This window comes from Brachyhypopomus gauderio, chromosome 20, assembly GCF_052324685.1.
Source record: "Brachyhypopomus gauderio isolate BG-103 chromosome 20, BGAUD_0.2, whole genome shotgun sequence".
NCBI classification, from domain to species: Eukaryota; Metazoa; Chordata; class Actinopteri; order Gymnotiformes; family Hypopomidae; genus Brachyhypopomus; species Brachyhypopomus gauderio.
Window position 1 is genome coordinate 10,732,905 of NC_135230.1, and position 71,131 is coordinate 10,804,035.

General features: G+C 44.5%; 4 protein-coding genes across 12 annotated transcripts in view; 2 read left to right on the top strand and 2 right to left on the bottom strand.

The window, feature by feature from the left end:
• Positions 1-7,326: 7,326 nt before the first annotated feature.
• itga6b (integrin, alpha 6b) lies at positions 7,327-28,925 on the top strand. 3 transcript variants are annotated; one of them, XM_076983176.1, is made up of 26 exons: positions 7,328-7,600; positions 17,237-17,364; positions 17,471-17,550; positions 17,760-18,021; positions 18,358-18,489; positions 19,442-19,655; positions 19,820-20,013; positions 20,583-20,677; positions 20,948-21,075; positions 21,329-21,418; positions 21,507-21,562; positions 21,840-22,009; positions 22,389-22,529; positions 22,617-22,732; positions 23,305-23,461; positions 23,555-23,638; positions 23,724-23,803; positions 23,948-24,022; positions 24,316-24,418; positions 24,674-24,859; positions 25,096-25,188; positions 25,296-25,406; positions 25,617-25,715; positions 26,590-26,715; positions 26,947-27,028; positions 27,749-27,888. In XM_076983176.1, exons 1-25 carry the CDS (start codon positions 7,428-7,430, stop codon positions 27,019-27,021), a joined length of 3,168 nt encoding a protein of 1,055 aa, XP_076839291.1. In that variant the 5' UTR covers positions 7,328-7,427; the 3' UTR covers positions 27,022-27,028; positions 27,749-27,888. The 3 variants fall into 3 exon arrangements, with proteins under 3 accessions (XP_076839288.1, XP_076839291.1, XP_076839289.1); XM_076983173.1 differs by lacking the exon at positions 26,947-27,028 and having other exon boundaries at positions 7,327-7,600; positions 27,749-28,925; XM_076983174.1 differs by lacking the exon at positions 27,749-27,888 and having other exon boundaries at positions 26,947-27,053.
• A 723-nt stretch (positions 28,926-29,648) lies between these two features.
• On the bottom strand, positions 29,649-45,673 carry ppp1r9alb (protein phosphatase 1 regulatory subunit 9A-like B). Of its 6 annotated transcripts, none has more exons than XM_076983170.1 (20): positions 45,514-45,672; positions 43,022-45,027; positions 39,491-39,623; positions 38,541-38,661; positions 38,139-38,243; positions 37,325-37,610; positions 36,926-37,078; positions 36,481-36,534; positions 36,075-36,304; positions 35,871-35,967; positions 35,586-35,727; positions 35,049-35,206; positions 34,493-34,856; positions 34,129-34,186; positions 33,954-34,025; positions 33,281-33,482; positions 32,733-32,777; positions 31,834-31,944; positions 30,804-30,992; positions 29,649-30,707 (listed from the first exon to the last, which is right to left on the bottom strand). In XM_076983170.1, exons 2-20 carry the CDS (start codon positions 44,858-44,860, stop codon positions 30,549-30,551), a joined length of 4,518 nt encoding a protein of 1,505 aa, XP_076839285.1. In that variant the 5' UTR covers positions 44,861-45,027; positions 45,514-45,672; the 3' UTR covers positions 29,649-30,548. The 6 variants fall into 6 exon arrangements, 3 of the variants coding, with proteins under 3 accessions (XP_076839285.1, XP_076839286.1, XP_076839287.1); XR_013122640.1 differs by having other exon boundaries at positions 30,569-30,707; positions 30,804-30,928; positions 45,514-45,673; XM_076983171.1 differs by lacking the exon at positions 32,733-32,777 and having other exon boundaries at positions 45,514-45,671.
• Positions 45,674-49,888: 4,215 nt separating this feature from the next.
• Positions 49,889-55,143, top strand: eef1a1b (eukaryotic translation elongation factor 1 alpha 1b). The gene is made up of 8 exons (XM_076983514.1): positions 49,889-50,034; positions 51,337-51,519; positions 51,696-51,875; positions 52,046-52,342; positions 52,595-52,745; positions 53,045-53,301; positions 54,454-54,688; positions 54,781-55,143. The coding sequence occupies exons 2-8, from the start codon at positions 51,376-51,378 to the stop codon at positions 54,903-54,905; spliced, it is 1,389 nt and encodes a 462-aa protein (XP_076839629.1). The 5' UTR covers positions 49,889-50,034; positions 51,337-51,375; the 3' UTR covers positions 54,906-55,143.
• Positions 55,144-56,083: 940 nt separating this feature from the next.
• The window catches only part of kcnq5b (potassium voltage-gated channel, KQT-like subfamily, member 5b), an 86,002-nt gene continuing 70,954 nt past the window's right edge, over positions 56,084-71,131 (bottom strand). The window contains exons 9-13 of one of the 2 annotated variants that reach the window (XM_076983513.1): positions 65,214-65,419; positions 61,430-61,538; positions 60,238-60,369; positions 58,963-59,089; positions 56,084-58,312 (exon numbers count right to left, since the gene is read on the bottom strand). In XM_076983513.1, coding sequence (XP_076839628.1) covers positions 57,242-58,312; positions 58,963-59,089; positions 60,238-60,369; positions 61,430-61,538; positions 65,214-65,419 — 1,645 coding nt within the window. In that variant the 3' untranslated portion in view covers positions 56,084-57,241. Of the gene's footprint in view, positions 58,313-58,962; positions 59,090-60,237; positions 60,370-61,429; positions 61,539-65,198; positions 65,420-71,131 lie in introns of both variants that reach the window. The other variant, XM_076983512.1, reaches the window with a different exon arrangement.

A 71,131-nucleotide genomic window follows, 5' to 3' on the forward strand; every position in this document is an offset into this window, starting at 1 on the left:
ACACACACACACACACACACACACTCACACACACACACACACACACACACACACACACACACTCACACACACACTCACACACACACACACACACACTCACACTCACACACACACTCACACACACACACACACACACACTCACACACACACTCACACACATACACACACACACACACACACACACACACACTCACACACACACTCACACACACACACACACTCACACACACACACACACACACTCACACACACACTCACACACACACACACACACATACTCACACACACACACACACACACACACACATACACACACACACACACACACACACACACACACACACACAGAAAGCGCAATTCTCTCTCATTCTCACCAATCTAATCTCATGATGGATTTGTGCAGATTGAGACACGCTAGACTGGGCTCCAACTAGCCCCTTAGCCATTTAACACTTAATCATTCGTGTGAGTTCCTACTGTGTTACTCTATTTGTCTTTTCCTTTCACACTCACGCCCAGTTACACAGGTCGCCATTAAACACACACAAATAACCACTTGTGTACGATACAGAATGTGGGATTTACACTTTCACCAAGTGAACTGGAGAACCCAGTGCAGCGTGTGGAGAACGGAGCGGGTGCAGTGAGAGTGTGAGTGTGCGGTGAGAGTGTGAGTGTGCGGTGAGAGTGTGAGTGTGCAGAGGAGTTAGTGCAGAGTCTTTGTCAAACACACACGTTTGTGCAGCCTTTATTCAGACCCCTCAGCATCCAGGGTTCCTGCAGTGAACACCAACTGCCCACAGAGATGCTGGTACTTTTCACATGATGTCCGTGAAGTGAAACCGTCCAGTCAGAACCAACGCACCAACACAAATCAACTCTGACACTGCTCATTTTGGGCTGAAAAGGGAGTTGAATAATCTCTATTTTTGATGCGTCTCGCGAGCATAACTCAAACCAGACCTGGGCTGGCTACGCCCATTGCATTTCTGTGTGAAAGTTTGTTAAGCGGTGTCAGGTCTGAGTGTTTGCCCGTCTCTGCCTGGATGACTAACATGGCTGCAGTGATGGCTCCAGGGTCCTTATTTTTAACAACAATGGATCTCTGGCCTCAAAAACAAGTGGAAGGAAATCTTGGTCTCTGTTTGAAGCTGGAACATCTGGGGAAGCCCCACTGAGGGCTGAGGTACACACACACACACACACACACACACACACACACACACACACACACACACACACACACACACACACACACATCATTCTTAATCAGAGATTCAAAACCTTTGGCAGAAAAGTGGTGACCTGCCCAACACAGGACTACTGGGTGAACCCATATCTCTCCGTTTCAAACCTCCAGGAGGATGGTGTGTGTGTGTGTGTGTGTGTGTGTGTGAACACTAAATGGACAAATATTTACCAAGAACTCCCAGAGTATTCAAAACAGACACTTATTTGGCATGAGAATATTCATATCTGTTTACCTCCGGAATCTGCTGTTGGTGTATGTGAAAAATGCACATTCCCTGCCCCACCCATTTTGGCATTAGCAGTGTAGGAGAACCTCCCAGTAGAACATCTTCCAGCTCGTCAGGATCTGTGGTACTGCAGCAGCAGAGGCTTGGAGATAACAACTATGAACTCAGGGGTTGTTCTGGGGTTGCCGTGGTGCTGTTTTGGCTCTGACTGGGGCTGTAAGTCTGTTCAGAGACTTTTCTCTATATGGTGTTACTTTAGTGGGAGAGGGGAAAATGGAGCTGTCCCATATAGGCAAATACTTGCATGCTTTAATCTTAGTCTTTAATTTTAGTCTTTAAACTTGGTCTTTAATGTTTCTCCAAATGGAAATGTTCATGTAATATCTGCGTTTTGTGTAAAATAAATGGACACTATTTTTGAAAAGTCCAGCCATTATCAAAGTGATTTCTTATATTGTGATAATTTGCAAATCAGCCCCAGGATTGTGTATTATATTTGTCTCCTTTTCTGCAATGATGTTGTGGTCATATGTTAATTTTGTCATGTTCCCTTGTTCATTTATGGTCCTGGGTTTGTTGTTATTGACATGTTTCAGAACTTTGGTTAGTAAGTGTCTGAACACACCTCAGCCCCGACTTTACCAAGCGTGTCCTCTGAGTACACATTCTTGCAGTATTGTTTCTTGTTGCTATGGCACTGACCCACTGTGTCTTCACACTCCTTCTAAAGTGTTTGTGTGTGTGTGAGAGAGTGTGTGCATAAGGGTGTGTGTGTGTGTGTGAGTGTGTGTTCAGTCATGACAGCCTGCATGTTTATAGTCACTTTGCCTGATTCACTCTCCCTCTCTCCCTCCCTTTTCCCTCTTTTGTACACTTTATACCCCTCTTTCCTTGTCTCTCACCACTCCTCTACCCCTCTGTCTCTCTCTCACAAACAAAACACACACACACACACACACACACACACACACACTTACCCCACATTGCTTGGAGTTGACCTGGAATTGTTTCACATTAAGAGCTTTAAACAGAACAACCTTTACTAGACTTCCGCAAGGTCACAAGCAGTCATAATCCCTTCATAAGATGTTATAATCCCTTCATAAGATGTTATAATCCCTTCATAAATGCTTTTTTGTCCAAAGGCTCCTGAGGTGCTTAATTTGCAGTGAGAGATGCCAATACAGGGAGGACAAATAAATCAATAATGTTCGATCCATCTGATTCTAAACACACTGGGGAATGACTTCACACACACACACACACACACACACACACACACACACACACACACACACACACACACACACACACACACACACTTTATCCCTCACCAGTACCACAAATGAAAAACAGACAATTTAACGACTGAACTGATATTCACATCCTGTATGATATGAACCTGTAATGAGGCCTTTAATCACTGTTAACATAACAGAATAAGTGGTATTTTACTGTAAAATCTCAGTCCTTCTGCATGCACCTGTTATAACTGTACACTTAAAACCAAAATTGGAATGGTCTCTGTGGTTTGGTTTCCATGGTAACAGCCTGTCCAGTCCCCATCCATCAGTCGTGCCTATTTACCACCCAATGGCCTCGTCAATACAGTCAATACAGTCAGTACAGTCAGTACAGAGCATTCTCCTAGAGAAACAAGGAGTGGTAAGTGTGTGTGACTGAGAAGGGTGTGACTGGTTTGAAAATTGCTACACTATTAAATAAGCTCTAAGATTCATTTATATCGAGTGGCTCCTCAACCAATTTTGTATATATGTTTGTATGTATGTTTATTTGTGTATTACTATTTGATTTATGATGCTCAGTAAAATTTATTTAACACATTCTTTTGCTTTCTCTCTTGCCCTCCCTCTCTTGCTCTCCCTCTCTCCTTCTTTCTGTCTCTTGTGATTCAAATTTTAAATTTGTTGCCATGAGCTGCGATTTATAGCGGTTGAGCATTGAGCAACAGACCTCTACAGTGATAAAAGTGGTCATGCAGTTACGAATGAAAGGACAGAATGTGAAAACAAACAACAAAGAAAGATGAATAATAAAGTAGTAGACAGATATGCTGTGTCTCGAACCTACGTCTCCTCCAACGTCTGCACTCTGGACATGCTCCTACCTGTAGCTCTCACCACACCCCTCCCCTCAGAGACCACACCCCTCCCCTCAGAGACCACACCCCTCCCCTCAGACAACACACCCCTCCCCTCAGAGACCACACCCCTCCCCTTAGACAACACACTCCTCCCCTCAGAGAATATGCCCCTCCCCTCAGAGACCACACCCCTCCCCTCAGAGACCACTCCCCCCAGAGACCACATCCCTCCCCTCAGAGAACACACCCCTCCCCCCACAGAGGATGAGAATCTGTAATGGGTTTGGAGCATTACCCTGACACCTTAATAAGGGCTGGGTAATTTTACACTGACGAGACTCCCTTTTAAAAGCCCGAGCTAGTAAAGTATGGAAGATGTTTCCTGTTCAGGCCACTGTAGTGGCAGCATGGTTGTGGGGCTTTGCAGCATTTAATTTTATAGCTTATATGTGAAGATTCTGCTGGTAATTCAAGAGAAAGCTAATAAAAACGAATAATAATACGTGGTTTTTTAAATCCTGTCATGTCACCAAACACTAAAAGACAAATAGATATATAAAGATTTGGATAGGCTGAATTGAACATGGCGGTCTGGGATTCACTCTTGGACATTTATCTCATTCTCCAGACAGATTTATGTCTACTGGAGCATAGTGGTGGAAGGCTTTGACCTCTGCTGCCTCGGAGACAGGGACAGATAGCGAGAGAAAAGAGGTAAGAGTGTGGAAATGAATAAGGAGAAGATGAAAGGAATGAGATGGAGGGAGGAGGGAGTGGTGGAGGAGGGAGAAATGGAGGCGTAGGGGGAGGTGGAGGGGTGGTGTGGGTGTTCGCTGGCTTTGATTGAGGGCACACCCAGCCTGTAACGTACACTCCTAGCCTGAAGGCTAAGGTTTCAACACACAGATAGAACAGCTCAGCACACCTGAGAGAGGAGGGGGGGAAGGGCGTTGGCGGAACACACAGAGATAATGAGATCAAGAAAAAAGAGAGAGAGATTAAAAAGAAGCTGTGAGAGCACTATAGATCGATGATATGAGTAATCTTGCATATGCGCAATCCAAGAATAGTTGTGCCTTTGTGTGTGTGCAACCAAACCAAAAACAGTAGCAGATTTCACTACCGTTTCTAAAGTAAGATGTCATGTAAATAAAATGAATCTTTTAAATGTTGGCAAATCATTGTCCCATTATTTGTAGTTGAACTGCGTATCAGTCATTTCAGTGCAGGGCAGCCCCCAGGTGAAGATCACATTTACACCGTGATCTCACACAGTCCTTTCCTCTCTGCAGAGTCCCAGGCGGTCTTTGTGGGCACAGGGACGGGACTTTGACTTCTCCATCAATAACTGTCTCTTCTCCTCCTCTCCTACATTCTCCTGGTCTCCGCACCTCGACACTCCACGTTGGCTCCGAGTACAGGGTTATACTCGTAGGTAACACGGACCCAAACTGTGTGTGTGTGTGTGTGTGTGTGTGTGTGTGTTTAGTAGTTATCTATTATCCTATCACCTCTGATGTAATTGTTTTTGAACTGTTCATGCAGATAATTAACATAAGATAAGTATTGTTGTAGAACATGCAAGCACATTGTCCTAGCTACTAATAGAATGATTGCCTTCTTGCATTTCTTTAATATCAATAACTAAATAACTGGGGTTCCAAGCCGAATGATGATTGAACAAGTCAAACATCGTTATATAAAAGCCGGTGTTTATTCAGCTACGTAACTCTCAGGTCACACGTGAAACAGACGTTAGACACACACGGTTTACAGAGCCAATCGAGCGGTTCCTGCGCCACTTCCGTTTGACGCGCGAACCATTGGATGCTGCCAAAGGTTTTCGGTGAGACCTGGGCGTATCTACTGGGGTGGCATAGGGTGGCAAATGCCACTCTAAAAGAAAGCCTTGCCACCCCATTTGGCAACAACGAATTTAAAAAAAAGTTATGGGCAGTTTGACATTTACGACCGCGATAATGTCCGGCTGCAGTGAACCCAGCACGAGATAACGTCAGAGCTTCAAAAGATTGATTTGTTTGGAAAACAAACGTGAAGTAGCGAAAAGCGAGGGAACCAGAAAACAGAAAACAGAAAATCCATCAATATCATTAATGTACAGGTACTAACATTTATAACCCTTAATGAATAATGTACTTATCTTTAATGGTAACAAAAATAACGTAGCTATTGTAACTGACCTTTCTCCCCATCAAGATCATATGTGATGCTTCCCACCTCGTCACAAATGTTGAAGCCAGATGGCCAAGATCTGTCCATGATTCCACACTGTACAACAAGTTTGAACAGGGTAGGCCTGTGGTAGTTTTGCTAGGTGTTGTTCACATGCAGTGTCATAGTTAAATCATTGCAATCCCTTGTGTGATTATAGGGCAATATGACGGCCTCCTTCTTAGAGACAGAGGGTATCCCTGCCTGTCCTGCTTCATGACGCCGTATTCAGACCCTGCACCTGTACCACAGTCCAGGGCAAGAATTGAAATTACCCTAAGAATCCTCAAAGCCATGTTTCAGCGCCTGAAGGGGCTCAGAGTTACCCCTGATAGGGTGTGCCACATAATAATGGCATATGTGGTATTACACAACATTGCAACCATCCAGGAAGAGCGACAGCCTACCATCTTTGACATGCCCACAGACGAGGAACCTTACATGCATGTGGGTGACAACAGAGATGGTGGAGTTGTCAGAGACTCCATCTGCAATCACTGCTTTCACATTAAATCATGCACCACCATCACCCACCCCACCATCCACCCTGTAACCTTATAATATACATTACAGTCAAATTCACTTTTTCAAATAAAAAAAATACTCCCCCAGGCTAAAATGTTAGTGTGTGTTAGCAAAGTCTGATTGGGGTGAATGTGTGTTCTGAGTAAACAAAAACAATGTCCAGAACCTTGTTTGAGTGTCATGTCCCTTTTATTACCACATTGTGTTTATACTCACCTTAGACAGCTCAGTAAATAGATTTTCATGGGTACATTTTTCTTGGAATAGTTTGCCCTTGTACAAATGCTTCATGCAATGCAACCACTCTGACACAGTCAAAAACTGTTTGCTTTCCCTCTCAAACATCTGCCATTCATCACCTGTGTCGCACTTTAATGCCTTTCCTTTGATAATCCTCACCTAATGTAGTGTTCCCATACTTCTATATTAAGTTTAAGTTTATTACATTATATGGTCATTTATTGCTAATATGAACTGTTTCACATGAAACCTCAAATGCAAGACATTGTTCGCATGAGATTAAGTTTGTCTGTATTAGTTTGTAAATGGCAGCCCATGCCCTTTTGTAGTGTGTACATACTATTTCTCATCAAACTGTGATTAAATTCAGAATATATACGTCTGCCATATGTTGCCACCCCTCAAAAATTCCTGCCCCCCTCTCGCAACCCCATAAATATATTTCTAGATCCGCAAAGTGTCCAGCAAAAACCAGCTGACTCAGGATATTCCCACGCGGTAAATTGTAGCCACTCTGGTTACAACCATTTGAGGCATTTTTAAATTATTTTTCCTGCGATCACGAGTTAAACTTTTATATTGTGAAGAACTAAGGGATGAGCCTCACAAACGTGTGTACCTTGTAGTTCCGACAGGTAAAGGCGCGCCCTTGGCAAGCTCGCTCACAGGTTGCGGGCGGGTGTAGGGCGCGAGAGGAGGGGCGTGCAGCCTCGTCATAGATCGTTCGCGCAACCAAACGCCCCCGGGATAGTCATATCTCAAGCCGCAGGTTTTGCGAACAAGCGATAACAGACTTAAGGTGAAGAGAGAGAGAAGCGGACCTAACATAGACGGAGCCCATCATTGCAATGGCATTTTATCGGACTATTACCTTCTCGATCTTCTGTTTAGTGGAATGCACGATTACTTCGGCTTTCAATCTGGACACGGAAAATGTCATAAGGAAAACCGGGGAGGAGAAAAGCTTGTTCGGGTTCTCGCTTGCCATGCACCGACAACTAATCCCATCTGATAAAAGAATGTAAGCGCGCGTTTTATATTTTTGGGTTGACACAGGTAACCTGATGGTCTTGCAGCAAGTGTTTCTATTCAGTTTTCGCTCTCCCTGAGTGACCCTATACACATAACATCGCCACGGCTGCACAGCAGCTGGAAGTCATTTAGAGTTTTCAAACAACCGTTAAAGTTTCTTTTTCTGTTAAGCCCAATTAAATTGCCAATATTCGAATTTTCGAATATTAAATTACTTTAGCCTATACATTGCTTCTTTTGTTTAAGGGCCATTCGGTTCATTCTCCTTTGGAATGGCCCACGGGGAGGTTGTAGATATTACTGCACCTTACATCCGCCAGAGATCGGGATTAGGCTAAATAATCTCTCACTGAGTCGGGTTCTGTATTATTGGCGTCCTTTGTTACTAATAATAATCAGCGATTATTGTTATAGATTAAGAATTTGTTACATGAAGAAACAATTTCTTCACACTAAATATGCAAGTCGTACACCTTGCTTTTAGCCATCGTTTAAAATGGCTAAGAAAAAAAAACCAGCCGTTAGATTACTGTCTTTTTATGCACGGTTATATCCTGGGTTTCAAAACACATGGCACTAACTACATTTTATCATCGAATACTGATACTGCAGATTTTTTGCTCGGTCTCTCGTCCGTTCACTATTAAATGATTCTGAACACCCGGTCCCGCCCTGATAAATGCACGTGCGTCTTCAAACAACCTTGTAGAACGCATTAAAGTATTTCATATAATGATGTTATTTTATTGCTGAAGAGATATCTCTGTAGACCGTTTTTTTGTTATTTCTCTCAAAACTATGGTAACCTGAAGAGCCCGTCTGAGGCACTAGCACCAGAGGTCAGGGAAAGGAATGCGTGAGACACGCAGTGATTCATTCCCAAAGCCTACTTAACTGCCACTGTTTCTGGACGGATGGGCAACAGGATAGAGAGAGTGCCAGGGCAGACCTCCTGTTTTTCCGACAGAGAGAGAGAGGGAGGCATAGGGGAGGAGGGGGGGGGATGGATGCCTCCACAAATAGAGGAGACTTGTGATGTATTTTTTGAACTGTTCTGAACTGTTGTTTTTTGAGAGCAGTTTGTTTTGGTTATGCGCATGTCATTGTTGCAGTTTTGCTGCTTGCTGTAAGGCCACCGTGAGATGTTTCCTTCCTGAACATGGTTCCAAGTCTGTATGTACAGAAAGCATAAACTGTATCTTATTCGTGGTATAAAGTTGAGTAATGGGGTGATTGACCATGTGATTTGCTAATTAACTTGTAGCATTATGTTTGGAATATTTCTTGTGTTGACAGATATGTGTACATGTGTGTGCGTGTGTGTGTGTGGGTGTGCATGTGTGTGCACGAGTGTAAGTTTATCACTATCTATATCTTTGCTTGTGCAGTGCATGGGCAAGACTGATTTTTTAAATGTCTGTCATTTACAAATATGGATCTACAAGTGTGTGTGTGTGTGTGTGTGTGATTCATATTGCTGCAGGCCAAGGCAAGGCAGTATGAGGTGTGTGTGTGTGTGTGTGTGTGTGTGTGTGTGTGTGTGTGTGTGGTGGGGGTATTTAGCATTTGCTCTTGCATTCCTTTCCTGTCATAGCTAGTAAGGGAAACAGATTGAATGTCAATTTAAATGAGATTCTGCGTCTGATTGTAAGCATATTTGGGAGACTGTGAGTTAGTATGACAACTGTGTACATTCAGTTTGTATATGTGTGTATTTGTCCATTGAGCCAATAAATTTTAAGTCATGCGGAATTAAAGCCCAACAACTACGCACACACAAACACACTAACAAGGATTCAGGATGAACCAGGTAACTGATTTCAGCACTCCTCTTTCCTAGATGCTCACATGGTGATGCTCAGTAATAATGGGCATGAGATGGCATCATGAGGCAGTGTTATTACTGCTTCATTACATGTGCCATTGTGGTTCAGTTATTTCCCCTTGCAGTGGCGCAAAAAGGGGGCATGCAGCGTATGCGACGCATAGGGGCGCTGCACTAGAGGGGGCGCCAAATCGATGAGATATAATACTTAATTTGTGTCCATCTTACGTTTGCCACAAACCCCCCCCCCCCCGTCAACAACTTTCGTTCGGGGGGCGCCGATAGTATGTTTGCATACACCTCAGAAAGTAAGTAATTGCACCCCTGTCCCCTTGTCCTTTGCTTACACACTGTGTGTGGTGTAAACTGATGCACCCAAAGTGTTTTTATCTTTGTCTTCGTCCGGCTTAACCTGAGCCTTGTGAGCATACGTTTGGCCAAGTCCTGAAGTCTTTCACTCATGGGCTCAAGCTTTTGTTTAATGTTTGCCCTGTGAACTGTGGTAACCTGCATTCCCAGCACAGAAGCCAGCGCTAGAAAAAAAGACAAGGCAAAAGTTGACTGCGAAGAACACTGAGGCTATAAATCAGGATCAAAACCTGGAGCTTTCCAGACAGCAGAGTCATACAACCTGGCTGAGAACAGATTTTGGCATCCATAATTGATTGGTTTTGACTTGCCTGTGCCCTGGCCAGTGTTGGCAGAGATTGTAAGTCGATTACTTTGGCCAGGTGCTTGGAATAATGGGAACTGTTAGGAATGTTTTGCACTGTTGGTCCAGATATACCAACAGCAAGAAGAAATGTAGCTTTTGTTGCTAATGGGTTTGCTTTGAGCATAGCACTATTTTCACCAGTCCTTCACATAAAAGGTTCTGTTAGACAAGTTTTTGTTGTTTTGTGTAGGTTGAAGATAGTTGTACACTCCCATTCTGGCTGACCTACGGTAGGCAGAAATATGGAATCCATTACAAATGGTCTGTATTCAAAAGGTAAAAATGGCTATTTTTTTGTCAATATTTCTTTGTTTTGTTCTTGAGTAAGAACGTACATATCTGGTGACTACAGAGTGTTGTGTGTGTGTGTGTGTGTGTGTGTGTACATATATAGAATACACAGTGGTGTTTCCTCCACACGTGCACAAATAATAATAAACAATAACCATAATCTGTGTTAGCACTGGATCACAGAAACTCAATGCATTACAATATAATCCTGACTATATATATACATCACTCTCTCTCTCTCTCTCTCTCTATATATATATATATATATATATATATATACAGGGTGCAGAGGGGCCAGTGAGTGCATTACAATATAATCCTGACTATATATATACATCTCTCTCTCTCTCTCTCTCTCTCTCTATATATATATATATATATATATATATATATACATCACTCTCTCTCTCTCTCTCTCTCTCTCTCTCTATATATATATATATATATATATATATATATATATATACAGGGTGCAGAGGGGCCAGTGAGTGCATTACAATATAATCCTGACTATATATATACATCACTCTCTCTCTCTCTCTCTCTCTCTATATATATATATATATATATATATATATATATATATATATATATATATATATATATATATATATATATATATATATATATATATATATATATATATATATATATACAGGGTGCAGAGGGGCCAGTGAGTGCATTACAATATAATCCTGACTATATATATACATCACTCTCTCTCTCTCTCTCTCTCTCTCTCTCTCTATATATATATATATATATATATATATATATATATATATATATATATATATATATATATATATATATATATATATATATACAGGGTGCAGAGGGGCCAGTAAGTGAGGAAATGGGATCCCTTCCTTCCTCTAATTCTCTTAACTTCCTGTTCATGGGTGCCTCTGTATCAATATGAGAATCACTGACTAATTGAGAATCTTCAAGTTATTACTTCTCTTGCTTCTCCATTGCTGTGGAGATAATGTGCAGATCCCCTGGACAGTTGCTTCTTTATTAACGCAGATATCTAGATAAGCACTCCCCAGAAAACACAAGCATTCAGATATTGGCTTTGGAATGTGTGGAATGGAAGGGGTTGTCATGCCGAATGAGTCTGAATTGGGAAGAACGTTCCCATCTCTTCAGTAGAGGCAAACAGGAAATGGGATACACACCCAATGTAAGGAATTGTGGGATTCATGTTAATGTTAACATTAATATTGTCTGATCAAATGACTACATGTTTGAGATTAGTGACATCTTTCACATTGGTAATAGGGGAAGTGTCATTTTTGTGATTATTTTTAGTAAATGATTTTTAGTAGTTTAAGCAGGGTCATTATTATCAACTGATATTGCTTCTATCACTGACACCTTTCAATGCTCAAGATTAGTAATTGTATTGGTAAATCCCAATCGACATTTTCTATTTCAAAATCTCGACAAATTTGGAAGAGAAATGCCAAAATTTAGCATCTAAATGACGCTACAGCTATACAACAATTGCACATCTGTTAATAGGCTACAGTGGCTGCATGTGTTGTCTTGGAATGTCAACTGTAATCTGTATTTCTATGTGATGGAGTAAGACCAACAGACTGGGGCTTCTCATTTAATTGACATAATTCACAGGGCTAGAACAGCAGCTTGTAAGATGACACACTAGTAGAATGAAGGAAACTTTGAAGAGTGAGGTCAGTTTTGCCCTTTTATACTTTGATGTTATTATTGTATCAAAGGGTATCAGGCAGTTGACTACAGGTCAGCAGATATTCCGTTTCCCCACGGCCCTATGAATTCATCACTGTCATCCTCAGTAAGATAGTATTTCCATTGTCCATCCTTGTTAATGGCCTCCAGTTAGGTAATATTAGCATGCTAACAGCTATCTATGTGTGTGTGTGTGTGTGTGTGTGTGTGTGTGTGTGTGTGTGTGTGTAAGTTTGCAAGTGTGTGTGTGTGTATCTTTCTGCTTGTCTAAGCCTTGAAGCTTTTGAAAGGAATGAAGCACATCTGGACCTATAAGTCATCTGGAGTCAGGCAGTAATGTGAACCAACCGCTCACCCTCAGCAGAGCCAGTGCTGCTCAGATGCTAGCCCTCAGATGCTAGCCCTCAGATGCTAGCCCTCAGATGCTAGCCCTGTAGAGGTTGCTGTAGCCCTGGCCTGCACTGCACCTCTGCTGCCAGGTTCTATGTGGTGGAGCAATGGGAAACATGCTCGCTGGCAGATGTGAATTACTCAATTCAAACATTTCAAAATGTTTATAGGCTTAAGACTTATAGGCTTTGGGCTTGCCTCAGCTAACTGTGAACTTTCAATTTAGACATTCTCTGGGTAGTGTTGCCCAATTTTGCCTTATATTACAATAAATTCATTGTCAGGTGTTATTAACCAAACCTTATGCTGTGCAACCTATTCAAATACTCTTAATTTCAATTTTAGTTACTGGGCCATAAATGTTTCAAATCCAAGCTAACAAGATAACTGAACTAGTAATGGCTGGATGATTAAGAGCACAGCTGGAGTGTTAATGATTACAATCCAGTTTGAGGCTTTAGGGCAGGTACAGGGCCCGACTTGTGAAGTACCAACATTTCCTGTGTGAGCCAATCAGCCATCAGGTGCAAGGTGGCTGAACATCTTATCCATTGTACAGATCTGAAGCGAGGAGGTGAAAAAGGCTATGTAGATTCTGTCTTCATCTTGCCCCTGGGTGTTCTGGGTAAAGTGAGCGCTTTCGTGTGTTGAGGACTATGGAAACTGGTCCTCACAGCTCACTGTGTGAACAGCCAAGGTGTGCACCATTGGCTATTTGCTGCATCAGTTTCAGCCTGTTTAGACTCTAGCCTGTCCCAGCTCAGAACTGTTTAGCTGTTATTGAAGAAGAGCACAACCAGGCGTCGCCATCCAGGTCCTCAATCACATTACTCTCTATCTTCTGCCTTCCATGTTGGGTTGAGGGCTACTCAGGGCTTCTTCTCTGGCTTCCTCAGTACCAACATCTGACGTTTCCTTCTCTCCATCCAGAAAACAACAACAACAACAACAACAAAAACACCCCAGATCCCCTGCTTGTTTAATTTCTGGCCATGCCCTGAAGTGTTTTCCTCCACTCCTCCATATATACACATGCCACGTGGCATTTATTTAGCATTCATTCCTGAATTAATAATCTGCATTGACCACACACAGTCTAATGTATTAGGCATCTTGTGATTCTGCAGTCTGTATTAAACACGCTAAACACAACTACTGATTTGCCTGGACACAGGGAATTTGCGGATACATGATCTCAAACACTGTTTTTCCGGAAAGCTCTGTTTCTTTAGCAAATGGCAAAGAAAGGGACATCAATGCACAAAAGCAGGTGTAGAGATGTTAGGAGAAAATGTAAGCGACTTGGACCATTGTTTTCTGAAACTGCATGCATGGTTCCTTCATAGTTTTGTGAGTCAGGCTGAGTCTGTGAGTCTGTGCAGATTGAGTTTTACCGTTACACTCCTCATGTTAAGACTCTTGCACAGCTCACATCTCTGCGATGTGTCTTCAGGGTTATGGGTGATTGATGGGTGCTGTCACCAATGACCTCTGGCGACAGGAAGCAGGCCCGCCTTAAGTCCTCCAACAAAGAGTATGCTTGTTCACTTCTTGTCTTTCCTTCTTTCTTTCTTACTCTTACAAGTCATTTTGTTTATTGTAGCATCAATTTATTTGGCTTGGAACCAGAGGTGTATAATCCAGGTTCAGAAAGTAAAAGTCCTCACCAGGATTTTGCTCAAGCTTGCTAGATTTTCTAATTAGTGCAATTCAGGTAAAATGAGTGGAATCAACACAATCCAGGAATCCTGAGCAAAATCCTGGTGAGGACTTTTAATCTCTGAACCTGAATTATACACCTCTGCTTGGAACTACTTATTCTAAAGTATTCTAAGTGATTATTGAAATGGCATAAGCACGTGTAGAGAACTTGTCTTTACCTAAAGCCGCTTCTGTCAACAGGAAATTCAGTAAATTAATAAATTTATGTGTTGACACGTAATGATGAAGCAGGTCATCTTGTTTAAAGAATGCACAGAGGCAGGCTTCCTTATTTTGTAAAAGAAACTAAAGGCGTACTGAGATTCAGTACTTAATGTCCAGGCACTGACACTGACTGTTACTATTGACTGTTCGCAACTCTCCACGACACTCACACTCAGCCATAACAGTGGAGCAACTTGCTAAGGCAAATCAACAACTTCTCATTCTGTTTGAAATCTCTGGCCTTATAGCAGTGCAACAAGGCTACTAGTATCTCACATGGTGGTATATTTATTATTCCGCTTGGGAGTTCTGATGGAGCCAAAAATGAATTTTTGTAATGATTGATTTAATCAGATTCTCTGAATGATCCGACCACACCCTCTGGTTGCTGCAAATTCCAGTGAATTTTTAGTTCTTCATGTCCTGAAGTGGAGTAAGTAATGGATATGCATAAACCTTTACACAGAATTCATTAGCAGGCTTACCGCAAAGCCCTCTGGGAGAGCGAGATGTGAAAGAGATTAAGCTTTAAGCTGTTGATCAGATATCAGTTTTAACTTGGTTCGTGCAGAGAGGAAGATGAGAATTTGAAGAATCAAAGGTAACCTCAGATCAGCAAAGCTCAGCAAGTCAGGAGATAACAGCGTAGAAAAGGGTAGAGGAAATTTTTCAGTATTGATCAAAGAGGAAGTTCTTGCATACACCACATGTAGCAGGGCAAACGGTTGACAACCCCTAAGCCTCTTTTTGAATGCTTCTGAGACACCCAATATGATGATGTAAACAGCGACTCACTGATCACTAAACTGAGATCCCTGGATCCACTAATCATTCTTTCTTATTTCTTATTTGAAATGGCCTAAAACCTTTGAAGTCAGGTGATACTGTAAGTTCAGAAAGAATGCATCACTGGTAGCCCTGATAATGCAAACTGAACAGAAGCAAGTGCCAAGTATGTTTCTCCCGATACAAAGAGATGCTTGTCTGGCTCCCTGGCACACACATCAGCCTTTCTTCACTGTGTATTTTGGAAAATATGACTCCCAATTTTTTGTGTCTTCATTCCCAGCTGAAGGGAGAGGCGCGTGTTCTGCGGGGGAAGTGATACGGCACAAATAAGGGCGTTTTGCACGGATAAGAGCTTAGGCTGACATGGAAAGAGCTGACCTGGCTTCAATGCAGCTGTTTCAGCGTGAGCACCTCTGCTCCTGCCACTGATAAGACATGACCTACAGCTACGTTTATTAGCCAAATATCCAGGGCTGATGACCTTTGACCTGTTGCAACACAATAGGTTCTGGTGAAGAGATGTGAAGAGACTGGGGCTTGAAACAAACAGTCTGTTTGCTTCAACTATAAACTATAACCCATATTGTATCTGCACAGTATGTAAACTGGGATGTAGAAGCAGCGGTGTCCATATAAACCCAATGCACATAAGCGCTCTGAGCTAGAAGTCTCACATCTAGACCACAACGATATGAACACGTGCCTCATTACCGCAAAACCCACATCATCACATTGGCTTGACCTCCTTCTGTGTAAAAGAGCGCATGCAGTTTCATTAGAGATTCGTGTTCGTGTTTTCTCATGTTGATTGTCCGTATTCTTAATTGTTAAAGCTTCACCAATTAGTTGACGTGCCGACATGATACTCAACTTAGGTAGATGTGTAATTGATTTCATTCATAAAGTGTGAGAGTGCTGTGAGAGTACTTCCTTGAAGTGTTTGATTTCTGACAGGATTCTCAGAATATTTCAACATTTGCACTAGGCTTACTGAACCTGGTTTGTAATTGTGTGTTCTGTAATGAGCTCTCCCAAATGTGTCCAAATCTGGATTTTTTTTGGATTTGCAATTCATTTAAGATAGTTCTGAGTTACTTTAAAACAGTTTCACTATGATTGCACTCTATTACTGTGCTAGTGAATTTCAACTTTCCCCATGTACAGAGAAGCTTCTAAAACTAGTCCTCAAGCCGTCATGTTTTTTTTTGCGAAGTCCTTTGATGCTGCCCTGAACTCTATTAACCACTGCATTGTGGGTAATGTAGTATCATTCACAGTCAGAGCCCTTTTTGTTTATGCCCACAAAGGGGACTTGTGTAGCTAACTCTAAAGTGTTTGGATGAACGTTATTGCCATAGCAGCCAATCCAGAAGAAGAAAAGGGCCTTTCAGTCAGACAATCGGGCAGAAACCAGAGCTATGCCCTTTGCCCAGTCTGCGTCCGCGGGCAATACTGTGTCCCACCACTCAACTCCTCCGAGCTAAAAATGCGTCTCTGTCGTGCCGCCATTGAGACCCGCGTGGGCCCAGGGCTGAACGCTGGGCGGCGGACTGGAGAATCCCAGCGCGGCGGCCACGTTGTGAGAACGCAGGGACGTCTTTGGCTGGCGTGACCAAACGCCTGCGGTTCTCGTCGCGCTCGGTGACGCGTCTCCTTCCCGCCGTCTTCAGTGCTGGAGCTGCGCGGTTGTTCTTGTACAGGCTTGTCTTAAAAGTCTTGAAGAGCCACAAGAACAGGGCGACATGGATAGTAATCCTGTCACTAAGACAGTAAACTGCACTTTGTGACGTCATCCCTCTCAGTCATTCAGTGTGACCATCATGTTCTTCGGGCTTTGGCTGAGATATAAGATAACGTCCTAGTGTGACCCGGCGGTCTGAATAAGTGTTCTTTGTTGTGTAGTGGTCGTTAATAGACGTGTGATCATTTGGATGGAGTGCATTAACTGGATCTCGACCTTCTGTTGAACTTAGGTTGCTGGTTGGGGCTCCCCAGGCTAAGAAGTTGTCCAAGCAGCAGTCTCAGATCACGGGCGGCCTATACAGCTGCGACATCACCTCCCCCAGCTCCTCCTGCCAGAGAGTCAACTTTGATAACGACGGTAAGAGTGCAGTGAATGCCTATGCACACTCTCATGCATGCACGACATACGGCCCTTGTGATTGGCTGCATTTGACCTTTTTTGTTGTGTGTGTTCTGCTGTGCAGAGAACGTGAACTCTGAGAGCAAGAGTAACCAGTGGATGGGAGTCACAGTGCAGAGCCAGGGGCCTGGTGGCAAAATAGTGGTCAGTGTAGAGTGAGAGAGTGTGTGTGAGTGTGTGTGACCGTGAGTGTGTGTGAACATGAGTGTGTGTGAGAGTGTGAGTGTATGAGTATGTGCTAGAGAGTATGTATGAGTGTGTGTGTGTGTGTGTGTGTGTGTGTGAGTGTGAGTGTGCCTGCCTCATTCTTTCATGCTGACGAATGAGCCTCTGCTGGCCCGTGTGTCTTGCAGACGTGCGCCCACCGATACCAGAGGCGACTGTTTGTCAAGTCTCCTCAGGAGTCGCGAGACATCACGGGCCGCTGTTACGTGCTGAGCCAGGACCTGAGCATCGATGAGAGCACGGGCGATGAGGGGGGCGACTGGAAGTTCTGCGAAGGTCGGCCCAGGGGTCACGAACGATTCGGCTCCTGCCAGCAGGGCCTGTCTGTCACCTTCACCAAGGACTACCACTACCTAGTGTTTGGGGCCCCCGGGGCCTTCAACTGGAAAGGTAGAGTGGGAGAGGAGTGAAAGAGGGGAGGAGAGAAGTGGAGAATGGAGAGGGGAGGGGAGGAGAGGCTGGTACGGGAAAGAGGCTGAACTGTTACTCTGTGTGATGTTTCGGTTGAATAGTTAGTAGTCAGTGAATAATGGTGAATGTATTTAAAAAATGTCATGGAATTTCAGGTTATGAAAATGTTGATGAAAATTCAGGATATGCCAGTCAAGGCAGGACATAATTTTTTTTTTCTATATTTTATTATTTTGTCATTTCCTTGCCTGAACATCCATCCATCCATCTCATCTGCTGACTCCCATGATCCTTTGCGGTGGAACCATGCTTCAGGTGTAGTGCGACTGGAGCAAAAAAACAACACTCTGTTGGAGCTGGGTTTCTATGACGATGGACCGTATGAGGTCAAGTACAAAACTGCAGAAGGACTGGATGATGTGACCGTCCCAGCCAACAGCTATTTAGGTGCGGCTCGTGGTCATCACATCACATCACATCACATCACAACACATCACAACATTACATCCATACTCACCAATTCCTGATCTTGCCCACCGAAAACAAACAAATAAACAAAAACACAGCCTAGAATCACCTGAAGGTCTTTGTGGAATATGTTCTCTGTGTGATTTAGCATGAAATAAGCTATGGGTTTAGCATGAGAAGGCTTGGACCAACTCTGTCTGCTGATAACCACTCTCTCCTCTTTGAGTCATCTATTGATCAATGTTTACATGGACGTATATGTGTGTGATTCTAGGTGTTCTGTTCATGACTAGTGTGTCAAGCAGCAACCCCGATCAGTTGCTATATAAGTCGTATCCTACTCAGGTTGACGTTGCCACGGAGAATGACGTGGCAGCCAATAGCTACTTAGGTTTGTGGGACATTCTGGATGATTACACCATTCATTCCAGCCACATCCCACACTGCCATAAGAAACGCATGTAGACTTTATGTAGATGTGTTATCAACAGTTCCTATGTTCATGTGTTTTTGCAAGTCATTGTCTGTATTGCTAACAGGTCTTTTTATTTCACTCATGCTTGCCCGTCTTTGTCTGTGTGTGTGTGTGTGTGTGTGTGTGTGTGTGTGTGTGTGTGTGTGTTTGTGTGTTTGTAGAAAAGGTTTTTGCATGTGTTGATAAAGACATGCATTGGTCAATCATTTAAAATAAAGGCATGTGCTTGAATGCCTCAATATGTTTCTCTGAAAATGTGCTAATCCTGAATGATACATAGCAGAGCAGTAGTTAGAGGGTAAATGCTAACATCAATAGTCATGAATTCAAGCTATCAGCTAATTGAGTGATTTTGGAAATTAGGTAATTCTCACTGATCTGGTTGGCTCTCATTCAGCATTAGCATTTTTGTTTACACACCTCACATAGTGTCTGACCCACCGTGGTTCTTCTCAGGGTTCTCTCTGGACTCTGGCAAATCTCTAACTAAGAAGGGCCAACTGACAGTGGTCGCTGGAGCTCCTCGGGCCAATCACAGTGGATCAGTGGTTCTGCTCAAGAAAGAGTCTGAAACGTCAGGTCAACTGGTCACTGAGTTCATCCTGGAAGGCGAAGGTCTGGCCTCCTCCTTTGGCTACGACCTTGCAGTGCTCGATATAAGCGGAGACGGGTAAGACCAGTTTTAACCACTTATGACCGGATCCTATGGGCCCCTAAAACTTCATGAAGTGTTATGACTATATATCTGATTATGAATGATTTGTAAATCCCAATGCAAAGATGGAACTTCTCCCTGTTGTCTTCTCATTCCTGCTTCCTGTCCGTCTTCCACAGGTGGCAGGATCTTGTAGTCGGAGCCCCACAGTTCTTCATGAAGGATTCCGACATCGGTGGGGCGGTCTACGTCTACATTAATGAAAACGGAGACTGGAACAAAGCCAGGCGCACTCGCATCGATGGCGCCAAGAACTCCATGTTTGGGCTGGCTGTGGAAAACCTTGGCGATATCAACTTGGATGGATTTAATGGTATGGAATTTTGGGATTTCACTGTCACTGAGAGGGTTAGTGAGGCATTGGGTGCAGTGTAAGCCTAGTCTTGAATCCAAGAAGGTTAGCCAAGGAGGGTTCCTATCGACACTGTATGTGCAACTTCCACCTTTACACACCTGCCTTATGCCAGCGTGGACTCTTTCACCCTGGAATATCCAGCCAATACAACTGGAGAATGGCTAAAGCCAGTTGTTTATGGCTGTTGACTTTGAACTTTACACTTAAAAGGTGTTTCAAATACAAGCAAGAAACACAAGACAAGGGTTACCCTGTGCCCTAAAAAGTGTTCTGATGTGGTAGTACGCAATCCGATCATTCACAGTGGGAAATGAAATATGAACAAATGAAACAAATGAAAAAATATAAATGTCATAAATGTTTGTTTTTGTTTTTTTGTACTAATCACAGCATTACCGTTATGCGGTTGAAAATGACTGAGTCGTCAGTGGTCTGTATAGTGAAACTGACGTTTAACGACGCTAATGTGACAGTAATGACGAGGGGAGGTACTTGTCTGCGAGTACATGGTATCTGCTCTGTTGCAGACGTGGCAGTGGGTGCTCCGTACGACGACGGTCAAGCAGGATGTGTATACATCTACCACGGCTCAGCCGCTGGCCTCAAACAGGACCCCGCCCAGGTCTCTGCCGCTGCCCCTCGTTAACCCCGCGCTAACCTTGTTACCATTTACGTTCAAAACTAAAAGTCGGCCTGCTGCAGTACATGATGTCATATCTGTAATTTGATTTGCTTGAACAGTACTTACATGCTCCAAAACATATTGCAAAAAGTATTAATGACAATGAAGCATCTCATTCTTTATAAGCATCTCAGCAGAATGAGAGTGCTGACCGTCTCCGTCTTTCTATCTTTATATACTCACATTTGTTTTTCTTTCTGTCCACGGCAGGTGCTGAAAGGAAGAGATCAGAACATTAAGCTGTTTGGCTACTCTTTAGCGGGCAACATGGATTTAGACAACAACCAGTATCCAGACCTGGCCATCGGATCTTTGTCCGACACCGTGGCTGTGTACAGGTGAGATGATGCTGGCCCATCTTGGAGGTCCACTCTTCAGGATTAGGGCACATATGCGTTTGTTGGAAATGTGGTACATCTTATAGTCTCAACTTATTGCTAGTCTGTAATACTTAACATACTCAATTCCTTTAGTAAAGGAGTGGTTTCAGGGTCCGTGTCAGGTGGGGTTTGCGGTAGTGGACAGTTTTGGCCAACTTCACAAAGTTCTCCACCTGCTGGGCCTACATCTTTTTCATTTCCTGTTTTGCAGGTCCAGGCCTGTAATCAACATAGAAAAGATCATCACTACCACACCGAAGGAGCTGGACCTCACCACTAAGAACTGCGGAGACCACATATGGTGGGCGTGGCCTCTTTATCACCCGTTTTCTGACGTTCTGTCGTGTTTGACTGCAGTCGTGTAAACCATGACAATGTGTCTTTTCTAGCCTTCAGGTCAAGGCCTGTTTCAAATTCACAGCCAAGAACTACAACCCCTCCGTTAGTAAGTACACACGTCCACATAACCAGTCTACAGTGTCACCTGATTGGCCAGGCTACCTCTCCACAAAGATCAGCACACCTATCGTTTCTCTGCCATTTGGAAATGGAAATGTACAGTCAAACCCACACTGGCTGAATACAGAACTAAAAGCACGTCTATTTGTTAATTCTATTCTATTTGTTCATTCTGTTCTATTTGTTCATTCTATTTATACGCTTTTGCTCTTTTTGATTGTATGGGTCGTTCTTTCTCTCACCCCCACCCTTCTCTCCTTCAGGGATGTCATACTCCATCCAGGTGGAGTCGAAGCGGCGGGCGCAGGGTCTTCCGTCCCGGCTGTGCTTCAGCCCGTGCTCCTCCGGTGACTCGGACTACGAGAGCACGGGAGTCCTGGACCTGAAGAAACAGAATGAGCAGAGCTGCATCACCAAGGACCTCAGACTACAGGTAGGAGCCCCCAGCAGAACGGTGTTTACTGTTCTACCCCTCTACCACACCACATACAGCTCGTCGACTACACCTACGGTTACTCTATATTCACATTCAATCAATCAGAAATGCAACATGCAACTATTTACCAGGATCTGTGTAGCGCATCAGGAATTTTTACATCAGCGATGCGCTCTGTGCTGCCACCTGGGGGGACATTTTGTGTTTTTCATCCCATTTCACATAAAAAAGAATTCAAATAAAATTCCATGAGGACTATAAAGATGTGCATAGTAAAAGACCACATTCCATTGAAAACACATTTATAATAAATATTAATTATGCAAATCTTATTAAATAGTTTATAAACATCATTTTTTCAATTTGCCTTATGAAGGATAACATAAAAGATAAGTTAAGAGGCATCCCCATAGAGGTGTCTGCGGAGATCCTGAACCAATCGGGACGCAGCAAGAGACAAAGCTCCCTCCGCGACCTCCTCCCCATACTTGCCTCCAGCCAACCAGCGCTTTCTGAGGTAACCAGAGGCTCCTCCTCCTATTCCGAACATTCCGTATGCTTCCGTTCAGTCAGGGCAGTCGATGAGTTTCGCGTTTATCCCCAGGTGAACTTTCTGAAGGAGGGCTGTGGCGCGGACCACATATGCCAGAGTAATATGAAACTGCAGTACACGTTCTACTCCAGCGAGAACAATAAAAACGTTTTCCACCCTCTGCCAATGTGAGTGTGCTGTTCCATGGGGCCCCACCCACACCTGCTCCAACTCACCTTACATCACTATGACAGCCCACTCTATGCCAGCACCCCCACCCAGAGACTCTTACGTAACACAGCACATCTGTAATTACTAAAAAAGTATTTTACTTTTTAATGCCCATTAGGATTAAAGTGTTCGTAAATTATGAGCAGTATCCCATTATGATAGGTTTGGTATTTATATTTGTACACAGCAACACCTTTTAAACTTTTTTACTTTAACGTAACGTTTAACTTGTAACCCTTAATTAATAATTAATAACTAGCAAACCATTTGTACCTTAATGGAAAGGATTGTAACCCAAGGAAGTTAGACCCTGATTTGAGAACATTGAACATAGTTCATGTTTCAGTCAGAAAGAGGACAGCAGAAACTAAACACAGTGGATCCATTTTCCGATTAAGAGGAAATTTCAGGCGGTGTTTTTAGAGTAGTATTGTAGGGTCATACATTTTTTAGGCCCAGGACTAGATTTAATCAGTATTTGAAAAACTGGCTTATGGACTTCCTGAATATAATGTCTCTGTTTTATCAGGCAAGATGGAGTTCCGGTCATTTCACTTGGTGACCAGAAGGAAGTTGCCCTGGAGGTCACAGTGACCAATCAGAATGGAGATGATGCATATGAGGCGGTTCTTATTGCAAATTTCCCTGACTCCCTCTCATACTCCGCCTTCCGCCCCAAGAACAGTGTGAGTCAGCCTTGCTCAAGTCATTTCTAATTAGGAGCATGCTCTGTTTTGTTCTGGACACGTCTGTGATTGGCCGAACATGTTTCTGTACAGGGCAAACAGGTTATCTGTGTAGCCAATCAGAATGGGTCCCAAGCTGATTGTGAGTTGGGAAACCCTTTCAAAAGAGACTCTGAGGTAAGTGAGGAGAGGAGAAACAGAAGTGACATCTTTGCTTTGACTCAGTCTGACGGTCTGTCCTAATGCATCACGTGTCCCATAGGTATCATTCTACATTATTTTGGGAACCAGTGGAATATCACTGGACACGACAGAAGTCGAAGTTACACTTCAGCTCAAAACGTAAGTGTTGGTGTCTGACGTCTGTCCTCCATGAAGACCTTTGGCTTGCCTTGACTTGGAGATATGTACCACTCCTATGTTTAAGATAACAATGTTGGCCAATGTGCATGTGTGTGTGTGTGTGTGTGTACATGCTTCCTGCAGGACGAGTAATCAGACGCCCATCATAATGACGAAGAGGGCTTATGTTGTGATCGAGCTGCTGTTGACTCTCTCTGGGTAGAGTGACTCACATCCCTCACATGGCCTTAGAGCCTGCATAATGAATGTTAATGATGAATGTTAATGAGTGTTAATGATGCATGTCAATGGTGCACGTTAATGACGAGTGTTAATGAGGAATGTTAATGATGAGTGTTAATGATGGATGTTATTGAGTGTTAATGAGGAATGTTAATGATGAGTGTTAATTATGACTGCTAATGATGAATGTTAACAATGAGTGTTGATGAATGTTAATGATAAATGTTGGTGATAAATCATAGGTTGACATGTTCTTCTGTTCTTCTCAGGGTGGCTAGGCCATCACAGGTTGAGTTCACTGGGAAAATCAAAGGAGAGAGTGCAGTGAAAGCCTACTCTGAAATCGGCAGCCAGATTGACTATGAATTCCGAGTAATTACAATATCTTATTATGCACAAACACACACAAATACATTTTTATTATATCATAATTATATCCATTATAGTGTATGAGGACTTTACGGCATGTGGCACTAAACCTGATGTATAAATACCAACAAATCGTCATATAATAGCATGTATAAAATGTATTACCCGATCTTACAAACGACGATCCCTTCCCCCTGGTTGGTAGCACTAACGTTAAGCTAACGTTAGGCTAACGTTGGCTCTTGTGAACCCCTGCAGATCATTAACCTGGGTAAACCCCTGAAGTCGGGCACGACCTTCGGCACGGCCTTCCTGAACATCCGCTGGCCCAAGAACACAAGCACGGGGAAGTGGCTCCTGTACCTGATGAAGGTCACCAGCACTGGCGTGGAGATGCAGGGCTGCAGCAACGCCAACGAGGTCAACCAGCTCAAACTCCAGGAGGTTAGCCCCGCCCAGTCTTCCCGTCAGGAAACCCCGCACACCCTCATGTTCAAACCGTCTCTTAACTACAGTTAAGCATTGTAGTTCCTTGTAGAATCCTTTCAAATACTATACTCTTGATTTATGATGTTCAATCTGCCTGAACGTAGACAGACAGACAGACAGACAGAGAGACAGACAGTGCTTTAGGTTACAGATAAGACAGAGCTGGTGACATCTGATCTTCCTCACTTCAGGAGTCCTCACTGAAGAGACGTAAGCGTGAGGTGGCAGACTCAGATGAAGGCAAATTCTCCCTTTTAACTGACAAAAGGAAATTCAGCGTCTTGGTAACTCCTCTCTAGAGTTCTCAGACTCATCATCATTCAGATATTTTTTTAGTTACTTATTCTAGCTTCTGTATTTTCTAAACTTTCGCCTGTCATACCTGTTGCAGTCATGTGGCTCTGGAGCAGAATGTGTGGATTTTAAGTGTCCCCTTCAGGGATTGGACAGTAATGCTGTCATTACATTGAGGTCCCGCCTTTGGAACAGCACCTTCCTGGAGGTAATTTTGTCCATTTGTGATACTTATTTTTCAAAGTTTGAGGACAAAGGTAAATGCAAGTGATACTTTGCTTTCCTTTGCTGTGATCTTGGTGTTCCTTTTTAGTTTTCTGAGATATTTTGTGCATGATCACGAACACATAAGCTATGTTAAGCATAACAGGTAATAAATGGTATTTTCCATAGAAAGCATTGCTTGTCTTCCACACAGGACTTCTCCGAGCTGAATTATGTTAACATCCTTGTGAAAGCATCGCTCAGTCTGGGCACTGCCGCAAAAAATGTAGTGCTGAAAAATGAAGAGACACAGGTGAGCTGGGACTATGGTGGCCAGTTTAAGACATTTACATTTGTCGTCTCAGTAATTAGGGTAATCTTACTTTTCTGTTTATATAATATACAAGTGTGTCTTATGAGTATTGCTTCCAAGTCCAGTAAATCCAGTAAAACTCTCTCTGTTCGCTCTGTCCGCCCGCTCTATTACACACGAGCTCGCACACGCCCCATTCAATTAGCGTCCCTGTGATTGACGGGGAAAGAGGGAGTTTGGTCTTCCTGGAGCACAGTCAGTGTTGCTCTCTTGAGTATCTAGCAATTGGTGGCCAATGGCATCATTAGTGATCGACCGCGCAATCTCCCGATGATGGGAGCGAAAGGTTTTCTGTTTGCCATTCTGAAGTTAGCATCTTTTTGAATTACACATTGATTCTATAAAAACAGATGACATTAACATTAAAGAAACTATAAGTCATTTCCCCAATGATTCTTCCAATGAAAAAACAATTATACTGACAGCTAATTTGCATTCAATGCTGTGCACTTTTTCCACTGTGTAAGCCTATAGTTTATCCTGGTAGAAAATATAGTAGGTTTCTATCATGTCAGCATCAGTTAATGAAGTGTATTTTGGTACCTGAAGAACAGGCCTGTATGAGAACAGTTTACGGCCACGATTCACCTTCCATATGCTGTTACATTCAGCCCTGCTCTTGAGGTCCAGCAGGCTGTGAGTTTGAGGCATCAGACTGTCAATCATGCATGTTCATTAGAATATTAGGACCACGCCCAGATCATTCTCCGATAACTGTTTTTTAAGTAGCCTAGTGTTTTTATTGTATTTGTTTTAATAAATATATCATATATGTATTTATCATATTTCCATTTCTTGTATTTGTGTGCATTAGGTACGAGTCACGGTGTTCCCGGGTCGTAAGGAGGCGCAGTACGGAGGCTTACCCTGGTGGATCATACTGGTTGCCATATTACTGGGGCTTCTTCTACTGGGATTACTCATATTCCTGCTCTGGAAGGTAAAAGGAAGCAGACGGCACACAACCCAGCAGAGGTTCAGTCGTCTCTCAGCTGTCACTCATCCGTCATGACTGGCTTAAACAGCCCATGCCTTTATTAAAAAACAAACAAACAAACAAACAAACAAACAACAAAACCCCCACCAGTGTAAAACGCTGAGAGACGACCGTTGTAAACATGGTTGTACGATGACCTGTTGAAATGAAACCAAACAACTGTACTTCTTTTAGTGCGGTTTCTTCGGCAAAAACGACAAACACCCTCAAAACTCGCCGGACAAAGAGAGACTGACGACAGACGCGTAGCGAGAGAGTGAGTGGTACAGAAAGCGAGAGCAGCTCTCTCCGGGTAACCGATCTTTAAGAGATCCACTCATGCTCAGAGCTGGCATGGCGCGTCCCTCTAGCTTGGGATGGCACGCCGCCTGGCATCGCCTGGATGCGGGGAAACGGTGGCTTCGATATGCGCCGCGCTGTTTTACAACGCAGCCAGCTAAGACATGCAGAACTTTTATTATTCATGGTGTCGCTGCAGCGGGTTAAAGGTTGACATACTTGTGAATATATACTCCATCAAGGCCTACGCGTGCATACTTTACGTGATTATGAATCACAACTAAAAGTGCTTGATTGGGAAACTGCAGATTCGCGTGGCTTGCTTGGACTTGGAAGGGTTCTTGCTTTCTGCGCATGTTGCATTTCCCTTTTTTGTCTGGAGCCAGGTTCCTTTTGCCTTCCTTGGACAAAGTGCTGCTCAAAACTTCTGTCTTGCCAAGCATGCTACACAACAGAACCCCCATGTCTTCAGATTATATTGGCCACGACCAGGGGCGCAGATGGCACTGGGGACGGGGGGGACATGTCCCTTCCAGATTTATATTGACCCCATCCGAAATCTAGCATCTACAATCATAAATGTATATATTGTACAGCTTGGTCCCCCTCACTTCAGAATTTCCATCTGCGCCGATGGCCACGACGTAAGTACATATTACCTGGCGCTAACGCTAATCCCTGTTATTACTGTCCCCAGTGTGGATTTTTCAAGCGCTCCAAGTATGAGGAGACCGTGCCGAGTTATAACGCCGTGCGGATAAAACGTGAACACCCACCTGGACCGGCGCGGTCCGGCTCACTGGAGAAGAAACAGTGGATGACTTCCTGGGACGAGAGCTACTCATAGCCTTCCGTCACCCGCTAACATGGCTTTTTACCTTGCTTCAAACCAAACCCAAAGACACCTTCACTAAGACACTGATCCATTCCGATTGTAAATATCCAAAGGAACAAATGAAAGGAAATGTAAAAAAATTAATTTGCCACACCTTCTATGTTGAGTGACGCATTTAAATGGCAGATGAAATGGTTAAGCGTGGCAATTGCAGGGAGAAGTGTATTTAACACACCTTGGCTTTTCTGCAGTGGTGCCACAGATCCTACACTGTTTGAGTGCTCAGAATTTGACAGAATGTTTTGTATATATTAGCATATTTCCATCTTGCTTCACGAAAGTGTCTATTTATTCTCTTTTGTTGTTAATTATGCCGGCCAAAGATTTCTTAATGTCTTTTTAAACGTTCATGTGGGTCTATGCAAGGAGCTTTCAGGTCATCAAAACATGCTATTCTCTCAACTTGTTTTTTCACCTTTACTTTTGGATGAATGTACATTTTTTTGGCTTTTACAGTACTTCCTAACACTAGTTGTGCAATTTTACTGTTACTGTCTTTTTAAAGAACCGTGACTGTTGGTACCAGTTTCACTTTACCAGTGCCAAATGTTTGACTGCTGCAGACACGTGGTCCTCCGTGATCCGACACCGTGGCTTTGTCAACCTGGGCGGTTCTTCTATAGCTCATCTGTTCAACCATTTACATAAGGTCACCGTTTCAGATTGCAAGTTGGCACCTTTTTTTACAGTGAAAAGTATTATGTATTAATGTTCCTGCGATTTGTTCCTTTTTTACATGCTGTAATAGAAATTGTAAAAAAAAAAAAGCCATATTTGCCCAATGAAGATTATTTTATGGATTTTTGATTGTTAAATAGGTCATGAACGTTTTTTTACTTAAAAATTACTACTGGACAACAGTGCACACATCCAAGGCTTCTGTTCAGATTCAGAAACCTCCTAAAATTTGGTGTGGGCTAGCAAACAAAACTGGAAACAGATGGACAACCAAAAACAATAAAGAGGAGTTTTTAGTGTCCTTGAATAGTTCTCGACTCATAGACCTTTGCAAGCATATTTGGCAAGCATTCATAAATAATGAAACAGATGGCCAAATATCTGAGATAACATACACAACAGTCACCCATGTCATTGTTAGATATTTTATTCACATTTCTTACAATAGATTAATATTAGATATATTTTCAAATCATACAAACATAATCCATTTGCCATGGCAATGTCTTCTAAACAGAGGCGGTCTTTGCATAGAGGCGTTCCTAGGCAATTGCCTTGGGCCCCTCCCACTGCAGCCCACTGTAGGGCCCCCCTGACTAGCTAACTTATTTCTCGCATATTAATGTTGATGGGCCCCCTAGCTAAATTCGCCTTGAGCCCCCAAATTGCTAAGTCCGCCACTGCTTCTAAAACAGGAACCAATGTCTGTGAATATCAGACAGGAACCAGTGTTGGCTTAGCGGACCAAACATGGTTCTGTATAAAAGAGAACCATTATGGGTTATAATCAGTTGTAGGACCTCCACTCTGATATTTGGGGACTTAGTCTAGATTCTCAAAGGCAGAGTCTCACCCACCCCAGGTCCCTTTAACAGAAATCAGTCTGAAATACAAAAGCGTCATATGTTCTTTATGGGGGGGTGGAAAAAAGAACTGTTAGGCAGTTCATGTAAAATACTTTTTATTTATTGTACATGTGAATTTGTTACCACATCACATAAAACAAAAGATCCCTCTCTTCCCATCACATTTACAGTGTTCCTTTATTAAAACAATATGTACAGCTGGCGATAAAAATATGCAAATATTTTTAAAAGTTCTTAAAAAAAGAAGTCTATATTGGGGGGAGCTGAAGAATATACACTTAAAAGTGCACATTTAAACCACCTCGCTGTGCTTGCTTGTCCAACCCTAAGTGCAGGTGTGTGTGCTTCATAATACAGACATTGAAGTGAGAGGTCATTAGGAGTGTTTAGGACACACAGCACCTCTGCTTAACAGGACTCTAAGATTGGTCTGTTGGCAAAACGTCTGTTCTCTGGTCAGATGACATCCATGTTCACAAAATCAGACCATGGAAAGTACATACCAGTCCTAGTGAAAAGAAATGAACGCAGAAACGCAGTTTTAATAACTTCATTCACACTTACGCCCTCTAGTGTGCACAACTGGTAACTACCACTCGATCACCTAATAACCTGATCTGACAGCTGGTAAGTTTTGAGACAGTCTGCATGGACAAAAGCATCTCATTGACACTAAAACCTACTTTATCACTGTAGCACATAAGTGGTACAGCAGTGTAACTAAGAGATCCTTAAGTTTTTGAGTTCAGAGGATGGCAATTAAATGTCCTATAGTATAAACCTATGAGCAATACAAGTGGTAAAGAAAATGATCAGAACAGACCATTGCAACTGCTTGAATGAGACAGAAATGCCTCGTGAACTTGATCGGCCTTTCAGGAAGTCCAATCTTTGTATTTACTGTTCCCAGCCAATCCAGAACTCGCATGTTCACTCGGGCACTACAAGGACGGTAAACCGTGTCCCGTGGGAACCGGCCATGACGACCGTCGCACGTTTGCAGGCCTGGCCCCTGACCGGCCAGGCTACAGGGCACCAAACAGGTCCATGGTCCTGCTTCAGCACGTGGACTCAAGCTTGGCCGACCTGCCGCCCCCACGCCGGCTCTCCCTCTCCCTCTTAGCCCAGTGCTTCTCCGCTTTCGCCTGTTCCTTCTTCATGTCTCTCACTTTCCTCTTAATGGTGGACCGGTCTCTGTGGCTCGCCACACCCAACTCCTGCACACGCAGAAAACAGAGTCTTGAATTTAGTGTTCGCAAGTTAAAAAAAAATAAATGTTACGTTGACGATGAATACCACGGCTGGGTTCCCACCTTGAGTTTCGTACTGTCCAAATCCAATAGGTGTTTGCCGTCCACGCCCTTTGCTGTGAATCCGGCAATGTATTGGTCCATGTTCATGCCCATTAACCAGTGACAGACCTGCTGATTGGTCCACTCTGAAAGGGGACGGTTTTGCCAAAAGTGGGGTTTCAGGATGGGAGCAGGCTCATCATCAAGGGTCTGAATGAGAACACAACCATGAACCACAAAACAAACATGCACACAAACACATCCCAAATAACAATAACAACGACAACAATGTTAACATACAAAATTATTAACCCTGATAATTTTAACAGCACTTAAACAGCTATTTCACATGAGCAAGGTCGTGCAGCAGAATCACACCATTGCAGTTCCACAGAAACGTTATTGGGACAGCTTGAATCTAGAGCAAGTGTAGGAATGAGGCCAGAGAGAGAGACAGAGAGAGAGAGAGAGAGAGAAAATTCTCAGAGAGATATCAATTCTGATGCCTTTTGTATGGTACTGGATGGTGTGTACATAGGTCAGAGAGCTAATTCTTGTTCCCTCCCTCAGTATCCTGACACACTGGCCCTCTACCCAGCCTAGAGGACAGATACACGTCCCCAGGTTGAACCAATGAGATCTGCTCATACACGGAGGGTGCAGGAACTCCATTACAGTACATGCAAGTGGGTCCTGTGTACATACCCTCCTGAGGACATACAGCCTAGCAACATACACACACACATCTGACAGCTGTCAATCATTTGTTACTCTCATTTGTCAATCCTCTCTCTCTCAGGACACAGCTCATTTGTCTGTATGCTCCTTTGCTTCATGTTCTAGATCTAGAGACTTTGCCCAGTCAGGTAACAAAAGACTGAATACCTGGCCCAGGGGTACAGGACACCTCTAGGGCTGTAGTGTCCTGACCCCAGGGGCTTTAGGGCTCATGGCACTAAAGTAAACCCAGCTGGTTGAGAACACCTGCACTGTAACCCACTCCAGATGTCCCGCGGTGAGATGGAGGTGACCACACGAGCCAGCCGCTCACCTCACAGGAGGAGCAGGTGTGGCCCTGGGAGTGGCCCCTAGGGCGAGGGTCTCTCAGCACGCCCGCCGAGCGAGGCCTCCCACCGTGCGACTCGCACACCGCAGATAAGCCCTGCAGCCGGCCAGCCACGCCCATACACGCGCACGCACACAGATGTGCACATGTTACACAATGACTAAGTATAGAATAGACATTTAATATAGGATCACTACATACATGTACTTCATCGTTAGGGAACGACTCGCACTAATGGTTATCTGTGCACCATCACGGCAACATTTACCCACAGAACACATGACCAACAGCTTCATTATCGACAGTATCGATCATTTGAACAAACAGCGATTTGTCTAATGGCACTGGGCCCTAGTGTGTCCTACACATTTGCATGGGAACGTAAAGTTCAGGGACTGCAGACACCAGGGATCATATGCCAAAAGCAATGGAAAACCTCCACTCACTAGTAGCAACTTCAGCATCTGTGGGATCAAGTGTTTATTTAATCACAACATCAGGATCTGTGGGATTAAGTGTTTATTTAATCACAACATCAGGATCTGTGGGATTAAGTGTTTATTTAATCACAACATCAGGATCTGTGGGATTAAGTGTTTATTTAATCACAACATCAGGATCTGTGGGATTAAGGTCCAGAAGAGAGCCGCTACACCTCAGGTAAACATGCAGTCTAGTTCTATGGAGAATTTGTTCTGAGAGAGAGAGAAACACTATGTAATACATTCCTCCAAACACACACACACACACACACACACACACACACACACACACACACACACACACACTTTTTCTAGTATTAGTAGAGCTAATATACAACTGTTAGTCCACTATCATCTACAGGGAGCGGTCACCCTGTACCAAGAGCCAGGGTCATACTGTACCCAGTCTAAGGAGCGTGAAAGGCGACTGGACCAGGACTGCATGGTCTGTTTCAGAGAAGAGTGTATGAGACAAATGCATCAGATCCACTTAGTGGTTTAGCCACAAACTGAGTCACACACACACACGCCAATGACACCACATCCTGCAAGGCCCACTAGCACAAACCATAGGCTTAAAAAACCCACCTCAAACCTAGAAGGGTATAAAACGACACCTTTATACGTTCTCAAGCCAAATGAATCGGAGCAGAGCATCGATTGAAGTGTGAGAACGATGAAGCACGGACGTAATTTTGGGGGGGGACGGGGGGGGGGGGGGGGGACATGTCCCCCCCACTTTTTCAAAAGCCAGCTTTGGTCCCCCCCAGTTTTTACGGTTAAAACCAAATATTTAAATAGCGACGAATCTATGTCCCCCCCACTTTTGAAATCAAAATTACGTCCATGCGATGAAGATCTGAGCGGCTGTTGGGAGATTCAGCACCTTCCTTTCCCCCCTCCCCCTCTCTTTCCTTCCATCACTCCCCCACTCTCTCTTTCTTCCTCACCTTATTTCTTCGCTCTTGCCCCTCCTGTGTATGTTCCTCCAGTGGTGTAGGGGGCAGGCTACAGCTGGACAGCGAGTGCTCCTTCTCCCTTTCTCTCTCCCTGTCTCCAAACCAGGAGAACGGCATGCAGGTGGGGATGGAGGTGACCGAGTCGGAGGGCGAGACGTTTCCACCCAACTCACCCACCAGCTCAGCAGAGCCCCTGAGTCGAGACATGAGACAATCCTAAGGCTGAAAACGAAAACGATCCTGATCATAACAGAATCTACACTTTCAGGAATGCTCCATTAAACTTGGATGAAGGCTCGTGTGAAGAACTTAACATGGCACCATGTGCACAGTTCCAGCTTTCATTCTTTTGGATTAAGCATTCCTTTAATTCACAGCTCAGAACATTCTCTGGATACCTTCACACACACTGAACCACAATCCTCATTTTATATCCATAGCAGGATTCAATCAAAACCAGTAAGTGATACCTTAGACCCAAATCCAATTCAGTTTTCCTAAGGAATTGCCTGTTCTACAAGGCAACACGGTCACAAAGCACATTTACTGTTACATAAGACAATGAATCATGTAATCAAAGCGTCAGGCATCAGTCCGTGAACTAAAACAGATCAAACATCTGAGATCTTCAGCGGATCTGACACTCCGGCTGGAAGAGCCCCACCTGCTCCCAACGGAGCTCCGCGGGGTGTCCTTGTCCCGCTTCCGTCCCTTCCCACCGGACCTGCGAAGACCTCTACGCCGCCACAGGACACAGAGGACACAAGGACATGCCGTTCAGAACACAGCTCCGGATGACAGAAAGGAGGAACGGACACATTTGAGGGCTCCGGTCTTACCCGAAATCTGGAAACCTTCTTTTGGACCTTCTTGTTGACGAGCTGTCACTCTCCTCGTCTGACAGAAACGTTTCATTTACATATGAACATCATGTACAGTCCTGCAGCACAAGGTTAATTTGTTCCCCCTTTCTGTATTAATTCTTAAATAAACAGGTTAGATAACAGGAGGAGAAATCTACATTTTCAGCTATTTTCATCAGTTGTCCCTAGTTGTCCCCCCAAACAATGTAACTAACAATAATCCTAAAATACCAGAGTAACATTTCATACACAGTGACAGTCAACAATCAATCAACTAAAGCAAGGATTCAAATGATTCAACAGATGAATAAATGAACGAACGAACAAACTGATTCGGCACCTTTGTTCTTCCTGTTCTGGCTACTCTCCTTCTTCTTGTATCTCTTGTTGCGGAAGTGGTGGAGGAGCCCGGTTGAGGAGTGGGTGGAGGGAGACTGGGGAGCAGAGGAGTCTTTAGGAGGAGACAGGCTGGACCTGATGCTGCCTCCTCCTTGTGGCGTGATGCCTTGAAGTGAGGGAGAACTCGACAGGTCGCCTGCTCGTCCTCCCGCTCCTCCTCTTCCTCCTCCAGGCCCGGGCTGAGACTCACACTCACTCTTGTGCTCGGTGCCCGAGTGCCGGGGAGGTACGGGTATGGAGAGGCGCTCCAGGTAGGAGCGTCTTCGGCTGGCTTCAGTACAGTCATCGCTCGTACTTTCTTGTCCCTACGAAAGGAAACGAAACAAAGGTTACATTACGACAGATCAATCCTGTTCATGAGGCTTGAAAAAAAAAGAAGCAAGCAAACAAAAATATTTTCAGTCGCAACTTTGTGACACCTAAAATACACCCCTGGGGCACACCGAGCTCAACAAAAATCACGCCTTTCAGGAACACAAAGTAGCAGCACAACTCGCCTGTGTCTGAACAGAGGACTGCACACTCTTAGCGGACTCTCTGAGTTTGCTCCGGGATGGTCTTTTACGCTGGACTCCCTGGGTCAGCCTTGCCTTGGCTCTGTAAGCGCTGCAGTCTAGACGATCCGTCACTGGTACCGCCTCTCCCAGGTCTGCTTCTAAAGAGCAACACACTGAGGTATGCCTTATTTATTACAACAACACACGAGCCATGACTTTCAGAAGCAAGAACGGTTTTGGAATCAGGGATTGGTCCCTTAGTGTAATGGAGAGGAACAGGAGAACAGGTTCAGGATCAGGGACTGCTGCTCTGTGAGTGCTTGAAGATAATGGAGGGGCACAGGGTACTTCTACAAGGACTGCTAATGGTACAGCGGGAAATGTAATACAAACAGAATACATTCCAATAGGAGGTGGTGGTAGAGATCCAAGAGTACCAATTATCATAACAGACCGCAGTATGTTGGGCTTTGTATATTGCCTGGTGACTTTGTATCATGTCTGAATGACAGCATGTGGTTAAGAGTTCTGCCGTACTGGACAGGAGGGTGTCTTGATCTTGTCCGATCCTGTCTGGAGACCCAGATCCTGAAGTGGGGCTACTCTGCCAGCTTCCTCCTTCCGGACTGCACGTGTCCTCGGGCTGGTCCGAACCCACTCGACCCTCCAGAACTGCAATCTGAAGAGCGACGGAGATGCTTACGTCACCCACACCATACTACACGCCAGCGGTGCCCTGAGTTTTGGGGAATTTCAATGTCCAACTTTAAGGAGATCACGCCGAGATGGGTGTCCGCATTCGCAGAGCGAGGCGAGGCGTACCTGCTCCTGTAGCCTGCGCAGACTCTGCCTGTAACTCCTCTCCTTCTCCTCCAGCTGCCCCTTCAGGTCCTCCTCCCTCCTCACCAACTCCGCCTCCCTGCAAATACAGAACAACCACACACCCTCACACTCAGAACCGGGCCATCGCACACAGAGCGCCGCACTGTTCCAGGGCCGCGTGCGGGGACGCCCGCGCCCTCTGACCTCTGCTGGTGTTGCTGGAGCAGCGTGCTGGTGTGGCTGTAGTTGAGCTGCAGGGCCTGGTGCTGGGCCTGGGCCTCCTGCAGCCGCTGGTTGATGGTCTTGCAGAGGGCTTGAGCGTCCAGCCAATAGGCCTCCAGCTTCTGCACCCGCTCACGGCTCTCGCCCACGCTCTTCTCCAGGGACGCCCCCCGGGCCTCCCACGCCAAACGGTCCGCCTCGCACGCACGCAACTACGGACACGGGCACGTGCGCACACACACGGACACACACGGACACACACATCGTCTTAAGGTTACACACAGAATAAGGTTTCCAGTGGGCCTGCCAGGGCAGAGCATTTGTTATTACCACCCAGTGTAAACGGTCACAGTTGGGGGAACAGGAACACGACGTTTCTGAAGCCTACCTTATCCTTCATCACCTTCAGCTCTGCTGAAGTCACAGTGTGCTTCAGATGGAGCTGCGAGACACACACGGAGGGTTAAAGAACGCAGCACACTAAAGAAACAAAGGACGCCATGTTTCTCTTGCTGCCATGACTACTGTGCACCACTGATTCCTGGGAACTCGCACCAACAGACACGGAAGGGACATGAGGGACCATCTCAAAGTGTTCTCATTACATTCTCACATATGTCCTCTTTGCTACCAAAATCTAATAGACTAGTTTTACTTCACATTTGGTTGTATCAGATTGGTTTTAATACATACATTTAATAGTATATTATTGCATTATATTAAAACCCACAGATTTATTATAGGGTCAATAAAAAAAGCATTGCAGTTCCTCTGGAAGTGGTAGTGTCGAGTGTGTAGAGTATTGTTTAGTATAGTACAGTTCTACATCATACCTCTCTAAACTTTACATCCAGCTTGCCGGGACTCTCATCCTCTGGTATTAAGATGCCTTGATTCTTCAGCTGAGCAAGCACTTCCTGGGTCAGATCAAAGTTCGCAGCCTCTTTTTTCTCCTGCTCCTTTATGCCCTTGTGAGTCGCTGCAGCCTGCATCACAGCAGCACAGAACGAATCACTCACTCACTCACAGATCTGCTCTGACTCATCAATCGATCGACTCATTCCCTCTCCTCCCTTTAACTGCACTACTCACAGTGCTTTCAATCTCCTTCGGCCTGTGTCTCAAACACAAGCGCAACCTTTCTCTCCAGCCTGTCCTCCTCTGGATCTGCCCCCGTTACCCTGCCACCCCCCCCCCCCCCCCCCGGCTCATTTATGCCCGTTTCTCCCCACCTGCATGGTGCTCTCGACGCCCGTTTCTCCAGTCAGTATGGATGGATTTAGCTCCTCCTCTTGATGCCTGGTGTGGTCTTCACTTTGGTAGGGGTTCTGGGGGGTCTGGTCGTCACCGTCAGACTCAGACCGAGGGCTCTTCTCTTCCTGCTCTGCTCCAGGCGTCTGGGGTGATGGGCTTTCCTGGTGGGCCTGATTCTCAGAGTTCTTCTCCTGTTCCAACGTTTCACATATTAGACGAGCCACTTCACTCTCCACCCCTGGCTTCTCCCGGCCAATCAGAAACCTGCATAGGCATGGTGTGCAATTCATTCCATATGTAATTATAAAACATGGGCATAGATTACAGAACTTGCTGACTCCATGTAGTAACTCACATTTTGTTGTGTAGTTTGTACATCTAGCAGTAATACATTACTGTATTCACATTTGTGTGGCTACGGGGGCTACATAAACCTAGGTCTAGTGACAACTTACACTGACAGGCAAAGGCTACTTAATACGACCTCTGTCAATCATTTGACAGTTTCCCGTTGAGATTCTATGCCCCATAGCAGATAAGACACTGAAAATCGGATAAATCTCTGGTGAATCATTAACAGATGCTCCAGTGCAATATTATTGAGCAAACACCAACACACCCCATGATATATTACCACTGAAGATCCCATAGTGAGCTACACTGGTGTTGCTTAATAGTGGAGTTCTGCATTTCCATGTTAGCAGTGTTTCCACTCACCCTCCAACAGTAAAGCCTCACCCAGTATTCCCTGCGAGTGTATGATTGACAGATCAGCTCTGTGTGTGTTCTTACTTCACGAGTCCTCTGGTAGTCTTCAGTACAGTGGCAGCGAACACTTGGGTGACCCCTACCAGACTGGTCCCGTCCACTTCTACTATCTGATCATTAACTTTAATGCTGCCAACAGACACAGCACACAAACACATTAATAATTGTATATTATTTAATAAGCACATGAGAGTGAGGTGTGATGGGCGGAGCTTATTCCATGCCCAGACAAATGCTCAACCATTTCGTGTGAACACTCAGTAATGTAGCAGTAGGTCAAACTTCAAAAGGGGACCAACTAGCATGAGGGTCCTTCATCCGAGTAAAAGCAAACTGATCCAGGATCAGCCTTATTTTCCTCACTGGCAATGTTAGCATGATTGGGAGAGGCGGAGCTTTAAGGGCCAGGTGGGGTCACTCTCCTACCGGCCATCGCGCTGGGCGGCCCCGTTCTCTGTGATGGTTTTGACGAAGATGCCGAGTTTCTCCAGGCCTTGGTCAGCCCCCACACCCATGCCAATGATGCTGATTCCCAGGCCATCCTCGCCTGTAAAGACAAGAGGATGAACACAGTGGGGGGGACAAGGGGAGGGGCCAAGAAGAGATCTGGTGCTTGCAGCGAATCAGCTTGGACAGGAAATCTACTGGGCCCTTCCGGAAGGTATGGTTATGTGCACGGCAGCTCCCGGGACCACTTCCAAGACCCAATAATGCAATACACATTCCTACACCCTCCACAGGACCAGTAAATGTTATCTATCTAATCCAGGGATGGGTGAGCCTATCCACAAAGGGCTGATGTGGATGGAGGTTTTGGGTCCACCAGAGCAGCAGCACACCTGATACATCAAATATTTGAAGACTGATAACCAGGTGTGCTCCAGCCTGGTTGGCATGAAGTTCTGCTGCCAGACGGCCCTTCATGGATATGGCTAACTACTGCTGTTTGAAAATCTCATAAAACAGGTCATTGCCTTGTTTCCTCTCAAGGTTTCTTCCTCATGCCCTTAGGGAGTTTTTCCTTGCCACTGTCGCCCTTGGCTTGCTCACTGGGGGCTTGGACTCGGACACTTGTAAAGCTGCTTTGTGACAACTGTTGTAAAAAGTGCTATATAAATAAAATTTCATTTTTCATTTTTATTTGCCATGGACACATCATACAGGAGATTCCTTTTTTCTGAAAAAGTCTAGTAAGACAAATATAATGTCAGTAGAGGTTTTGTATTCAAAGCCCAATTGAACATGGACCTGGCATTATTTGGTTTTTGAAAGACCAGCCTCTAGCTTCTCTAAGCGTAGAAGAGGGCCTTGTGTCACACACTGAGTAAAGATATTCATACCAGCCGGCCTTTACCATAGAGTCCTTTAGGCCTGACCTTTCTGGATCTCGACGGGGAAGACCTCCATCTTCTCCACCCTCTTCTCCAGCTCGTACTCGGCAGACGCAGCCACGGGATCCACCTCATCGTTCCTGCGGTCATACTCATGGTTAGAGTATGTACTAAACACCTGGGGGGGGGGGGGGGGGGGGGGGGGAGAAAACACATACACACCAGATTAGTCAAATCAGTTAGATCAAGGAGAAAAAAATGAGAACACACACCACCCAGACAGATCAGGAAGATATTCCACAAAGGGACTCTTAGCTGTTTAGCTACAGAAAAAAAGATTGCCAATGACATTTCAATTAGACGGTCCTCATGTGGCTTAAATTACCCAGATTACTGAGAACTCCTGCTTCCTGAAAATGAAATACTCCATGTAGGAGGTTGTAACAAAAGGAGACACACACACACACACACACACACACACACACACACACAGCATGGCTGAAGGTGTGTGCATTTGGGTGAGTTCAGTCCTCATGCAGGTGGTGGACTTGGCTTGATACACCGAATTGAACAACACACTCAGTCCAGCAGCACAGTTCAGTGAGTCAACACACTCACTCCAGCAGCACAGTTCAGCGAGTCAACACACTCAGTCCAACAGCACAGTTCAGCGAGTCAACACACTCAGTCCAACAGCGCAGATCAGTGTTCTTAAGTGGCACAAGCAGACCAACCATTTACAGTGAATCTCTCTCTCTCATCTTTCCATTTATCTGTCTTTCTCTCCCCTTCCCTACTCTTTTCTGCCCAACATTTTCCCCTTCTTTCTGCTCTTTGGTCAGGTCTCTCCAGTTGTCAGGGAGTAACTGCACACCTCTCAACTATGTGCCTTTCTTTGCTACAGTCAAACTGGCCTTTCTGTCCTCTTCTGCCTTTTTATTGTCTTTCTTTTCTTATTTCCTGTCTTCTTTTATTCTCTCACTGCGAGCCTTCTGGAAATGCAGACAGAGGACAGTTTATTCTAGCAACCTGGCAGGAATGAGATTTCAAATACTGAGCCCCCATTAAGCCTCAGTGAGCAGAGACTGAGAAACTACAGGCGTGAGTGTAATAATCAGGTCATCCATTAGTTCCACTGCTATTTGGGAGGGGTGGGTGGGGTTTATTTTAATTTTTTTTTAAAGAGCTGTGAGGTCTCAGGATTAAGATTTGGCTTGCGAACAAGCACAGGCAGACTCGAGCCATTCAGGGGTGAAATCCCGCTTAATCGCAGTAGCACAGAGGCCTGCTTTAGCCTCAGCTGCTGGTGTCAGAAGTCTCTCCGCTGCTCGCCAAAGCAGCTGACAGATGCTGTGTGTGTGTGCTGAGCTTTGAGAGCGATTGAATCTAAAAGAATGTTTTGGAGTAATATTTCACATAACTAAGCTTGGACAGTAAATAGTGATGCTGTGGTAGCTAAAAAAAAAAGATGCACACGTGTTTATATATAAACACTCAGGCACTGGATGGACAAGTTTGGAGGGTAATTTTAAGATGCCCATCTTAAAAAGGTCTTTTCACTCTGTCACGCCACAAACATCCGTCAGTTCAACAATCATCACAGTTCTTCTCTAGCCTATTGTGTGCTGATTCCCAAATGAGGGAAGTCAGAATTTACAATCTACATCTGGAGAGGAACAGGAAACAAACTCCAGAAGGCCAAAAAGGAAGAGCCAAAATGGACTCCGTGTCCACTGTGTCTACTGAACCAAAACATTAAATGATCAAACACAGAAAACGTCCAAAGGAGGAAACAAAAACAAAACACACAAACAAAAAAACAGGAAAAGGTTCATATTGGACCTATGAAATCAGTGGCTCTGAAAATGAACACACACAAGTGGAGATGATGGTTCAAACAAGAATATAAATATATGTCTATAAATACATGTAAATTGTAACAGCAACTGCCGTCATACAATATATAGAACTGCTATGAGTTGACACACGAACATGTGCTTATTGCAAGGCATATACATTACAGACTTCATTATAAATGACTGCTTCAGGACACATACAGACTAACATCAGGCCCTCTGTTCAACTCCCTCTCTCACACACACACACACACACACACACACACACACACACACACACACACACACACACACACACACACACACACACACACACAGAGGAGCTTTTCTTTCCTGAACAGGATCTGAGCCTTTCTAGAGTCCAAGAATCAGTCATTTGACCTCAAGCACAATGCACTTCCTGTGTGATAACCAATCCCAATTTTTCAAGTTATGGACTGGGATCTACATGGGTGTGCCAACATGAATATGCAAATCCACAAAGGGCAAAACCTTGTCATGGATAGGTCGGAGTTGAAGCATCCTAATCTGTGAGCCAGCGTGTAATGCTGAGATAAAACCAACGGCATTTCAAAAGCTTAAAACAAACCAATATTGGTATTAAATACTGATCCAAACCCCAAAACAGCATGCAAGAATATGGTGTTTTTGGTTTGGTTTTTGTCCTCCCTCAAAACTCTATCAAAAGCTCTGAAGTGATATGACAGTACTGCAATCACAGCAAACATTAGCAAACTCTCATAATTGTGCAATTAGCACACAAAGAACTGGATACGGGCGGCATGTCCAAACAGTACAGTCAGCGTTAGCCAAAATGCTTGCACAGAAACAGAAAATGGTGTTGGTGTGAATCACTCTCATACAGTGACCTAAAATACATTTTGAAGTTAGTGCAATTGTCTATTCTAAAGATTTACATTGCGGGACCTTGCGTGGTACTCAAAAAACATCTTGGATGTGGAGAAGATGGAAATGCAATTCAGATAGTAAGATCACCAACCTAGACCAGGATTCCTCTCATCAGACCTTTTAAAATAATACATTGAATTACCATTCATAAAACAGCAATAACAGATTCCAACTCAAGGTGGCCCAGTGCAGGTCAAGTTCTTGGCACATGGAATTAACCTCTTGCTCAGGGCTCTTACCTCTTTTCTTTTCAAACGATGGCTGTCAGTGGAAAAAATTACATGCCTGAACTGATGCATGCTCAGACAGGATTGTAGCTCAAGGAATAGCTAGCTTATACGCTCTTAAGTGTAACTCACGAGGAATGGCACTGGTCTCAGATCAGTGGAAAAGGGGCAAACTCTTCCATCAGTCATAGGAAAGCTTTCAGTCGCTGCTATTGCGCAACAGGAAAGTACCACAAAAGCAAAATACCTTTACAAGCATGTGAGATCTTGTAGGAGAAACATGCAGGAAGTGTACAAAATCATCCCAGTACCATTTCAGATCGACACATGCATTTCAAAGTTCCCAATAACAGAGTCATGAGCTTGACCAGTTCGGACAGGTAGGTCTGACAAAGGCAAAGAAGTGTTGAGAGATTTAGGTCAGTGCTAGAAAGCTAATACCATTTTAGTTTAAACAAACTGTCTTGTTAATCCAGAATGAGCTTTTAGCATTTGTGTATTTGGGTTAAATTTCCTCAATACAGCCAATACTTTGGTGTAAGTGATACTATTTACATGGTATTATAAGGGATAGTTCACCATACCTTGATAGGAGCAGTAGAGAACTTGATCTTCCTTCTTGGGCTGGGAGCTTCCTCTTCAGAAAGGCCCGAAACCTCGTCGTATTCCTGGGACCAGTCCAGCAATGGTTCAGTGTGCTCATCCTTTTCCTGGCAATCCAAATCTGGTTTATTCTCCCGTTCATAATCAAAAGCAGCATTCTCTATCCCACAAATAAAAGACCTCTTCCCAGACAGGTCTTTGTTCACGCGTTGTTGCACCTCTTCCACAACCGTGTCTTCAAACTCACGTTCTTCGTAATCATCCTCTAAAGCTTCAGTGACCTCCTCCGCCGTGCCATCTTCTTGTTCATCTTCCCCCGTTTCCCTAAATTCATCCTGCATGGTGCTGTCCTCCAACTCTCTCTCTCTCTGCCCAGATTCTTTCATCTCATTCAGCTCTTCCTGCACGAGGTCTTTCCGGGCACCTAAATCACTCACGTCCTCTTCCTCCTCCACCTCCTTCTTTTCTTCCACTTTCTGTAAACTTTTCTCCTCAGCTAACTCTTCCTTCCTTTCTTGATCCTCGTCTACAACATCCTGAGTCAATTCCGTTCCCCCTCTCTTTTTCTCCTCCCCTGATCCAACACTCCTCCCTGATATATTCTCCTGGAGGACGACTTGATCCTCCCTTTCTGAAACGTGATTGGTGACTTCCTCAAACACTTCGTCCTCAATGCGGTCTTCTTCATGGCCTTCACTCTCTGAAGATTCGTTCTGAACCACCACCAACTCAGCTCTGACTGTGGCCAACCCTGGAGCACCAACATCTCCTATGTCCTGCTCCTTTTTGGGGCTGCCTTGTTCCAAAGACTCCTTGGTTCCATCCCCTGCAGGAGAGCCAGAACTGCTGCTCAGAGACAACTGTTCGGTTTTCTCACTTGTAAACAGAACAGTTGGTTCCGTTGAGTTGGTTCCGTTAGCTGGAGTGATGGGGTCCCGGACATCCCCATGTGAAGGTAAGCTGCTTAACTCACATGGACATGTATCCGTCTGGGCCAAAGGGCTCTCCGGCCACAGCGAGTACGACGTAGGAGAACCGTCACTGTCTGGGGATGAGGGTGGATCCGAATGCTCGCTGGGTGGTGTGGACGGAGGCTGGGAATGGCTGCTTGGACTGTGGGACATGGATGGGCCAGAGAGGGACTCACTGTCGCTGTCTAACATGAAGCTCTCCAGTCTCCTGGAGATGGGTCCTGCATTCTTCAACATTACTCCAGCTTTGTGCAGTGCCATCTCAGTCTCACTTCTCCTTCCCCTCTTGTCTTCCCTGGGTCGGCTTCCGACCTTCTCACTTTCTTCTGACTTCTCCACCAGCTTCCTCACACACCTCCCCTCCTCCGACATACTGCGGACAGAATGGCCGGCGGCCCCGACGGCCGTAGTCGTCTCTGTCAGACAAACCTCTTTAAGGCCACTCTCAAACAGCTTTCTGGTCACTGAGAACTTCTCAGCCAGTGCCTCTTTATTAAATGAGATGTCCTCTGCCTTTCGCGTGACTTCCGGGGCAGCGGATTCCATGCTGGAGACACTGCTCATGCTAGACCTATACGAGGTGGAGCCTCGCGGTAATTTAGCCACCCCAGGTTTACTGATAATTGGCATGTCCTGTGGCTGCTGGCCATCCATCTGAAGGAAGATGTTTTTGATTTCATTCACACGACTCCCTGACGGTCTGCCACGTATCTCACTGGCTCCATTGGAATAAGGAGCCGAAGGGCCCTCAAAGGAGCATTTGATTGAATGGAAGTCTGATTTATATGCATTTCTGTGAGGGGAGGCGCTTCTGAGCACCCGGTCACTTTTAGGTTCACTCCTCATCATTTTAGATGACGAACCAACTCGTGCCAGCAATATGAAAAGATAAAAACGTATATGTATTAGCTAAAATCCCCCCATGCACGCTACGGCACAGCTTTGTTTCACGCAGGTCTGTCCACTAACTCCAAGAGCTTCTCGAAGAATGCCAGACTGCGCCGTGCTGCGGTTACCTACAAAAAAGGAAACAGCCGTCAATTATTTAGAAAATTGCGTGACGCGTTGTATTACAATTTTCCTACCATATTTCTTAAACATTTCTTATTTTACTTAATCATTACTTTCATCTTCATTAACCATTAGTTTCATAAAGTGTCTTTATATACCAGAGTTTTCAGTAAATTTTGATATCTACATTTGACATGGGAAATTGTAGGCAGCCTGTGGTAAATGTCACCAAGCGCAAAATATAAGCGCGTTCAAACATTTTGCTGTTTCTCCGCGACAATTATTTTAATGTGCTTTATCACAGGTTGACGAACAGTTTGTCACTGTGAACTCCGCAGTTAAATTTCTGTAATAAAACTACACAGGCTCCTATTATCTGGTGCGCTGCCACCGAGCTATCGTTCAGTTCAAACGACGCTGGACTGCAAATCGATGGCGACAACTTACTTTACATCACGGTACGGCCAGACTTAACGAGACTACTAACTCACCGTAACTGCAGTCATAGCAACAGGAGGAGAACTCACGAAATGATCCACGTACAGAAACAAGCGGTTATAAAGTTGTACCAGCCTTCACCAGCGTCCCCCTCGCTGCCTGACTGTTCCGTGAATATCCTTTGAAACAAACCTTATCCTCAAGTGCGCGCTCACCCCAATCGAGCGTCACGCTGGACGGAGTTTATCGGGAGCGCGCGACACAGAGGCGAAAGCGTCTGCGCGAAGGAAGGCTGGGAAACCCGTGGGAAAATGCCCAGTTTGGTCGCTGTAGTCCCATCCACATATTTGAGGAATTAGGTCCGCAACGAGGGACAACATACTTTGTCAGAGACCAGTAATATGATAAATACGGTCAGAATGTAACAGTATTGTCAATGCTAGCAATATTCTGGCAGTACTAGGGAAGCCAAATGTAACGCTCCACAAAGCCAACCCTAAGGGTTCTGTGAATCTGGAGCTGAAAGAGGCAATCGGCATGATTACTAAGCAGTGTAATGATGTCTTATGATGTTTAACGATATTTAAACATTTCGTATATGTCGAATATTTCGTATTCGGCCACTTTTACAGTGTTCTGCCAGCAGAAGCACGTGGTCTTATCTTTTTAAAAGTGAAGAATGTTTACTTCATCTTTAAAAATAAAAATATTTTCAAAGCCCATTCACTGGGCTCACCATGACTTGTTACCTGTTAACAATCTGTGGTGCCTGTGTCCATGCCATGGGTTATTTCTGGAAATGTTTAATTACTAGAAATACTTTATGAAAACGTAACTTCCCACTGAAACAAGTCCAAATTCTCTGCCTGATCACTGTACATTTCTTAGGACACTCTGAGCAGAACGGACACACTGGGGCTTTGTCTTCCCATCACACATACGGGTCACCATTGGAGTGACTCAGGGGAGAGGGGAGGAGAGGAGAGGAGAGGAGAGGGGAGGAGAGGGGAAGGGAGGATAAGGGAGGAGAGGGGAGGGGAGGAGAGGAGAGGGGAGGAGAGGGGAAGGGAGGATAAGGGAGGAGAAGGGAGGAGAGGAGAGGAGAGGGGAGGGGAGGGGAGGAGAGGAGAGGAGAGGAGAGGGGAGGAGAGGGGAAGGGAGGATAAGGGAGGAGAGGAGAGGGGAGGAGAGGGGAAGGGAGGATAAGGGAGGAGAAGGGAGGAGAGGAGAGGGGAGGAGAAGGGAGGATAAGGGAGGAGAAGGGAGGAGAGGAGAGGGGAGGAGAATGAGCATAAGAATGAAAGAGAAGGGTGGAGAGTAAAAGTAAAAAGAAAACTACACACAGAACTAACTGTGTTTTGAAGATAGTCATTCTTATTTCTTTAATTGAATGCAGTTAATGTTTTGAAATCATTTATGTGAAGAGCATATCATGGAGGTTACACCAGGAGCACCTGATATAATATCTTCTTGTATCTAGGTTATGCCAAAAAAAGTTTTTAAGTTTAACAACACACTTCCCAAACACAAAGCATCTCACCACTTTATACAGATAGATCTTATATGAATTCTTGTTTAATATAGATGAATTACTTCTTGTGTCTGTGGGGAGTGTGTGTGTGTGGGGGGGGGGGGGGGTGTACACACAAACATGGTCTTGCTCCCATCAGGGCATTTGCTACACTGTGTTAGCCATACTGTGGGTCATAGTTTGCAGTAAAACTTGTGTGCATTGTGCTTGTGCTTGTGTGTGTGTGTGTGTGTGTGTGTGTGTGTGTGTGTGTGTGTGTGTGTGTGTGTGTGTGTGATGGTTAGGGAGAGTGAGAGATAGAACACACCAACCAACAGATGGCATTTTACAGTCTCTACATATTGAGAGTAGATTATCTCTGCTAATCTGGGTGTCAACTAGCACTACAGTGAAACAGACATCCACAGATAGGGCCTTGGGTATAAAATACATATACATTTTGTGTTGCCGCATTTAAGAAGTAACTGGTCCTAAACTAAATTAAAGGAACAATATGATTTTTTCCCAATGATTCCTCACTTTATGACACTGACCTGGATATTTCAAAAACTCTTCTAAATCTATTTTAAATGTGGCCACCTCAATTTATTCTATGGAGAATAAAACTGATTTATTTGAATACTATAAAGCAATTAAATGTTTCATCTGATGTGAGCAGCACTTTAAAGAAGGATGTAAAAATAATCACTTAAACATATATAGTTTGCAACTTCTTAGTGGTAAAAATGGCTTATTGCTCCTTTATGTTATATGCACAAGATTCAGCCTGAATGTCAAAGTTTGAAATGCTAAATGTGTACTCTTTACTTTGGCATTCCTAACTCCTTGTCAAGTGATCTTTACCTGGAGTGAGAATGCTCTAGTTAATTTGCTCCAGGTACAGGTTGCCTGTTTACACTGACCTAGAATCAGGTATCCACCCACAGCATAATATTAACTACCACTAAAGAAGCAGAAAATCTGATCTCAGATCAGAATTCAAGGGCAACTTGCCAAATACCTGATAGACATTTACTGCATTTGCCATTGACCATTCTTAACAGCACAGAGGTACGAAGTGCACCCCCCCCCCCCTTTCAAACCCACTTACTCTGGTTACACAAGAACAAGACATTCCACATTAAAAATAGAACCATGACAGAAAAATCAAAGTACACTGAAACAAAAAAGAGGAAAAAAGAGAGAATTTCTCACCATGCCTCCAATATACCGTGTGAGAAGAACTTAGGTTTAATGTATTGGGCTGTTTGTAGAACTGCGCTGATATCATCCGAGCTGCTTAATGTAAAGTTAATACTAAATTGGGTGAGTAATGACTTGTTCCTAGTAATCTACCAGTGCGAAGCCACAGTGTGTTAATATATTACTGAAGTGCTTTGTACTTGGCCTGGGTTTGTTTCATGGCCTGAATTTGGTGCTGTTTTCCCCAGGTGGCCTCCGGACCTAGATTTATAAAAATATCACCCAATCAAAGAGAGAGATAGAGAGAGAGAGAGAGAGAGAGAGAGAGAGAGAGAGAGAGAGAGAGAGAGAGAGAGAGAGAGAGAGAGAGAGAGAGAGAGAGGATAAGGATGCATATTATTTTTTCACTTATGAAGTTCTAGGCTGCTGTGACTTTTCTCATGTGAATCATCTCATCTCAAGTCAGAACTTAATAACATGGGCTTGTGTGTGAAGGGGTGAACTCTGCTACAACGCAGTTGTAACAAATCGCCTGAATGCGCGCAGAACAAGCGAGCTACCTAACCAAGGTCACCGTAGAACTATAACGAACCGAGATGTCACTCACGTGGAGCGCGCGCTGCTGGAATTATCGCGTCTATAACTTCTTAAGAATAGAGACGTTCTACTGGCAGCGTGTTCTTCACGCAGATGGTGATTTATTTCCTCTCCATATTCACCGATCCCACGCGTTCTGGGCCACAGCAATACAGATTTAATCACGGGGATCTTCTTTAACACGAAACAAGGACAACAAAGGGACTCCCACGGCTAGACTAATTTAAGACATCATTTAATAGCTTCTATAAAATGTCCTTTGTGGACTGTGTTCCGAAACATACTTGTTATTTAGGAACAGGCAAACAATTTTGGTTCCTTCTCAATTTAATACCGTTTACTTACTTGTTGAAAGTTTGGAAACATATTCTATTTGAATAGCATTATTTACAATAAATTTCGATAAACTTAATATATGTATATATGTTACAACAGACAACCTGTGTGACCTCTAACTTAAATTTTGTGTACAAACCTAAGTGTCTGTAATATAAAGAAACTGTCATGTTTATGAACGAATATAGTCTACTATGTCGGTGGCCCTCAGCCTCGGTTATTTGACTGTTTCTAACCAATAGGGTTCCAGCATTAGGACAGACGACTTAAAAGGCCTCGCGCAATTTAAGCTCGCGTGAGTGTCTCGGTGATAGTTTCCATAGAGTGTCTTCTTGGCTGTCAGTGGACCCGCTGGCTGGTGCGGTAGAATTCCTTTACAGTTGTGTATCTGTTTGTCATCACGAACAGACTTCCAACGCATTCAGTAAAGGTGGTATGCAGTCTCTTGTGGATATTTTCTGACACTCATTACTCCTAAATGAATCCCTTTCCTCACAGCCCTTTCATTTATTTATGTGCCCCATTGAGTTAAATGGTAGAGTCTGGGCGTCCTATAATGACATCTTTAAAGCAGGTTAAACTAACAGGTTATGATTTGCTATTCTCTATACTTTGCGATAGCATTTGCTGATTGTTTTTGTTTGAGAAGCCACATGTGGCTAAATTGGTATTAGAAGGAATGACTTTGAGCGAATGTGTCTTCTGGAAAATTATCTGAGGCATCAAGCGTCCAGGATCTCAGGAGGAACAACGGTGAAATAATTTAAGTGCTCCACCTACTGGAAGACATAGGAATAACACCATCTTCCACCCAGCGGCATAATCTGACGACATCAGCGGCATCCAAGCCAACAGTATCTGAGACAACCGATCAGCGTCATTATCCGCGCTCGTGCAGCTTTCAGGCCTTCCAGGACTGCTCTTCAAGGTTGGACATTAGATAAATAGAGCATCTCTCTGTCGTGTTTGTCATTTATGCGTCTGCGTTGTTTGTCGTGCCGGCTCAACACATGTATGGCTCTCCTGTGTGCTTAGAACGGATGGTGTGTGTGATGTGTCGATCGGATGTTTTTATTTCTAGTGCGGGAATAAAAACTAATATGGCGCTGGTGCTGTGCAACATTTTTATACGTCGTCACTATTTTATATAGGCATATGGTTTATGTGCCGTTTCATAGTCCGTTTCGGATCATTTCAGCGCATTGCAGTTTACATGTTTTTCGTCATGTGGCCGCGGTTCACACACACGGAGGAAGAAAGACAATTACATAACCACGCAGTTACGTTTCGATATCAATGTAGGACACCTCTCAAAGGAGACAACGCATGATTTATGATGCCAGTGTTTGAGCTGTCGGGTGGGAAGCCCCACGCGTGTCCATTTTGTTAGATGTGTGGAGACTGCCGCATAGGACAGGTGGCCTCTAGTGTTGCATTGTTACCCAGACAACGTTTATACTGAGCTAAGCATGACCGACAGGTCGCGTCGTTGTTTCGGTTAGGCTGTTTGCTGTCAGTTTAAATGGCTGAAAACAATTAAAAGAAAATATCAATATAGACAGATCTGGCCGCTGCGGTTTTGTTAAATCTAAACCTGTACATTGTATATATTTCCTACGTAGGAAAAATGATGTAGTTGTGTGTGTGTGTGTGTGTGTGTGTGTGTGTGTGTGTGTGTGTGTATTCAGTCTTCTAACTGGAAAATAACACTGCCCCTTCATGACGTTATTCATAACTATCATTTTACTGTATTAACTATAACCATATTTATAATTTTTTGTGTCAGGTTACAATATTATGTTTTTATGGTGTCACTGAGATCTAGGAGTTAAACAGAGTACCAAAGTGAATAAAAATGGCATATGTGTGTATGAGTTGTATTGACCTTATTACAGTCATCTGTTCTCTACAGTACTAAAGTAGAACAATAAGATTAACAGAATAAATCATTATAATGTTTTGGATTTGTTCTTAATTGCTCATGAATATCCAAAGGCATTACACTAAAAGTGAAACTGAACTGAAATTACCCTAATATTTCATATAGCATGTTAATTATACTGTTAACCATGTTCTACGAACAGTGTAAGAGCCATAGTTCTAAAAAATATAAAAGATGTCTTTGTATTGCACGGACATTAACAACATGGTGTTTCTCTTTATTCATCAACAGTCAGGTCCTGAATAAATAAAACGTGTAATTAATTATTGAGCTTGCTTCCTACTCTAGGATCCATTACCTTTCCTGAAATCCCATCAACCCTGAGCTATGGGAAAGGAGAAACTGCACATCAACATCGTGGTGATCGGGCATGTGGACTCTGGAAAGTCCACCACCACCGGCCACCTCATCTACAAGTGTGGCGGCATCGACAAGAGGACCATCGAGAAGTTTGAGAAGGAGGCCGCCGAGGTGAGGCTCCATTCAGAGTGCAAGAAGAGCCCCGAATGGTGTCCAGTGGAGCTGTGGAGCACTGCTGCTGAGATGCAGCGGAGATTGTGTTGCACTTCTGTTTATGTACTGGTTTTGTGTCATTTAAATATACATTGGTTGTTTTATGGCTTGATTTTGCAATATAATCATCTCAGATGGGCAAAGGCTCCTTTAAGTACGCGTGGGTTCTGGATAAGCTGAAGGCAGAGCGTGAGAGGGGCATCACCATTGACATCTCCCTGTGGAAGTTCGAGACCAGCAAGTACTATGTCACCATCATCGATGCACCAGGACACAGAGACTTCATCAAGAACATGATCACTGGCACCTCCCAGGTCTGTGTCCATCCCGATATTGCAGACTAGACGCAGACTTGCCCTTAATTATCAGTGCTTTGCTGAGTGTATGAATAAATGAAAGAATAATAAAATAAATATAATAAATAAACACTGCCATGAGCTTTAGCTTCTTAGCACATGCCTCCTCCCGTTCCTCGTGAGTACAGGCAGATTGTGCCGTGCTGATTGTGGCGGCCGGCGTGGGGGAGTTCGAGGCTGGCATCTCCAAGAACGGGCAGACGCGGGAACACGCCCTGCTGGCGTATACGCTGGGCGTCAAGCAGCTGATCGTGGGCGTCAACAAGATGGACTCCACGGAACCCAACTACAGCCAGAAGCGCTATGAGGAAATTGTGAAGGAAGTCAGCACCTACATCAAGAAGATTGGCTACAATCCTGAGACTGTGGCCTTCGTGCCCATCTCGGGCTGGAACGGCGATAACATGCTAGAGGCTAGCCCCAATGTTAGTGAAGTACCTAAAAACACATATCCCACATCATCCGAATTATGTGAAAAAAAATTATTAATGTATTAATGACAAACCTGTTGTCTTATCACCTTTGCTTATCATGGAATTCATCAATCTCATCATGGACATGAGCCTAGTCAGAAAACGTTGCACCAGGGATATGGCTCCAGTGCTGTGTGAAATGCATCCTTGCATGAAAGCAGGCTGATGATGGGTGCTAAAGCTGTCAGAGCATGTTTTCCACAGATGAGCTGGTTTAAGGGCTGGAAGATCACGCGTAAGGATGGCGGCGTCTCTGGGACCACCCTGTTAGAGGCTCTGGACGCCATTCAGCCCCCCACCCGGCCCACGGACAAACCCCTCCGCCTTCCTCTGCAGGATGTTTACAAGATCGGAGGTGAGAAGACAGATGTGAATGCTAGTGGTTGAAGTACATGTTGTCTGTTTAGACATTTGGTTATATAGATCACGGTACTCTTACTCTATCTGGTTCTTCCACTGAATATGGTACGGAGTATAGTACTGTCACGACAAATGTGCTGCTTCATAACTTCAAAGAATTCAAAACATCTTTAGAACTTTAACAGCTACTAAATGCACCGTTGGAGTGACACTAATTGGCTAGTGAAGTGACAGTGAATCTAAATTTAGGAGTGGCAGTAGTCGGTTCTAAAACGGTCCTCTTCTACTACTCAGGTATTGGGACTGTCCCAGTTGGCCGGGTTGAGACGGGTGTCCTCAAACCTGGCATGGTTGTGACCTTTGCCCCTGTGAACGTGACCACTGAGGTGAAGTCTGTGGAAATGCATCATGAGGCCCTGTCAGAGGCACTACCCGGCGACAACGTGGGATTTAATGTGAAAAACGTCTCTGTCAAGGACATCCGTCGTGGGAATGTGGCAGGGGACAGCAAGAATGACCCTCCTCAGGAGGCTGCAGGTTTCACTGCACAGGTGTCCACAATGCTCAGCAGCCACACAGCAGAACACAGCTATTGAAGACATAAATTAGTCCAGACTTGTTTCAAATCAAAATCTAATTTCACATATATGTAAATCAACCGTTTCTTTCAAACCAACCAGCCGTGTAAAAAATTACAGAATCTAATTAGAGTATAGATCAGGGGTACTCAACTGGCGGACCGCGGTCCGGATCCGGACCCGAACGCAGTCCTGTCCGGACCCAATCTCATTCCTGATTAACTGGATACGGACCAAAACAAAACCGTAACATTTATTTCAGGGCTATTGAAAAAACACTCCGTCACGAGTGTTACGTTTGCCACCCCCGCTCAACAACTTACGTTCGCCACCCCCCCCCCCGGGCTACAAGCCTGGTTGACGCTTCGCGAGCGGCGCGAGGGTCCGCGCGGCGAAAATAAGGTAATCGCTGAGGCTCCGCGCTGTCGGTTCGCGAGGTCGTGCACCTGTAACTTCGCGCGCGCCGCGCTTCAGCGCAATGAACAAAGTCACGTTTTCAGGGTTCATACACCTTCATAAGGTGGAATTAAAGCACTTGTACGTCACTTTCAAGGTCCATTTCAATATTTCCCAGCATGTTAAACATAATTAAGTTAAATATTTATACATATACTCGAAATAATTCGCTTTTTATCACATTATTTAATGGTTGTTTATTTAAAAAACGCCCAATCTTCACGTCTTCACGTTCTCATGTTTCGTCCTGGAATTATAAGAGGCTCGTATTTGTTAACCTAATACAAGATAACTATTCAGTCAGACAGATATTTGTTGTGAAACCAAGTAGTTACAATTTCAAGCATTTTAAAGTACTTTAACCTAAATTCCAGCACTTTTCAAACCTGAAACACATAGCAACATTAAAATTGGTCAGGTAAATGTTCATTCCCCTGTTTTGAGGGGTGTTTCTACCACATATCGTTTCGGACAAAACACCACAACACCCCTCAGCCCCCCCCCCCCCGGACCTCAGGTCACAGGTATATGCCAAAATTGGACCGCGGACAAATTTAGTTGAGTACGCCTGGTATAGATGCTTGATTATTACAATAGCAGATTGAATAGCCAGCTGGAGAAGACATTCAATGTCTTGTGTTTATTGGGCTATTCTGCATCTGCTTGTAGGTCATCATCCTGAACCATCCAGGCCAGATCAGTGCTGGCTATGCTCCTGTGCTGGACTGCCACACTGCCCACATCGCCTGCAAATTCGCTGAGCTCAAGGAGAAGATTGACCGTCGCTCAGGGAAGAAACTGGAGGACAACCCCAAATCACTGAAGTCCGGCGATGCCGCGATTGTGGACATGGTCCCGGGCAAGCCCATGTGTGTGGAGAGCTTTTCTGAGTACCCTCCTCTGGGTAAGCACCTGTTTTTGTTTGTTTTTGTCCAACTTGATATGAAGAACAAATACATATAGGAAAAAAAGCTCACTTGGGACTGGTTTTCGTAGGGCGATTTGCTGTGCGTGACATGCGTCAGACGGTGGCAGTGGGCGTCATTAAGGGTGTGGAGAAGAAGACGGCTACCTCCGGCAAGATCACCAAGTCCGCCCAGAAGGCCCAGAAGAACAAATGAATGTTTTGCAGGGCTGCAAAGTCTCGAGTCAGCCACAGCAGAATCCACACCACCCATCCGCTCGTTAGCTCCATAGGAAAAGCCTGGCTAATTATCACAATGCATCGCAAGAGTAGACGGAGGAAAAACACACACGTACAAACACAAACACATAAAACACATATATGAACACACACACACACACACACACACACACACACACACACAAACACACGAACACAAATGCTCTGACAATGATGAGGATGGCTAATATATTGTGTCATTGTATTTATGTCTGGCCATTAGTAGTTTGGAGTTTCTAGTCTAAATTGTTGTGTGAACTCTGCGTTGGATTGACGTAAGCACCTTATGCTAGTCTTTAGACATGGGAGAGGAAAACCGAGCAATTTGGTCATAATCTTCTGCTTACTGTGCAATAGTTTGAGGCCCTCCTCTCGCGTTCCTATCCAGCTGTGTAACTGTCGCTAACCCGACCTGCCTTGTAGCTAACGTCGCTAACCTGACCTGCCTTGTAGCTAAAGTTGCTAACCTGGCCTGCCTTGCGAGATCAACCGATCTCTCCTGCTTGTCGTTTATTTATTTTCATGTTGGAATGTACTGTGTTTGTGATGTGGCTTTAAACCAATATAGGCGTCGTTTTCCCTGCTGCATGCATGAAGCTATGCTAGCTAGCGCACTTTACTGAGAATGCGACCCCTTTAGCACTCTGTGTAGCCGGAGAATAAGCTAAACACTTTCTCGAAACTCTCGTGTATCATAACATGTGGACATGTTTCTCCATAAGCTCATGTAACATGTGGGTTCACAATAAAAGCAATTTTAAGGAAGAATAAAAGACATTTAACACTCTTTTAAAAAAGATCTTCATGGAAGTTTTCAATTTTTTTCCTTAGATCTTTTATATGTAGCAGCACAAATAAGATCTGAACGGAAGTTGCATGTATGGTACACGCAGAAATGCAGCCTTATAATATTTTAAAAAATCTAATCATTTGATAAGCATTCTATCATGGCTACCAATAAATGTAGCCCTACTAATATTAGGCTATATTACCACTCTGGCCTGTCTGTATTAGTAAAGGACACTGGTCTTCAGGAAGCTTGCCACACAGATCATAGGTCACTCCATCATAGGTAAAAAGTTCATTGGACACAGAACGGTGAAAAAACAGGAGAAGTTGTGGTTTGGGCATCTGCTCATGTTTAATGGATTTTATCAAAACTGTACAGTGTATAGCAGCAAAGGAGTCTTCCAATGTGTCTGGCACTTAGGCCTGAAGAAGAAGAGAGGAACTTCAGGATTCAATGGACTAGTTAGAAAGAGCAAAAACAAACAAACATCCGCCAGATATTTCAGTAAAAATGAAGTTACGTTTAAGTTGGCTTGATAAAGCCACAACTTTTCCTTTTTTCATTACAGATACATCCAGCTCCTCCAACCTGAAGCCTACAGTTATGAAATGTTAATATTGCTGGCTTATTACACAGGTCTGCTACTGTTGTTTTTTGAGATTTTCAATGTTTTAAAACAACCACCTTGTGTCACTCCCTTTTCTACATTATCCTCTACTGCAGTTTTTGAAAACCATTACATTTCTGAAACACTGAAATGATGGATTCATGTTTAAAATGGCTGCCCACAGCTTCTATTATGATTTTCCTATGCAGAGCTATTCAAGTTATACAGAAGTATTTTAAACCAGAGTGACCTAACTTGATAAAGCTTTCCAGATAAACCTCACAGAGGCAATCAGGTCTAGAACATAATACATCAGAACATAATGTACAAGAACTTTGCCAAGCCGACTTGTCTACAAACTTTCCTCTCTATTTTAACAGCTGTTTGGGGGCTAAGACCTGCTGCGTAATATGTCTATATATGTTTGGAGCCATGCAAGGTTCATGCAACTCTGCAAACAGAGTTCTGGATTTTGTAATGGGCTTGTCAGTTTGCGAATCAATTTGCATTACTCAATCTTTTTACTGATCATTTAAATTATGAATCAACCTTTTCTGTCCTTATTATTCTACATAAAGCATAAGAGGCATTTAGAAAAAGCACAAAAAACAATGTTTTTAGAAAAAGGACAAAGCATGCAATGATGTGTGTTCATGTGTGGTCAACTCTCAGATTTTAAAACTGGTATTGAGTAGCAATTATAAAACTGAAAAAATGAACCTATAGACCCCCCTCCCCCCTTCTATCTTTCCTCATATAACCTCCTCTTTTCCTCTTCCACAATCAGAACAATATAAAATACCCCAGCTTCAACCCCAGTTTGATGTCATTCTTTAAGATCATATCCCAGAGTTCCCGCTCATTCTCCAGGGTTCTTTCAGTTGGAGGTGCGGCACACCGTAAGGCCTTGTGCCACCCGCGCTGGCCGTGCGCCCCCTGCTGTCGGGCCGAGGGCGCCCCCTGCTGTCGGGCCTGTTCTCAGCAGCGTGGCCTCGACAGCAGCCTGCGGCAGGAAGCCAAAGCCAGCGGTGGGAAGCGGGGCCGGGTTCTCCGTGTCCCCTTCGGCGATGAAGAGGTTGACTTCACCCCAGCCACTCCCACCTGCTTCACCGCTCCCGCCTCTGCCGGACGAGGAGTCTGGGCTGCTGCTGGCGGAGACGCAGCCCCGGCAGTCCACCTCCGAGGAGCTGAGGAGGTTGTGGAAGGAGACGGACTTCCCCAGCACATGGTCCCCGCTGCCTGGCGCCGGGACTGGGCAGGGCGGGGCCAGTGGCTCCGCCTCCGCCTCCAGACTCATGCGTCGCCACCAGGATCCGTCCTCCTTAGCACTGTGCTGGCACTGCTGCTGCGGTCTCCCCGAGTCCAAGCTGGGAGAGTCCTGCCCGTAGCTGGGTAAGTAGGAGTGAGGGCATGTGTCAGAGAGGCTGGCCCGAGGCATGGTCGGAGCACCGGTGGTCTGGCCGGACTGGGGTGGGAACTGGGGGAGCTGAAACCGGCCAGACCCCGCCGCAGACAGTGGGGGCGGAGGGTTGCAGCCCAAGCTGGGAAAATGCATTCTGCTGGGGTGAATGTTATTGGGCGAGAGTATGGGGGGTGGGGTTCCCCCGACAGGGTGACCCTCCAGGGTGGGCGTGGCCGGTGGGTGGAGCGGCGAAGGGGTAAAAGGCGGGGCGGAGCCGGGATCGGCCACGGCAGGAGGAGACGTGGACGCGTTAGCCAGGTGACGGTGGGCCTCGTGGGGCCCCAGTATGAGCTGGAGGCCCCGGGTCAGGTTGGAGCTGGAGGTGGAGGAGAGGTCTTTGCTGAAGGGCGAGCACGGGTAGTCCCCCACCTGTTCCAGCTCAAACAGGGGCAGCGAGGACAGGGTGAGGGCAGGACTGGAGCCCTTACGCAGGACCTGCCTGTAGATATCCAGCAGCGAGTCCAGCTTGGACTCGATGGACTGCACCTACACAGGGGACATGGGCGAGAGCAAAATTCAATCTGTGCATGTGAAATCCTTTCTTTCTTGTTATTAAATGGATATTGCATCTTTTTTTTATTCTGCATGTCCATACGAACAGCCGATTGTCACAATAGGTTTGCCAGAAGCAGGAAAATAATGGAAAATCCACTGACTCAAAGCACTTGAATGATGAAAACCATCAGTAAGAGTTCATCAAGCACCTCACCTGTCTCACATAATAGCGGGTCAACGCTGAACACACTCTCTCACCTGTCTCACGTGCTAGTGGGTCAACACTGCACACACTTTCTCACGTGCTAGTGGGTCAACGCTGCACACACTCTCTCACCTGTCTCATGTGCTAGTGCATTAACACTGCACACTCACCTGTCTCGTGTGCTAGTGCTTTAACGCTGCACACTCATCTGTCTCGCGTGGTAGTGCATTAACGCTGCACACTCACCTGTCTCGTGTGCTAGTGCATTAATGCTGCACACTCATCTGTCTCGTGTGCTAGTGCTTTAACGCTGCACACTCATCTGTCTCGTGTGCTAGTGCTTTAACGCTGCACACTCACCTGTCTCGTGTGCTAGTGCTTTAATGCTGCACACTCACCTGTCTCGTGTGCTAGTGCGTTAACCCTGCACACTCACCTGTCTCTCGACCTTGCACACCCTCCCCAGCATACTGACGTCCTCCTGCAGCTCCCCATCAGAGAGCATCTTCTCCCTCAGCTTCTTCTCCACTGGAACAGGGCCTCTCCCCAAGATCTGATCCACTCTGAGAGGGAGAGAGAGAGAGAGAAGAACAGAGAGTTGACTAAACGTAAAGAGGAAGATGGAGAAACAAGGAGATGGACACGGTATTGAAAGAGAGGTCCACAAATAACACACCATCAGTAAATGGTAAGAGACCGGAGTGGGCATTTCTTGTGTAGGGCAGGTTTTAGAATGAATACCAAACATCTTCCTTAGTTATTTTTCGGTGCATTTCTGATGAATACAATAAAATCATAACAGATTGCATTCTGGACCTACAGATGTTCCCTTCTGCAAACATCCCTCCAGTTACCTTCAGTTTTAACCATGGCCACAGGGAGGCGTTGCCCCCATTAGATATACTGGCAGTATTTGACCAGTCGAATCCAGTCCAATAATGAACATAAAGATTTGTACAAGGCAGCAGTTCTTGAAGTGCGGTCATGCCGCCTTTAAAAAAGTTCACTTTATTCACATTTTAAATTCAGTTCTTCCAAAAATATTAACAAATAACAGTTAGAAAAATCAAAAATTTATAAAATAAATAAAATAAATATAATACAGTGGCAAAATAAGCAAATGCCCAAATAGCTACCCATAGTATGTTATGAAGAGCATTTTGTTACATAGTGTGATTTCAGTGACCTGTCACCATACAGTCAGCATCAAACTGCCTGTAATCAATGTGAAGCATGGTGGAAATCCCACAGGCCAGCATATCAAAACATGCACACACACACACACACACACACACACACACACACACACACACACACACACACACACACACACACACACACTAGCACACACTAACACACACTAACACACATACCCTAAATGACACAAAAAAAATGCTGCTTTTGTGTCCATGTATTTTTGTGGTCTTATGCTGCGTGTGCCTGTAAATCAATGTGTGTTAGTACATGTGTGTGTGTGTGTGTGTGTGTGTGTGTGTGCCTGAAACAAATAGAAAGTGACGTCTGAGCAGGTCATATAGGGTTTGCTCTGTCCATACCTGTCTCAGTGCGTGCTGGTCTGCCCACCCTGTGTGTGTGTGTGTGTGTGTGTGTGTGTGTGTGTGTGTGTGTGTGTGTGTGTGTGAGTGAGAGAGAGAGAGAGAGAGAGAGAGAGAGAGAGAGAGAGAGAGAGAGAGAGAAAGAAAAGCAGCACCGTGTCTGCAGGCTTTTGATCCGACACAGCATGTCCAGGTGCCCGGCGGAGTACTGCTCGATCACGTCCTTCACGTCGTATGGACGCAGTGTTTCCTTAAACTTCTTCTTTGCTACGTGGAACTTCATAATCCTGCAGAGTGAATCCCACAGAGCAAAAGGAGTAAGAATGTAGCTCCATAGTCAACATCCACAGAGCCTGTGTCTTTACTGAATGAGAGAGACAAGGCTCAGAGAATGTCTTGTACATTGAAATTTGTTCCACTAGGGAGCAGTAATGACCAAGTAATTCAAAACTGTATCCCGAGATAGAATGAAATAAATATTTGTGAACGGTTATAAAATATTTATAAGGCATTAATTTAACATTGAGTCAAATTGTATTTTTTCAGAGAAAATATTATGGAATTGTAACCAAACAACAGCAAATCTGATATCATAAAACAAATACTCTCCCTGTCTCTCTCTACCACCCTTCCCTCTCTCTCTCTATCCTCTCTCCCTGTCTCTCTAACCCTTCTCCATCTCTCTCTCCCCCTCTCCCTGTCTATCTCTACCCCCCCCCCCCCTCATCTCTCTCTCCCACCTCCTTTCCCTCTCATTTTCTCTGTCTTGCACATAACCCACCCACACACACCCTGCGGCATCTCGCAAAAGCAGGCTGCCCTCAGCACAGCGTGCCTTGATGTCGGCTCGGCGCGAGTGTGTGCGCATACCAGGCTCTTGCTCTCTGAACCAAAGAGACAGCGTGGTGGTGCCGTGGAGGGCTCCACCTTCCACCAGCGCCCTGAGCACCACAGGCTCTCATGAGCTCTGCGTTCGGCCACAGCTGACGCCAACGTTCACCGGCGAGGCGCTAGATGCGCAGACGTCATCGGCGCTACTGAGAATCGACCGCGAGCTCTCCAGGTTTGAAACATTTCGCTCTGCTGGTTCTCCAGTTATTATTGTGCTCCTTGTATAGCGTAATTCATTTGCACTGCAACCCCTCAAGAGCTGGTCGTGGCAGTGTAGAACAGAGAAGTGTATCGATTTGAAGGACCTCTGACAAAAACACAATTCTGAGGCCCTCTAAACAGGAGCAATCACTGCTCTTCTCGCTATGGGCCTGCTCCTGTACTTCATGATCTGTGCTTTCGCCTGGCTTTTCAGGGAATGCACGAACACCTGAATGGTACGGACAGTGGATTTACCTCACTGCCCGGATGACAGTCTTTACGGCCGGGGACAGATCCTCAGACGAGAACTCACAGTGGCAGCCTTTCTCATCGAAGATTTCCTCGGTTCCCATATTAGCTTCACCTGCCCAAATGCGCGCACACACACACACACACACACACACACACACACACACACACACACACACACACACACACACACACACACACACACACACACACACACACACACACACACACACACACACACACACACACACTTGTAGTGTTGAGCTCAGTTAATCTTCTAATCAGTTCATGTGACTGCGGTCTCTTTACTGTTACACCACACAGAAATAATAGCAAAAGTTATTGGTCTGTTCCATAACTTGAGCAAGAACAATGAAAGAAATAGAAAAGACTGAAAGAAATAGAAAATGACTACAATGGTGAAAGAGTGAGAGACACAGTGAAAGAAGGGAAGTCAGGTTGAACTCGCAGTGAAAAGAGAACATGCTAGAAAGAAAGAAACAGAATCATGAACACTTTGACCAAAAACAAGTCCAATTTCCTTTTCACAAGCCTTGGGATTTTTAACAAGCTTTGGACATTAACATACCCCTCCTGCAGTAACCCTGGGCAAATCTACACTGAATGTAAGTATCTGTATATACACATCAGTCAGCCATACCATTTAAACCACCTGCCTAATATAGTACACGTCTTCCTTACGCTGCCTAATGAGCTCTGAGCCTCTGAGACCTGGACTCCACAAGACCTCTGAGACCTGGACTCCACCAGACCTCTGAGACCTGGACTCCACCAGACCTCTGAGACCTGGACTCCACCAGACCTCTGAGACCTGGACTCCACCAGACCTCTGAGACCTGGACTCCACCAGACCTCTGAGACCTGGACTCCACCAGACCTCTGAGACCTGGACTCCACCAGACCTCTGAGACCTGGACTCCACCAGACCTCTGAGACCTGGACTCCACCAGACCTCTGAGACCTGGACTCCACCAGACCTCTGAGACCTGCACTCCACCAGACCTCTGAGACCTGGACTCCACCAGACCTCTGAGACCTGGACTCCACCAGACCTCTGAGACCTGCACTCCACCAGACCTCTGAGACCTGGACTCCACCAGACCTCTGAGACCTGGACTCCACCAGACATCTGAGACCTGGATTTCGCAGGACCTCTAAAGATGTTCTGTGGTATTTGGCACCAAGACATTAGCAGAAGATCTTTTAAGCCCTGGAAGTTGTGATGTGGGTCCCCCCTGGATCAAACCTTTTTTTGCAGAAAATACCACTGCAAAAATGTGATTGGTTGGATTGAAAATGGGGGATTTGGAAGTTGCGTCAACATTCAAACCATTTCTGACCAGTTTGGCGGTGTGAATTATCCTACCAAAAGAGGCCACTGTCATCAGGAAACATGAAAGGGTGTACTTGGTGTAGAACAATGTTTAGGTAGGTGGTATGTGTCAACGTAACATCCACATGGTTCAGGGTTTCCCAGGAGAACACACTGCCTCTGCCTGCATGCTGTCCCACAGTGCATTCTGATGCCTCTTTTTGATTATATTTATATATAATATTATATTATATTATATTATATATATATATATATATAATATAATATAATGATATATGATATTATATATCACCAACCACTTTGGTAGTACCGGTTTGGACTTCAAAACTGCCTTTATCCTTCGTGGCATAAATTCAATAAGGTACTGGAAACATTCCTCAGAGAGTCTGGTCCATATTGACATGATAGCATCACAAAGTTGCTGCAGATTTGTCAGCTGCACATCCATGATGTGAATCTCCCGTTCCACCACATCCTAAAGGTGCTCTATTGGATTGAGATCTGGTGACTGGAGGCCATTTGAGTACAGTGAACTCATTTTCGTGTTCAAGAAACCAGTCTGAGTTGATTTGCGCTTTATGACATGGCGCGTTATCCTGCTGGAAGTAGCCATCAGAAGATGGGTATACTGTGGTCATAAAGGGATGGGCATGGTCAGCAACAATACTGCACAATACTGCTGTGGTGTTGAAGCAATACTCAATTGGTACAAATGGGCCCAAAGTGTGCCAGGAAAATATCCCCCACACAGTTGCACCCCAACCACCAGCCTGAACCGTTGATACAAGGCAGGATGGATACATGGTTTCATGTTGTTGATGCCAAATTCTGACCCTACCATCCGAATGTCGCAGCAGAAATTGAGACTCATCACACCAGGCAACATTTTTCCAATCTTTTATTGTCCAATTTTGGTGAGCCTGTGCAAATTGAAGCCTCAGTTTCCTGTTCCTAGCTGACAGGAGTGGCACCCAGTGTGGTCTTCTGCTGCTGTAGCCCATCTGCCTTAAGGTTCGATGAGTTGTGTGTTCAGAGATGCTCTTCTGCATGTCTCAGTTGTAACGACTAATTATTTGAGTTAATGTTGCAGTTCCTCTGACCTCTGGCATCAACAAGGCATATGCGCCCACAAAACTGCCGCTCACTGGATATTTTCTCTTTTTTGGACCATTCTCTGTAAACCCTAGAGATGGTTGTGCGTGAAAATCCCAGTAGATCAGCAGTTTCTGAAATATTCACACCAAAGAGATACACTCACTCATATATATATAAATTCACCGGCCACTTTATCAGGTACACTTGTCATTAACGCAAATGTCAAATCAGCAAATCGCATGGCAGCAACTCAGTGCATTTAGGCATGTAGACATTTATTTAGGCTGCTGCAGTTCAAGCCGAGCATCAGAATGAGGAAGAACATGCACTGTACATGCATTGAGGGACAGATAGGACAACAAAGGAAGGGACCAGATACCAGAGAACAGGCCTCGTCTCAACAAGAGACTTTTGCCCCATTTCAGCAGGGGGACCAATCAGGACCATCTGTCCCTGAGGAAGCGATATAAGCAAATACGACAGCACAGTTCTATCACTGCACATCGACTGCCAGGCTCCACACTGCAGCAAACCCTTGATTTGATGTTGCGTAAAATGTGTTGAGCATGAATGTGTTGTTATTTATTTATTTGTCAAGAACGGCCTTGTTTAAGGGTCGTGGGGGGAGGTGGCTGTTTTACAATCTTCTAAAAACTAATAAATTGTTAATAAGAAAGTCGGCGTACATTATTTTAAAATGATCTACGTACAGATAAGGACAACACTTGATGAAGAAGACGGCCAGAACACTCTTCTGGAATGCCAGGATCCTCACGCCACACAACCTCACGCCACACAATCATTCTTATGTGATTTGTGAAATTCTGCAAATGCCAATACTGCGATAATTACTCACACACATTGTGTATAGTGGCTGGCAACAACATTATCATCAATGCCATATCAGCAGGCTGCCACATGGTTTACCAGTGGGAATGGAACTATGCATATTAAATATGGATCATTCACACTATCTTGAGATCTAGAGTGATAAACAGACCCCTTTGAAAAGACAGCCATACTGCGTACAATGACCACTGGCTGACTAAGTTCTTCTGTTCCGCCTATTCACAGCAGGCCGATGGAAGTGGGGTAGTGATGAATGTTTGACAGTAATAACACCTGTCCTTAATTGTGCTAGTGAAACCCACACAAATAGCTTGCACATGTCAGACTGTTCTTTTTTAAGAACCGAACACGAATGTGATGTGTTGGTGGCAGGCACTTTGTACAACGCCCAGGAGGGATGGCGTCCGTAGACATTTGACGTTTGACGAACACCTTGATTCATCAAGCCCAAGCCACCAATTAGAGGGGGGGCCTTACCTTCGGTGGCAGAGCGTGATTGGGTCTTGAGGCGGAGGGAGGGCCTGAAGCGGGTTCGGTCATTGAAGCTCCAGCTCTTCTGGACTTTGGCTGGGCTGGATCCCTCCGTGCTGATGTCGGCACCTGGAGAGCGGCGGTCCGTGGCGGACGTCTGCCTGCTCTTAATGCTCTGTCCGCGGGGACTGGCCATCCTCACCCGGTCCTTAAAGCTCAGCTTCTGACTGTGAGAGTGAGAGAGTGTAAGAGAAAGAGAGGCAGAAACAGAGGGAGGTAGAAATATAGAGTGTGAGAAAGAGGGAGGAACAGAGGGGGAGTGAGAGATGAGTGGGTGCGAGGGGAGGAAGGACAGAAAGAGAGAAAAAATTTTAAATGGTGTAATCTAATACTGTAGAAGTAATGCGGTTTGCAAGGTGCACAAAGTTTAGACTGGAATTACAGATTGGAATAAAACATTTTTACATTTACGCTTACAATTCATCTGTCCACCGGCACCTTATGCAATCAGGCAATTAGTTAACTTTTCTCTCTCTCTCTGTCTCTCTCTCTCTCTCTCTCTCTCTCTCTCTCACACACACACACACACACACACACACACACACACACACACACACACACACACACACACACACACATGCACACGCACACCATCCCCCATCATATATACCTTGAGCAGAGACCCTCTAGCTTCATGGGGGTAACACATATTCCACTGATATGGGGTCAGTATTGAATTATCTACAATGTGAGATGAGGACTGGGATATTCTGACTTCCACTTGGGCAATTAGTGAGGCAAACAATGCGAGTAATGTGTGATAAGTTAAACCATATTATATTGTCCCAAAAGACATTGATTATAAATGTCTGTTACCTTTACTGTTCAGGGGTGAGTTTCCCAAAACGTTCTTAGTGCTAAGTACTTCTTAACCTCGTACGTAAAAACGAGGTTACGAAGTACTTAGCGCTAAGAACGTTTTGGGAAACTCGCCCCAGTTCTTCCCTCCTTTCTGTTTTAAAAGGTGTGCCTCAAGGCTCCTTATTAGGGCCTTTGTTGTTCACAATTTACAATAATAGCCTATGAGATAATTTGCCTTCTGCTGAATCCCATCTTTATGCTGATGATACGGTTATTTATTGTACATCTTCATCTGTCTTACAAGAATTTAAACGTTTGCAATCTGCTTTTGTTCAGCCCCGTTTGGCCGAGCTAAAGCTAGTCTTTAATGCAAAAAAATCTAAGGCTATGCTGTTTTCCAATGGTAAGCAGCTCCGTCCTTTCCTCCCCAGCTTGTTAACTGCTTAAGGGGTTGAAATTGAAGTTGTTGGGTGCTACAAATATTTAGGTATTCTGACTGATGAGAGTTTGTCTTTTAAAACTCATATTGACAAACTGTTTCCAAGTGTGACGGGCAGGGCGAGCAACTAAAAAGGAAGCGATCACGGCAAGTCTCAGGGAAACAGGATGGTTTAATTGCGCAAACCAAAAACCCGTGACATAGTTCCAGATTAAGGAAATAATAATCAGCAGTCAACTGGTACAAAGACAAGACATATATAGACGAACAAACCACCCTCAGGTGAGACGGATCACGGGACCGGAAGGGGGCCCCCCCACAACGTGACACCAAGATAAAACTTAAATTGAATATATATTTTTTAGAAATAAAAATGTTTCTCACACCAAGTCAGAAGGCACCTGATTATGTCAACCGTTCTTCCCAGGATGGATTATGGAAATATGCTATATATGAACGCTTCAGCCTTGAAATAAAAAAAAACTGTATGCTGTATATCATTGTGCCTTGCGTTTTATGACTAACTCTAGCTATCGAATACATCATTGCACCCTGTATGTTACAGCAAAAATTCCATCTTTTACTGATCATAGATTGTCTCATTGGTTGGTTTTCATCTATAAATGCATTATTGGCAGTGTTGCGAATAACGCCGTTAAAAATAACGGCATCATTTTGTCAGTAACGGGGTAATTACTTTTCCTGTCGTTACAACGCCGTTGACGTTACTGGTCATTAAAAGCGGTGCGTTACTATATATTGATATACTAACAGTAATGCGAGCGGACCCCTGCACAGGCTAGTGAGGAGTAACAGATCTCGATAGGTCACAGTTCTCGGCATAACACCTGTTTAACTTAACAAGTCAGTAAGCGATTGGCTAAGGCAGCGTTATGGTAGCCAATCAGAGCCAGTGTTTTTACACGCGTGCCGAGGCACACGACACAAACGGAGAAGAGGCAGAAATGGCGAGTCAGGAGCAAGCCGAAGAAAAATTATCATTTTCAAGGTGGCGATATAAACATTATTTAAGAAAATACTTGAAGTTTCTGAATGTTTACCACACTGGGTATTTGATTTATTTAATTAAGAATAGAGGTTTAATTGTTAAGTTTACTTCTGTTGTGAACAAACCAGTTGTCTCAGGTTGAGAGCATTTAATTTAATTTGATAGATGTAAATGCACTTTACTGTATATAGGGTAACTGTTTACTTTTGCTTCTTTTTTTCCCAAAGATTTGGGATTTTAAAGGATTTTATCCTACACTGGTCTGTTGATGTGCAATAAATGTCAAAGGTTAAATACCTTTATGATGTCACGGTACGGCGGCCCCCTACTGGTCGCCCCCGTCTACAGCAGCAGCTTGTCCTGTGGGTGTGGTGCTGTGTTCGTCCCTCAAGTGGGCGGAGCCCGCGATCCGTCTCACCTGAGGGTCGTTTGTTCATCTATATATGTCTTGTCTTTGTACCAGTTGACCGCTGGTTATTATATCCTTTGCGCACTTTACATATTAAACCATCCTTTAACCCTGAGACTTGGCGTGATCGCTTCCATTTATTTTCGCTCACCCTACCCGTCACATATGATCTACTCATTTCAACTGACTGTGAAAACTGTTTTTTTTTTTTTTTACTGTAATGCAAATAGTTACTTTCCCTGGTAACAACTTTTATTATAGAGTAATTCTGTTACTAACTCAGTTACTTTTTTGAACAAGTAGTGAGTAACTATAACTAATTACTTTTTTAAAGTAACGTTCCCAACACTGATTCTTAAACATTTTCCTGCATATTTATGCTCACTTCTGCATATAGAAACCTCAGCCATTATGGCCTGCGCAATCAGGACATCATTTTATTGCAGGTCCCAAAGGTCAGAACTGAACTGGGAAAGAAGGCTTTTAAAAGTTCTGCCCCTGCCACCTGGAACAACTTACAGAAGCACTTAAAGTTATCACCTCTTGGGAAAGAGGTCACCTTGGGAAAATTCAAATAAAATTTAAAGGACAGAGAACATATATTACTTGGCTTTTGTAATTGCCCTACCTCTCAATATGTGATACTTATTGATTATATGTATTGTGTATCTTGTATGCTATTTTGATATTGATATTTGGTTGTATGTTTGTATGTTTTATGTTGTTGTTTTGGCCAGGTCACTCGTGGAAAAGAGGTTTTTAATCTCATTGTGTTACGGTGACAGTCCCGGACCCTTCCCTGTGGGCGTGCCGCTATGTTGTCTGCGTGCTGTTATGTCCATATAAGTAGTTCCGTGGGTGTGGGTTGTCCGTGAGCGTGTTCGTAGTATCACCTGTGCCTTGTCTCGAGATCACGAGGGTCTGTGTTAATCACCTATATAATGTGCGTTCGCGCAGTGTCTTGTGCTCGTCTTTGTCTAAAGTTTCGTGTCTGCGTGAGTGTGAACTGTGTGCTGCTCGCGCTCCGCCCGGAGCTTCACGTCAGTATTAATAAATCGTTGTATGTTCACCTTCAACGTCGTGGTGCCTGCCTCCTTCACCCCGTCGTTACACATTGAGTCTTGTATTTGTTTAACACTCGTTGTTTTTGTTGTTGCATCAGCTATGTGTTCATTTGCATGTTATTTTTCCGATCACACCAAAGAGTTTGTTCACCAAGAGAACTTGGAAACATTATTCATACAATTTCTTTTGGTGGAAATGTACAGAGATCAGATGAATTCACCATGTCATGCCAAACCTCTTATTATAATGGTGAGAAATGATTGCGAGGTCTCCTGTCATGTTTGTAGTGCAGCAGTAGACATCTCACGGTTTAAAATTAGTTTCTAAGAGCAAAATGGGTCAAAAATAACCTAACCACAATAGAAGGGTTCATAAGTGTCAAAGAACAGAATAGTGAACTGGGGAACATAGAACCCTGGAGACAGGCTGGCTAGCGTTTTGTGGTTGAGCTGTAGGGGACTAGCATGCCTTGTGTGAGTCACAAGTCTAGGATCACCATCATCCCTCATTTCAGTGGACGCAAATAGAAAGGCCCTGCTGATCAGATACAGATCAGCACTTTCTGGAGAACCTGCTGCATACAGGCTTGAGGGCACTGCAACGCAGATTTACCACGGCAACGCGGCCCGATAGCTGGCTGAAAACTCACAGGACCACAGACAGTCTCCATGAGCAATCAGTCCTATGATGGAGAGGAGAGAGATATATATGCAGAGACTTAGACAGACGGACCCAGGGCTATTAGGCATTAGCACAGAACATTAGGAAGTCTGATCTTGTTGAAATTAATGGTGCTGTCTGCCACATAATTACCTTTAGTATCAGACAGCAAGACTGGTTATGTTACCATTACTCACTATATTCAAACATGGAAATGTAGGGGTTTTAGGAAGGGCACCACACACTGAGCTGTCAAAATCAAGGCACCTAAATGACAGACACAAGCATTCGTGTTTAGTTGGTTTGCGTCTAAGGATGAACATCCCTGGTCTGCCAGCTTCACACGCACCTACATAACCGCAAGAGTCAAGGCAACATTTCTCAGAGTTCACACGGAGAGCGAGGCATGCTAGCTGTGCCTGCTCTGTCTCCTGTCATGCTGCACATGAGGACGAGACACACTAACGCTAACGTTACTTTTGGCTGTTCGCTCTTAGCGCACGAGGACGTTTTCCTGTTGCTGTCTTTTTTATTCTGCTTCTTTTTACACGTGACAGAATATGAAGGACAATTGAATTGGGGAGCAGCGGCTATTTAGTGTCTAACAGTGTTTCCATGACTCACGCCGCCCTCTCAAGCCTCAAATGTGCCTCACTTAACTATGCTAATTCTGCCGGAGCTCCGCGGCTACGGGCCCTTATTGAATGGTGCGTCACCGTGGGAACAAATGGTGGCTCATTAGGTGCAATAAATGCTTCAGAGGCCACATTATCCTGATGAAGGGCCCTCGTCCTGACTCCTCGTCCTCCTCTCCATTGCGGCCTTCCACACAAAGAGCCAACGTGGACGGAGAGATGGATCAGGGCTCCTCGCACCTCCGAACGCCTCCCTCGTCGTTTCACAATCAGAGCAAAATGACTTAGTTAGTTTGGCATGAGCCACTATGATATTCCAATTGGCCAGAGGCTATTACCTCCCCTCTGGCTCCATTAGGGACCGTATGTTTATGATGAGAGGCGATCAGGCAGCTGCCTCTGGGAAGGGAATTCAAGCAGTGTGGTAGGAGCATCTATTAGCGTAATGACCGTTAGCGTAACAGCTCCAGTGTCACCCTTAGGTTTGGTGGCCCCCTTTTTCCCCCCTCTTGCTCTCTAACTAAAACCGATGTCATTACATGCCTGCGTCTCACCAAGACAAAAAAAAAACCAAAGGCACCACATTTAAATCTCGCAATAAGGTGCCCGCACACTAATACACATGCTCCACTTAATCTTAACACACATTTAAAATATTATATTATACATAAAATTAGATATATACATATAAGAATGATAAATAGACTGAAAACCAGTCAATGTGGATCATGGATGAGCCACTTTCTGTGTGAGTATATCTAGCCACCTAGTGGTGATTTGGCACATTACATTTTACCAAAGAATAAACACCATCACTAAATAAGTTTATGATTTAAAATGTAGATAAATGAGAAGGAAAAG

Coding starts and splice junctions, on each gene's coding strand:
- itga6b (XM_076983173.1), top strand. CDS start 7,428: ATGGCATTTTATCGGACTATTACCTTCTCGATCTTCTGTTTAGTGGAA. Junction 20,014..20,582: donor CAACTTGGATGGATTTAATG/GTATGGAATTTT, acceptor GCTCTGTTGCAG/ACGTGGCAGTGGGTGCTCCG. Junction 22,733..23,304: donor GTTTTCCACCCTCTGCCAAT/GTGAGTGTGCTG, acceptor CTGTTTTATCAG/GCAAGATGGAGTTCCGGTCA.
- ppp1r9alb (XM_076983170.1), bottom strand. CDS start 44,860: ATGATGAGGAGTGAACCTAAAAGTGACCGGGTGCTCAGAAGCGCCTCC. Junction 34,857..35,048: donor AGTCCTCTGTTCAGACACAG/GCGAGTTGTGCT, acceptor TTCCTTTCGTAG/GGACAAGAAAGTACGAGCGA. Junction 30,708..30,803: donor TGGACAGTACGAAACTCAAG/GTGGGAACCCAG, acceptor CTGCGTGTGCAG/GAGTTGGGTGTGGCGAGCCA.
- eef1a1b (XM_076983514.1), top strand. CDS start 51,376: ATGGGAAAGGAGAAACTGCACATCAACATCGTGGTGATCGGGCATGTG. Junction 52,343..52,594: donor TGCTAGAGGCTAGCCCCAAT/GTTAGTGAAGTA, acceptor TGTTTTCCACAG/ATGAGCTGGTTTAAGGGCTG. Junction 54,689..54,780: donor TTCTGAGTACCCTCCTCTGG/GTAAGCACCTGT, acceptor TGGTTTTCGTAG/GGCGATTTGCTGTGCGTGAC.